The sequence below is a fragment of the Vigna unguiculata genome, chromosome 7, assembly GCF_004118075.2.
Source record: "Vigna unguiculata cultivar IT97K-499-35 chromosome 7, ASM411807v1, whole genome shotgun sequence".
Lineage (NCBI taxonomy): Eukaryota > Viridiplantae > Streptophyta > Magnoliopsida > Fabales > Fabaceae > Vigna > Vigna unguiculata.
In genome coordinates this window covers 11,044,916-11,117,004 of record NC_040285.1, presented here as the reverse complement: position 1 = coordinate 11,117,004, position 72,089 = coordinate 11,044,916, and the positions used below count along the sequence as shown (strand labels likewise).

At 31.8% G+C, this 72,089-nt stretch overlaps 5 protein-coding genes across 6 annotated transcripts in view; 1 reads left to right on the top strand and 4 right to left on the bottom strand.

The window, feature by feature from the left end:
• Window positions 1-32,069: 32,069 nt before the first annotated feature.
• Window positions 32,070-33,669, top strand: LOC114189926 (40S ribosomal protein S23). Its single transcript, XM_028078653.1, has 4 exons — window positions 32,070-32,232; window positions 32,873-33,028; window positions 33,118-33,244; window positions 33,356-33,669. Exons 1-4 carry the CDS (start codon window positions 32,228-32,230, stop codon window positions 33,494-33,496), a joined length of 429 nt encoding a protein of 142 aa, XP_027934454.1. The 5' UTR covers window positions 32,070-32,227; the 3' UTR covers window positions 33,497-33,669.
• Window positions 33,670-40,391: 6,722 nt separating this feature from the next.
• On the bottom strand, window positions 40,392-41,714 carry LOC114191158 (vinorine synthase-like). Its single transcript, XM_028080340.1, has one exon. It carries the CDS (start codon window positions 41,712-41,714, stop codon window positions 40,392-40,394), a length of 1,323 nt encoding a protein of 440 aa, XP_027936141.1.
• A 4,093-nt stretch (window positions 41,715-45,807) lies between these two features.
• Window positions 45,808-49,433, bottom strand: LOC114190479. Of its 2 annotated transcripts, none has more exons than XM_028079377.1 (3): window positions 49,354-49,433; window positions 49,201-49,265; window positions 45,808-49,106 (listed from the first exon to the last, which is right to left on the bottom strand). In XM_028079377.1, the coding sequence occupies exon 3, from the start codon at window positions 49,095-49,097 to the stop codon at window positions 46,125-46,127; it is 2,973 nt and encodes a 990-aa protein (XP_027935178.1). In that variant the 5' UTR covers window positions 49,098-49,106; window positions 49,201-49,265; window positions 49,354-49,433; the 3' UTR covers window positions 45,808-46,124. The 2 variants fall into 2 exon arrangements, with proteins under 2 accessions (XP_027935178.1, XP_027935179.1); XM_028079378.1 differs by having other exon boundaries at window positions 49,384-49,433.
• A 10,957-nt stretch (window positions 49,434-60,390) lies between these two features.
• Window positions 60,391-62,763, bottom strand: LOC114192018 (pentatricopeptide repeat-containing protein At3g09650, chloroplastic). Its single transcript, XM_028081555.1, has one exon. The coding sequence runs from the start codon at window positions 62,669-62,671 to the stop codon at window positions 60,542-60,544; it is 2,130 nt and encodes a 709-aa protein (XP_027937356.1). The 5' UTR covers window positions 62,672-62,763; the 3' UTR covers window positions 60,391-60,541.
• A 3,978-nt stretch (window positions 62,764-66,741) lies between these two features.
• LOC114190912 (E3 ubiquitin-protein ligase UPL4-like) overlaps window positions 66,742-72,089 on the bottom strand; it is a 5,863-nt gene continuing 515 nt past the window's right edge. The window contains exons 3-14 of the mRNA XM_028079990.1: window positions 71,958-72,089; window positions 71,555-71,707; window positions 71,352-71,473; window positions 70,135-71,260; window positions 68,536-69,732; window positions 68,224-68,445; window positions 68,023-68,127; window positions 67,776-67,856; window positions 67,603-67,671; window positions 67,373-67,501; window positions 67,188-67,268; window positions 66,742-67,091 (exon numbers count right to left, since the gene is read on the bottom strand). The exon at window positions 71,958-72,089 is cut by the window's right edge and continues 30 nt beyond it. Coding sequence (XP_027935791.1) covers window positions 67,026-67,091; window positions 67,188-67,268; window positions 67,373-67,501; window positions 67,603-67,671; window positions 67,776-67,856; window positions 68,023-68,127; window positions 68,224-68,445; window positions 68,536-69,732; window positions 70,135-71,260; window positions 71,352-71,473; window positions 71,555-71,707; window positions 71,958-72,089 — 3,483 coding nt within the window. The 3' untranslated portion in view covers window positions 66,742-67,025. The remainder of the gene's footprint in view (window positions 67,092-67,187; window positions 67,269-67,372; window positions 67,502-67,602; window positions 67,672-67,775; window positions 67,857-68,022; window positions 68,128-68,223; window positions 68,446-68,535; window positions 69,733-70,134; window positions 71,261-71,351; window positions 71,474-71,554; window positions 71,708-71,957) is intronic.

Sequence of the window (72,089 nt, the reverse complement as noted above, 5' to 3'; positions counted from 1 at the left end):
GTCCTGGAACCGTGTGGCGTTAGGCGACACCTTTGAATCGCCAAGCAACATGAAACCAGTAACCTGGCACCTATCATGATGGATTGAGCCGCCAGGCGGTCGTGGAAAACAAGTGGTCTAGACCAATTCCAATGGGTTAGTGCCTGACGGCGCTAAAGGATCCACCAGGCAGTCTTCAGCTTGACTTCGCCTGGCGACGGGTGTTGCGTCAGGTGATGTTCCAAGTTTAGCTGGCTATTTGGAGTATTTTCGCACAACTAGTGGCGATGGCCTCGGGTATAGGATATGTAGAGATCATTTTACGAGCAGGAGGTTTGTAATGGAGATTGAACGTGTGGCGATTGCGGGCGGGAGGTCCGTGATGGTAGACATCTTGTGTGAGAATACGAGCGAAAGGTTCGTATTGGCTAGCTTCACTTGATGGTTCCACGCGTGTTGGACTATGAGTGAGAGGTTCGTAGAGTTTGAACCACGAGCGACAAGTTTGTGGAAGCATGTGATATCCTTAAGGCCATGCATAAGTTGTGTAAAAATATGGATGGATAGGGTAGGAAATAGTGTATCCTAATGCATAATGAGAAAGGTTTTAAGAAGGGGTAATTGGTTATGTTAGTATGCTTTGGGTAAGGGTTTATGATGTGATTTATTATGTGTGTTTACTCTCATTGAGCTCACCCTTTATGTTTGTGTTTGGTGATCATCATGTGACTTGTCACACGAGAGCATATGTTGTTTCAGGTGATGTTGGTTATGCTTAAAGCTGGAGTGAGGGCTAATTGTTGGGATTTTATTTAAAGACTTGTTTTGGTTATTTTGTGATTTTAATTAAGTTGGGTTTGGAATTCAAAATTTGTAACAATTTATATTATGGATTTTTATTTTGGCACGTTGAACAAATTTTATTTATTCATGCATTTTGTGATTAATAATATCGTTTGAATTGAAGTGAATTTGTTTATTCTGTTAAATTAAGTAATATCTGCCTAGGATGTTACAGCATGTTTGTAATTAGTGCAATGTACATGGTAATAAGCAACAACAAGTAGTGTCTTTTCTTTATTTCTACTTGACAAGTCTATCGGTTTCCATAGTAGATAGTTTTATTAGTTATTCTTAGTCTACTTTTTATTCTAGTTGCTACTAACGTAACAATGTTCATCTTTGCTGACTTTTTAACTAATTCTATTAGGTGCTAACATTACTAACTCCTTTTATGTTAGAAAGGGATATGGCATTTACCTTTTCCCTTTTGGTTAATTGTATCTAATCCAACTTAACTTGCGTGCAAGTATATAAAACATCATAGTATTTTCCTAACAGTATCAATATGTAGTTTTTGTATGAAACACATTATTAACATTTCTTACAATAGTTGGTTGGTAATATGAATGATAAACACAAAGTAAAATTTTGTGACCTGCGTGTATTTTCCTTTATGCTTTGTATCTTCTATTTATTCCTTTTACTCTTCTGAAAGGATTATGTTTTTATTTGTTTATTCAATTTAAAGTTTAAAACTATACTGCACATATTTTGTAAGGTTGGATCTCAAGTATATTTTTGTTTTAGTCTTTGTTATTCATAATAGTGTGTTTGGTATATAGCCTCTTGACATTTGACATGAGTGTAGATGAAGTGATATACGATATTGTAATTTTGCCCAATAGATGTGGATTTTAAGTAGAATGCATATCGCAAATAAAAATAAAGAAACATGTATGTAATACCCCAAAAACTGGTGTTATTAGATGTACTTTACTTTTCTAATGCGTCGTTTACTTGTTTAAGAAAAATTAATTTGTATTCATTTAAAAAATACTATACTAAATGATATGAATTCATCTTGTTGGTTTTAGTGGGCAAGGTGTTTGTGTTAATGTTTGATTAAGAAAGACTAATGATGATCCCCATTGGATATTAAGATAATCAAGTTATCTAGATGTGAAGGTTCACTTCAAAAGACTCTAGAAAGAACAAGAAGAAATGGATTCAAGTATAGGAAATGGAAAAACAACATAAACAAAACAAGAACATGAAAAGTGAAGAACATAAGCTGGAAAAATAAACCAAAGGACGGAATGAAAGATGGAAAGGCAAGAAGGTGGGAGGGAAAGCAAGGTGGTCACGCCACTTGGGTACAAAGCCACCCAAGATAAGTGGTGGTGTCACCACTTGAACCTAGGTTCAAGATAAGATAATGGAGCTTCAAGAGCACTCCCTCACTCAAGTTGAGCATAATAACTCATTAAATGATCACCCTTTTTACAAGTGGTGAAGAAGCCCTCTTAAATGGGCAATGGGAAGGGCCTCCTAGCAAATACCAAAGAGGGGAAAGGGTAACCTAGGAAAAGATGAGGGCCTATCTAGAAAATACAAAGAGAATCTCCTAGAAAATCCTAATGATGAGGTAGAGGGAGAATATTACCCACTCATTACAAAATCATCTATAAGGTGTTATCTTTCTCTTCCATGTGTGCATAGTGGTCCTCACACGAAGATCTTTCAAGATGCTCTCTTTTCCACTTCCAAGGGGTCCTCTTTGAAAATCTAGGGGTCTAGTAAGAACACTCCCTTGGGCAAACTCCTTCTTGACCCTTCATTCTTCTAGAAAGGTAACAACCTCAAAAAGGGAGGTGCCACAAGCAAGCCTACGAAACAAAAAACACAAACATGAGTCCTATATTTTATTTAAAACTAAATTAAGTAAAAGAAAGAAGGTGAAAACTTCCTTCCTAAACATGTTTATTTTTTGTGAACTCCCTCCTACATCTTTGGTATGAGTTAGGGGTTCATCACTAAACAAAAAGCACATCACTCAAATATCGTTTGTTAAACATACATGGTATTTATGTGACTAAAATGTTAATATACATATAGATGTATGTGGCAGAAGTTTGTTTATACTCTTACAATAAATTAAAGATAATTCTTATTTTGAAATACATCACAAAACAAGCTAAACTACATCAGTTACAAAGTTAATGAAATCAAGTGTTACATGAAAAGTCAAGCTAGACAATCTCATTGTTACATGTTAGGTCTTCATTTTCTTCATCTGAAAAACAAAGAGAGTAAGGGTGAGACTTTCCCCTACCTTTAAAACTTCACCATAACATCTCAAAGTTTACAATAGAATTATTGAAATGAACTTGAAATTATATGAAACAACTTCACAAAATTATATATCTTCATAAATATTAACTAATAATGCCAAAAAAATCAAGTTGATCGCAATAAGAAAATCATATTTGTTTATTTAGAGTTCAAGATCACACACTTGACACTATCAATATTTTAATAATCATATTTATATAATTTGAGTTCAAACTCATCGTTAGACGCATCATATAGTCATCTTTTAAGTACTTGGGACCCTTAAGCGTTGTCAGTATAACTTTCATGTCATAATGATCTTACACCAATATGGATAGTGCTAGTAGGTCGTGCACTCCCACAGATACAATGTGTGCGCTACACCACTTCTTAATCTAAAGTATAGTTAAGAGGACAATCAACAATAAAGTGTGAGGTCTGTGATTTATTTTTACCCGACTAATTATGTACATCAATCTAGGTGTTTCTCACGAATTTAGTATCGATCGATCTCCTACTTTATTTTACAACTAACTCACTTTGATGTGAGTTCTTCTCTTCAGGGCTAGCAAACACTAATTTTTCAATCTTAACTATGGTGTTTTCACGTCTTAGTATCAATGCAAAGAATTAGTTTGGCGTAAAGATTATTAATTCCATACACCAATTTTACCCATACATTCAATGAATTCGATTATTTTTCTGTGAATTTTCACGAGAATTTCATGCATAACAAGTTAATATTTTTGTTTATTTTGGATTTTGGGTGAATATGAAGATGGGATGTAACAACAATGGATGAAATGAATGATGAGAATGACTAAACTCACAACGGTAGATGTGATGATCGATGGAAGTGCAGTAAAACAACAAGAACATTAAAGTAGATTGTAGAAAATAAATTACCAAGGAAAGTAAAGAAACCAGTAACATAAATCAGTAAAAGCGATGATCCAAATTACAACAACAACATTGTATTAGCCATTTTTCTGTTCACAACATTTCAGAATGTGTGAACTATTCCATAATTTGTCACCCTTGTAAAATACAAAATAAACCTATTTATATTTTCTAACAATTCCCCGAACAGTCACAAATTTGATTCAAATTTGAATAAATTAAAAGTAACTATCCTATAACTGCTTTTAGCGGTTTTGAAGTCCACGGCCTAAGCGGTTCACACCCATTTAGTCTTCAGAGTGATTGTTGCCTTGCTCTTCTCGACTTGTTCCTTGATTTCGTCATTAGACATTCTCAATTTGTGTTTCCCCTCTATCGATGTTTAATACAGGACGACAAACTAGCTTTTAAAGAGTTACATGTCTATCTTATGGCATCCATCTCATAAACTATCCATACAATTTTTAAAATAATATTATTTTCTCTACCTTAATTTCATTCACTATAATTTATTTTACAATAATTCTTCCACACAAAATTTGCATACAATTCTTGAAACTAAAATTTATTCACAAAATTTTGTCAACAAAATGATTGCACTTTTACCCTTCCAATGTTTTTAAAAACAATTAGAATTACTAGATCAGTACAATTCATGTATGTATGATGCATAATTATTTTAGTGCTTTGCTCATACATTTAAATCCTTCATCCATTAGTTGAATTTAAATTATTATACATGGTTAATGTGCAAAAAAAAATACAGAAAATGAAAACTAGAACAAAAACCATAAAAGAAACATAATTTTCGCATATGTATTTTATAAGTAAAGTAGCAAATTTGTTTTATTTATAACTTTTTTGTGTAAAACTTCAAAGGAGGTGATTTTTTAATCTAACCATAGGTTTTCATACCAAGGAATCCATTTATGAACTCATAATTTTCAAATTATGTACGAAAAATTACAAAATAAAATTGGGCAGATTGTATATTTGAAGAAAAATATGTCAAAATAAAGAGTTAGGGATTTGGGATTGACCCACCTTACCTTGTTGAAGTTTATTGAAATCTAAGCTTTAAATGGAAGCCTTAAAGTGATGTAGTTCCCCTATTTAAGTTGCCTCACAAGAAGATTTTACTAGCGAGAAAAACATGGTTTATAGAGTATGACTTAAGAAGGATAGGAAGAAATAAATCCTAATTCTATATCTAATTGAATCAAACGATATGACTAAGAATTTACATAATAAAGAAAGGAATAAAAGAGAGGAGAAGAAAATAAAACAAAAACAAGAGAAAGAAAAAGAGAAGACAAAGCTTACCTTAGGTCTTTCTTTCTATCTAGTTGTAGGTAATTGTGAGAAAGATGTGGGAGATGATGTTGCATTTATAAGTAAAACTTTGCACAAAAGGACAAAGATGTTTTGTAAAAGACATGTCTTTAATCCTAGTAATTGCATTGGAAAGGTTTCCATTGGAAGAGAAGAAAAAATTCTACTGAAGCTTGTCCTTCACATTATATTTCACATGTCACATGGGTAAGGGAATCTTCTTACCTTGTTCTTATTATGGGTGCACGAAATTTGTTGGAGAAATTGGCATGGTCCACTTGTTTCAATTTTTTTTTTCATTTGGTACCAAACAATGGACTAGAGTTCATGGGTTTATAATATACAATTTTGCTATTTTAATTCCTTAGTAAACCCAAAATAATGTTTTTTAAAGAAAACATTTTAAATTATTATTAATACAAAATAATTAGGATTAAATCAAATAAATTTATTCAAATATCACTACAAGAAAATCTCTAAATAATGACTAATTTTAGTGACAAAAAATAATTAATTACTATAATAACCAATTTAGATATGAATTTATAAACTAGAAATTATCGGTAATTAAAATAGTTTCTAAATTGGTCACGATGGTGAATTGATCTCTAAATTGGTTACTATAACATTACCAACCAAGGTTTTGACTACCAAAAAAATTGGTCTTTAAATTAGTTATTATTTTAGTGACTAGTTTATAAACTATTTAAGTTACCAACAATTTTTAGTTGTTAAATTGGTATATAAATCGGTTATTATAGTGTAATTATTTTTTGTCACTATAATTTGTCATTATTTAGGGATTTTGTCCAAAATTTCTTATTATATTAGAAAAAAATCTTAACATTTTAAATATCCCTTCTCCTTTCACCTTCTAAGGCGTCTTTTGATAACAAAACCTTAACAAAGTTTATGCTCCAAAACAGATAATGCTTCAGATGTATAGATGTATAGTGATTGATAGTAATTCTATCATCAGACTTGAGATCAAAATAATAACACATTTATTAAAAGTTTAACTAAATTCTAAATCTTTGATATATTGAAATATATTTAAGGTTTAATTAGTCGGATAGTACCAACTTCTTTTTGTATGTGTCAGTTTGGTACCCACTTTTAAAAAAGTGTCAATTGAGTCTCAACTTTTGAAAAGATGTCTCAATTTGGTTCCTTTCAGAAAAAAAAAATATTAATGTTGTTAACTATATTTATATTTAAAATAATTTACAAAATTAAGTATCGATATTTACATTAAAATTTAGGGGTACAAGTCATAAATAAAGTTAACAGCGTTAATAATTTTTGTTTGAAAGATACCTAATTGAGACATCTTTTCAAAGATTTAGACTCGATTGACATATTTTAAAAAGCGAGTATCAAACTGACAAATCTGAATAAAAATATTATCTTTCGACTAATTAAACTTATATTTAACTATATTTAATTGAGTGTGAAATAAAATTTACTGTTCGTATAAGAACTCAACATATATATTTTCCAATTGACTGCCTATCACATAAGTTTTATTTTGCGACATGACTTTTATTTTACATTGTCACCCAATCATACAATATTTTATAACTATAATTTTATATGTAAAATTTTATAATATTATAATTATTTTTTATGTTATAGTTTTATAGTTTTATAATTTTGTAGTTTTACAATATTATAATATTATAATTTTATAGTTGTATATTTATGCAGTTTTATAAAAATTTTAATAGTTTTGTAGTTATATAGTTTCATAAAGATTAATTGTCGCTGTCTGGCCTAATGATGTATGGTTGTATGGCTCTGACATATGGGTAGGGATTTAATGAAATAGTTAACACTCTTTGAATTTCAAACTTCTCCACATCAAAACCACGCATGTATGTACTAAGTCTTCAGTTCCTGGGTCAGAATCAAAGATTCAACTGCACTATTAGCCACCTACAAGGAACCTTCTCCCATTTAATACTCTATTGTTAAATTCAGAAGCCTTCTTCTTCACAAGCTCATCATCTTCACTTTCAATAAGGAAATATTCTGAACCCTTCTCGATCCAAATGGATTTGCCAGGATTTCTGAGAAACCTTCAAGCTTTCTGCACAGCACATAAAGTAATATTCACAATTTTCATGTGTTTATTGGTGATGCCTCCCTCCTACTTCTACTCCTTCTTTGTCACAGGGCATTTGTCCAATGTTTTTCTCACAAACAGCGAAAACCTCAGCACCTTTTCAGACGCAACCTTCCACTATGTCTCATTTATCGTACAAGTCGAAGGTTTTGCCGTTCTTGCCATTTCCATGTTTTTCTTGCTATCGCCAATTTCCCGCATCTTGCTCTCTGAGAAGAAAGTGGATTCAGAAGCGGAGTTCAGCATCACAAAGCTGATACTAATAATTACTAAACCCGCCAGAAGCTTACTTGTTACGTGGTTCTTGGTAAGAATAGTTAAATTGAGTTGTATACTCCTGGGAATTCTAGTTTTCCATCAGCGCTTGGCGTTGATGATTAGTTCTAGTTGTGAGCAGCAACATGAAGTGAGTCACATCTTAGCCAGCAATTTCGGTACTCTGATTTTGGTTGCAGGAGGTATCTTAATGTTCACTTATGTGGGCAGTTTTGGGAACTTGGCAATTGATATCTCGGTTCGTGAAGAGATTAGTGGAAGCAAGGCACTGAAGAAGGCTTCAGAGGTATTAGAGGGAAAGAAGAAAGTTATTGGATTTGTGATGAATCTGGTGGTGGGAGTTATATCTGTAGGGTTGTTTTTAGGGTACTTGTATTTGAAGACGTGTTCCAAAGTGTCGGTGGAGTATAAAAAGTACATGATGATGATGATATGGCAAAATATATCTCTGGTTGAGTTTTTTACGTGGGGACTCTTCTCAACGTTGTACTCAGCATGCAAGATCACTCAACCACAGGAAGCGCATTCTGATGGAGGAAGATACCCATTGTGACTTGGTAAAGTATGATCATAAATTGTCAACTTTTTGTTTTGTAATTGGAAATAAAAGAGTCAAAGTGTTTATACTTTTAAAATAGTGACTTGGTAAAATATGATCATAAATGCCATATATTTAAACGATTAGTTAAATAAGGAGAAACAAATATTTAAAAGATAAAATTATGTGTTTTGATTTCACCATAATATGTTTGTTTAAATCTTTTTACATTGTACTTAGTCAAAACGTGTGTGGTTGAATGGGTTGATTTAGGATTCGGATCGTGTTGACTATAGTTTAATTGATGAATCAATATAAAATTATGCCATATAAATAATCTATAACTATATATAAAGGGGATTCCCTCTTTTGTGTCCACATTTCATAATTCCAACTTTACCCTTTATAATTTAATTATTTATTAAATTTTTAAAAATTAACGGTTATTTTTATAAGTTTTTATAAAATTATTTACTTATCTCTTTTTTCTTTTTTTTCTCTTACTATTCATCAATAGTTATTTTTCTCTTATTTTCTTCGTACATTTTATTTTATTTTTTATAAATATACTTTTATTTTGTTTATTAAATTAATAACATTACAATATCATCAATTCTTAATATAATTCAAAAAATGCGTACACACAGGCACGATAGCGCCTGTGTTTACACTAGTAATAATAATAAAATTAGAATATTAAAAAAATGTAAAACTGTAAAATAAAAAAATTAATTTTTTATATTTTATTAGTGAAAATAAATACGCATTTTATAATAATAGAAACCTACGAAGCTCAGACGCTAACACAGTACGGACACGAGAATGCAATAAAATTGAAAAAATACACAAAATATATCTGTTAAAATATATTAATTATATAGTCACATAAATTAATGTAATAGAAATTAAAATATTTAAATATAAAAAATAAAACATGCCATCAATTATAATTAATAATAATATAATATATTATATATTTTTAAAATAATATTAAATTATTGATTATTTAATATTATGCTATAGTTTTAATTTTAATATGATTATTGTAAAAAATAATTTCAAAATTTTTTTTCTTAAGTTAAAATTTAATTTATATTTTATAACTTCCATATCTAATAAAACGAAAATTTATCATTTAAAAAAGACATATCCAAATTATAAAAATTGTAATTTTATGTTCATAATATAAGGGTAAAATAAATGAAAATATAAAAATAGTCTCTATTAAAAAAATAGAAACATATATTTATCTAGTAAATCATATATAAATTTAAATTTAAATTAAAAAAATTGAATTAAACTTTAGAAATAATATGTAAAATTTATGAAAAATCCGAATTTAATAAAATATTAAATTATTAATAGGTTTAATTACTCGGATGGTACCCACTTTGGTACAAGTGTGTCAATCTGGTACCCGCTTTTAAAAAATGTCAATTGCATCCCAACTTTTGAAAAAGTGCTTCAATTAGGTCCCTTTCAGACGGAGTTGACTAACGTCGTTAGTCAACGTGCCACGTGTCAATCTGTGGTTTTTTTTTATTTTTATTTTTATTTTTTTTTTGATTTTTTTTTTAATTTTTTTAATTTTATTTTTATTTTTGAAAAAAAATTAAAAATGCCATTTGTCAGGTCTATGTGTGTGACACATGGCATTGCAATGCCATGTGTCAGTGTCATTATCAGATGTTATTGTGTTGATTTCGATTTAGTTCCCATATATGTCTTTTTGTTTCAATTTGGTACCTACTTATGTATATCTGATTCAATCTTGACCTAATTTTTTTTAATAATTAAAATCCATTTTTTATAAAATTAAAAGTAATTAAGTATAAAAATTTTACAAAAATTAAGTATTTGATATTTATATTAAAATTTAGTAGTAAAAGTCATTTTTAATAAAAAAAAAATTAGTATAACATTCAGTCAAATAGAAATTTTGGTTTAAAATTAGTAAGAGACAATATTATTCTATTTTGGGTTAAAAAAATAATAATTAAAAAAACATGAGTCCTTAATAAAATTATAATTAAAAAAAATGAGTACTTAAAAAAATATTAGTAAAACATTTTATACAAATAATATTTATACTTAATTAGTTTTAATCTTAGAAAACTGAATTACAAAAATATTTTACTTATTAAAAAAATTAGAACAAAATTGAATCAGATATACATAAGTGGGTATCAAATTGAAACAAATATATATATATATATATATATATATATATATATATGTATATATATATATATATACATATATATATATATATATACATATATATATATACATACATATATATATATATAGGGACTAAATCGAAATCAACACAATGGCATCTGATAGTGACACTGACACGTGGCATTGCAATGCCACATGGCACTGACAACACCACGTGTCACACGCAGGGACTTGACACGTGGCCTTTTTAGTTTTTTTTTTCAAAAAATTCAAAAAAAAATTCAAAAAATTTTAAAAATTTTAAGAATTTTAAAAAAAATTAAAAAAATCAAAAAAAATTCAAAAAATCACATATTGACACGTGGCACGTTGACTAACAACGCTAGTCAACTCCGTTTGAAAGGGATCTAATTGAACAATTTTTCAAAAGTTGGGATGCAATTGACATTTTTTTAAAAGCGGGTACCAGATTGAAACACCTATACCAAAGTGGGTATCATCCGAGTAATTAAATCTTATTAATATAATTAAAGTACTTTATCTTTTTACTTCTTTTTTCCTTCTTTTTTACTCTTCTGCAATAATGCTTCATTTCTTTTAGGGTTTCTTTATGCTTAAGGGTGTGTTCCTTTGAGAGGATGGATATGAGGGAGAGTGTGAAGATAAATTTGTGTAGATTTGGGTGGATAAATTTTTGTGTTTTTTGAGTGGATTTAGAGGGTAAAGTGAGTAGATTTGGAGATAAGTTTTATGAAAGTTAGTGAAAGATTTGATTGATGTGATAAATAAAATAAATTGTAAAAATAGATAGAATTAGAAAGTTACCAAAATACCATTGACGAAAAAACAGAATGATTTTGTAATTTGATGTTATAAAAATAATTATAATTAATTAATATGAATTAAAAAAATATTAAAATTATATAAAGTTTTAAAATAAAAAAAAATTAATTTTTATGAATGTAAAAAAAATTATACAATTAAATTTTAAAAAAATTATATAATTAAATTTTAAACTAAAGTTAAATAAAGTTAAAAAATAAAAAAAAAGTCAAAAACAAAACCAACGACACCGGTGTCGTAACCGATGTCGCTCCTTTGAAAACAAGGCATCGGTTACGTAACCGGTGCCATCCCTCTCTCTCAAAATCACAACACTGGTGTCATCCATCTACACCGGTGCCATCCCAGTCCCTTATCACAACCCCTGCAACACCTCCAACACCACTCACGGCACCACCGCAACTCCTCTCACGACCACCACCACACCCCAAACAACCTCATCTTCTTCTCCCTCCGCACTCAACAATCACACACCATAACTCACCATAACTCAACACCACTCACGAAGTACTGCTTGGGAACAAACAAACGAGGGTAATATAGTAAACTGGTTACTAATACTCGCTAATCTCTGCTTTCATTGTGGATGAAATAATTTTTGAATCCCTCAATCAGCCCTCGCTTATCACTTCTAATCAGTGCAATCGAACACGTTTTAAAAATAAATCCGCACTCCCAAATTCGGTTCAACAGTGTTATTCACTCAAGAGAACAGGCTGTAAAAGTGTGTTCCTTCGAAGGTATGAATTTAGGGGAGAGAGTAAAGATGAATTTGTATGAATTTGAGTAAATGAATTTGTGTGTTTTTTTTAGTGGATTTAGAGGGTAAAGTGAGAGGATTTGGAGATAAGTTTTATGAAAGTTAGTGAAAGATTTGATTGATGTGATAAATAAAATAAATTGTAAAAATAGATAGAATTAGAAAGTTACCAAAATACCATTGATGAAAAAACAAAATGATTTTGTAATTTGATGTTATAAAAATAATTATAATTAGTTAATACGAATTAAAAAAAATATTAAAATTATATAAAGTTTTAAGATAAAAAAAAATTAATTTTTATGAATGTAAAAAAAGTTATACAATTAAATTTTAAAAAAATTATATAATTAAATTTTAAACTAAAGTTAAATAAAGTTAAAAAAAAGTTAAAAAAATTAAAAAAAAAGTGAAAAAAAAGGTCAAAAAAAAAAACCAACGACACCGGTGTCGTAACCGATGTCGCTCCTTTGAAAACAAGGCATCGGTTACGTAACCAGTGCCATCCCTCTCTCTCAATCACATCATTGGTGTCATCCATCTACACCGGTGCCATCCCAGTCCCCTATCACAACCCCTGCAACACCTCCAACACCACTCACGGCACCACCACAACTCCTCTCACGACCACCACCACACCCCAAACAACCTCATCTTCTTCCCCTCCGCACTCAACAATCACACACCATAACTCACCATAACTCAACACCACTCACGAAGTACTGCTTGGAAACAAACAAACGAGGGTAATATAGCAAACTGGTTACTAATACTCGCTAATCTCTGCTTTCATCGTGGATGAAATAATTTTTGAATCCCTCAAATCAGCCCTCGCTTATCACTTCTAATCAGTGCAATCGAACACGTTTTAAAAATAAATTCGCGCTCCCAAATTCGGTTCAACAGTGTTATTCACTCAAGAGAACAGGCTGTAAAAGTGTGTTCCTTCGAAGGTATGAATTTAGGGGAGAGTGTAAAGATGAATTTGTATGAATTTGAGTAAATGAATTTGTGTGTTTTTTTTAGTGGATTTAGAGGGTAAAGTGAGAGGATTTGGAGATAAGTTTTATGAAAGTTAGTGAAATATTTGATTGATGTGATAGATAAAATAAATTGTAAAAATAGATAGAATTAGAAAGTTACCAAAATATCCTTGATGAAAAAAAAAGAATAATTTTGTAATTTGATCTTATAAAAATAATTATAAATAATTAATACGAATTATAAAAATATTGAAATTATATGAAATTTTAAAATAAAAAAATTTAAACTTTTATGAATGTAAGAAAAATTATACAATTAAATTTAAAAAAAAAAGTTATACAATTAAATTTTAAACAAAAGTTATACAAAAAAAGTTAAAAAAAAAACAACACACACACAACACCGATTACGTAGCCGGTGTCACTCTCCTCTTTGCAAATGCACTGGTTACGTAACCGGTGTCATACACACACACACACAATGCACCGCACTAGTTATGTAACCGGTGTGCATACCTTATGCACCACCATTCCTCCGCGAGCTTCATCCCCACCACACCCACCACCACTTTCATCTTCGTCCGCCACCACAGTCCACCCCCTCCTTGATCTTCCTCCCCTACCACACCCCAACACCTCCTTCATCTTCGTCCCCGACGACCCATCGCTGCACTCACGACTCACCAATGTATTCAATTCACACACACCCACTACTATTTTCCAAAAGGAGGGGAAATTTAGTAATCTTAAACGAAATATACGCGAATCACCTCACTTTTGGGTGGATGGATTAAACCATCTATCCTCCAAATATGCGCTCTTATTTCTCTGCAAATCGTACCAATGGAACATGCTCTTTGCATGGCATTCGCGCTCGCAAATTTGCTTAAACAGAACAAACCATTCAAACGAACATTGCGTTAAAGTTTCTTTTATATTTCGAGAATAATCTTTGAATATTTGATCCATTTGACCAACTACAATAATTACTTTTGAAAATTGAACCACTTGGTCCCCCGCCCTCTCTCTCTCTCTCTCTCCATTTAATGCAAACTAACCTCATCCCCCATATCTGAAAGTCACGAATCTCGAAAGGAGAAAAGGTTGTGCATCTGAAGTAATATCGAATGGACTTCCATAAGAGCAACTAGGAAACACTACCGAAAGTCAACTTCTGGAATTTTCCAATTCCATGAATCAAGCCACCAGATGTCGACTATCGGTGAATTAAACCCCCCAGGTCTCAAGTTCCGTTGAATGAACCCCCCAAATCTCAACATTCGGCGATTGGATCCCCACATCTCCACTTCTAGTGAATGAAGAGGTTGTTAAAGCAACATAAAACTTCAACCTCTTCATGACAACTCAAAACTCAAAAATGAAATCTAGGTTCTGTCTTCTCTACTTGAAAACCCTCATGTGGTTAATCTTTTGGGAACCATGAGTGGTGAAGGTGATGATCACAAACACAAACTCATTGTGATGGAGTTCATGCCCAATGCCTCTCTCCATGACTTGCTTCATGCCAATGAAAACCCACCTACGTGGCCATTGATGCCTGCAAAATACTGGCTTCAGTTGTGGAATGGGCAATTCAGTTAATGGATGAACAAGTTTTGAAAGAGATATGTGAGGCAAGAGTGGCACTGCCAGGTTACATGGTTGGAACAATCACTTGCCTGTTACACTATGTTTCATGTTGCGTGTCAAAAAATGGAGATGAACATCCTTCACCTAATGAAGTTGTTATTGGAATGGAAAGTTGGTTGATGAAATGAGCAAGGTTCCCCATTTGGAGGCGTATTTTGAAGGGGTTGGTTTGGTTGAAAAAATCCTCTTCCGGATCTCGACTTCCGAAAGTCACTAAAAAAATTATTTTTTCGAAACTCGACTTCTAGAAGTGTATAGCCCGATCTCAAACATTCAAAATACTCTTCCGGATCTCGACTTTCGAAAGCCAATGGAAAAATTCATCTCCGAATCTCGACTTTCAGAAGTCAATGGAAAAAGGTTCTCTTTCGAAAGTCAATTGAAAAGCATTCTATACTAGATCTCAACTTCCATAAGTCAATCAAAATTCCTCTTCCAGAACTCAACTTTCGAAAGTGTATAGCCCGGATCTCAAATATTCAAAATCAACTTTCGAAAGTATATAACCCGGATCTCAAATATTCAAAATACTCTTTTGGATCTCGACTTCAAGAAATCAATAGAAAATTTCCTCTTCCGGATCTCGACTTCCGAAAGTCATTGAAAAAATTCTTCTTCCAGAATTTGACTTTTAAAAGTGTATAGTTTGATCTCAAGCATTCAAAATCCTCTTCCGAAAATAAATGATGGAAAAATTCCTCTTCAGGATCTCGACTTTTGAAAGGCAATTGAAATCAATAAAAAAAAAGTCCTCTTTTGAATCTCGACTTTCAAAAATCAATTGAAAGTTTCCTCTTTCAGATCTCGACTTCTGAAGGTCAATAAAAACATTTATCTTCCAAATCTAGACTTTTAGAAATCATTTAGGGGTGAAGTGGAGTCCAAAGCACATTAAATAAGTTTGTTGACTCACCAAAATCTCATAATTACATCATTATTGCTATTACCAAATACAATTTTTAATTTACATTTATTTTTCTGAAAGGGCACTAATGGAATAGTGGAAAACTTTGGAAGTGCAGAAAAAAATCTTGGGGGTGCAGGAAGAAAGCCCCTTTCTTTTTCTCTTTCCAAAGTCGCAGCTTTGTGCATCCATTGCTTCCGAAATATGGGTCTAGAGAAGTGGTTAAGTCTTTTCCCGCGTCCATAATTAGGGTGTTTGACCCAAAGAAGAGTGTTCGGCAATACATTGTGTATGCTTCTGATGAGTGCCCACGTCTGCAACGCAAAGGAAGCGGGAAGCGCAACAACCTCCGAGTCATCTCGGAGCTTTCTAGACAAAGAGTAATAAAATTGTTCTGATTATTAATATTATAGTTATAAAATTAAATATAAATAATTCAATAATTTTATTGTAAATATATTTTATTTATTTTGTAGGTAATTTTTAATTAAAAATGATTAACTTTAAAAAATGGTTAAATCGAAAACAAAACACTTAAAATTTGAACAAATAGTAACTTAAATAGAAAAATATTTAAAATAATTATTTTAATTTTAATTTTTTTTATTTTAATGATAAAATTAGAAAATAAATGTGGACACCCAAAAAGTATCATTCCCTTCGTATATAGGTATAAATTATAAATATATTTTTTAAATATTATTATAAAAGGAAGAAAGTTTAAGTTTAATTTAATTTTGTGAGTTTGTATCACTACCAGAGTCTTCGATTATGGCTATTTTGGATGTTCGGCTAGTTTCAAAAATCATATTTTATCATACCATAGTAAAAAACAATTTTTTAGGCTACAATTTCTCGTTTATCAATTCCAATGGGCTACGTTCCTGAAGCAACAATAACCTGTTCTAAATATGGAATTCAAAAATAAGAGTAAGCTACGGTTTTCTTTTTGTAACTGTTGTCCATTACCATTAAAAACAACTACAATGATAATAAATTACGATTCTTGTATAAACCGTAGCCAATTATCATTACAAAAAAATAGTTTTTATTCTAGGAAAATATGCTACAATTTTGCACTTAATCGTAACCTATATGATATTTTTCTTAAAAATATTTTTTCTCTTTTAGTTTCTCAACACACCATAAAGAAAGTGGACATTGGTGAATATTAAAATTATAAGTTGTAATGGTTAAATATAGTAACAAATGAGACGGTTAAAAAAACTATTGGAATTACATATATCAAAAACAGTTTGTGACAACAACAATTTAACCGTTGGTATATTGTCAGAAAATAAAAAAAAAATTACTAGCATCTAAAAACCACAACAAAAGTTACTTTTATTTTATGATATTTTATCATATTTTAATGGTTAAAAATCATCACAAAAACATATTGTATTTTGACGATTAAAAACTATCATAAAATATATTATCTTTTGACAGTTAAAAATTATCACAAATTCATGTTTTAAATTTTAAAAATCACAAAAAAAATGTTTAAAATAATTTTTTAAATGTTTTAAAACTCTAAAGATATTTATTAATTATTTTTCATTCATATGATAACCAATATTCTAAAAGGTATGCAACCTCTTGTTGTAAATAACCGACAAATCACGAACAAAAGGTACTTCCTGAGGCGTGTAAATACACTGCCCTTAAGGACTTATCCGCGGTGTGTTACGCAAGCTTCCCAGGATACAACAGGAACTTCTCGGATCTTCTGAGGATCTCAGAACTAGCAAGAAAGTATTCTTGAAAGAGTAAATAATTAGACCTAGAGAATAAGGAGGGAAAAGAAGAACTAGAAAATATAGTAGAAGATATAGAAGAGAAGAAAGAAAGCCAAGTGGTGTGTTTTTTGGAGGAGGCAAATGACATCTATTTATAGATGGGGAGGAGCATGCAAGCCCATGGCCAGCTGAGAAAGCAACGGTACTATTTTAAAACCACAATCAAAACGGTTCTAAACATTATGGTCAAATCCAAACTAAAAATTTGCAAAGTTTATGAGTGCAACGTAACATTAAAATTGCCGTTTCACATCTTTTGAAATGGAATAATGACGTTTGTTTACAAAAATCCCCCACACATTGCAAAAGATAAGAAAGAAGAAAAATTTTGGGTCTCATAAGATGTAATGCATCGGAGCTGGTATAGCAAGCTATATGAACCAGTCCTAGACAAATAAACTTAACACACAGTGTAGGTGGTATAGCAAGCTATATGAACCAAATACACTTGATGTGTGTTAGTGGTTTATCGATCACAATACACCCCCACAATCCTTGTTGTTAACGTTGTGTTGCGCTTACTAGGCCATGCGCGTGCCCGATATTCATGAGTGCTCTAGAGATCATGCCAAGATCTCATACAAGCGACCCCACTTGACACTCATATAGGTGATTTCATCAAGTGTATGCTGCAAATCATACACTACCCATAAGGAATATGAAAATCATTAAAACTTTGTTTAAACTAAAATTCTTACACCACATAGAATTTTAATTTACAAAGTTTAACCTCTCAAAAATGCAGTCTTTAGCACTTTCACGCACACCATAGAAATGGACATAATTGATTTAAAAATTAATTTAGTGTTATCAGAACTAACAAGTGACTTGTTTTTACCCATATGAACCTTATTCATGGGATCTCCAATCACAAAGGTTGGGTTACCATCACTTGTTTGTTTGCAAGTGGCTTAAGTCCCATTCCCCTCGATGTTTCCAAAATCATATTTCTTCACAGGGGTTTTGTTAGGGGATCTGCTAGATTCCGTTCTGACTTCACATAATCAATGGAAATAGTTCCACTCTTTAGCAGTTGCTTAACCAGATTATGTCTCAATTGTATATGTCTATTCTTTCCATTATAGTTTTTGTTTTTAGCTATAGCTATTGCCGATTGGCAATCACAATGTATAGATACAGATGGGGTTGATTTCATTCCTAAAGGAATGTTTGCTAAGAAGTTTTTCAACCACTCAGCCTCACTACCAGCCATTTCGAGAGCAACAAACTCAGATTCCATTGTTGATCTTGCAATAATTGTTTGCTTGGTTGATCTCCATGTAATCGCACCACCCCCAAGTGTGAATACATAACCACTAGTGGATTTTGTCTCATCTGAATCAGAGATCCAATTAGCATCACTGTACCATTCTAGTACAGCGGGAAATCCACTATATTCAATGGCATAATCCATTGAACCTCTTAAGTATCTCATAAGCCTTCCAAGTGCACCCCAATGCTCTTGATTAGGACATTGAGTGTATCTACTCAATCTACCTACTGCATAAGCAATATCAGGTCTTGAAAAGCTCATTAAATGCAGTAAGCTCCCAATTATCTGGGCATACTGAGGTTGAGAAATAGATTCTCCTCTATTTTTCATTAATTTAGAGTTAGCATCATAAGGGGTACTCACAGGTTTAAAGTCATAAATCCAAACTTCCTAAGAAGTTTCTCAATGTATTGTTCCTAGGATAGTAATATATTATCTCCCTTCCTTATAATTCTAACACCTAAAATCACATTAGCTTCACCCATGTCTTTCATTTCAAACTTAGATCCTAGAAACAATTTAGTTCTAGAGACTATATCAATGCATGTACCAAAAATTAACATGTCATCCACATACAAACATATAATGACATATTCACCATTTTCAGATTTAGAGTACACACATTTATCAGCATCATTAGGTGAAAAACCATCACAAAGTAACACATTATCTAGTTTTTCATGCCACTATTTTGGTGCTTGTTTTAACCCATACAAAGATTTTAAAAGTTTTCACACCTTATTTTCTTGACCAGGGACAACACACCCTTTAGATTGAGTCATATAAATTTCCTCCTCTAATTCACCATTCAAAAAAGCAATCTTAACATCCATCTGATGTATCACTAGCTTATGGGTAGCCGCTAGAGCTAACAAAACTCGAATAGAGGAAATCCTAGTCACAGGGACAAAGGTATCAAAGTAATCTATGTTGGGTTTCTGAGTAAAACCTTTCGCTACTAATCTTGCCTTATATTTATCTATGGATCCATCAGGGTGATACTTTTCCTTAAAGATCCACTTACAACCAATGGGTTTTGCTCCTTTAGGCAAATCTACTAAGGTCCAAGTATTATTTTTCTCAATTGATTCAATTTCAGTCTTAATAGCCTTATTCCATTGTTTTGCATCAAGAGCACTAGTAGCCTCTAAAAAACTTGTTGGATCATTTTCAACTAGATAAGTATAAAAGTCATCTCCAAAAGAAGTTTCTTTCCTTTGCCTTTTACTTCTTCTTAAACCCTTACCCATGGCATCACTATAAGTATCTATAGGTTGTTCAGATCTATCACTAACATTTAATGGAAATATATGTTCAAAAAACTCAACATTTTTTGTCTCCACAATAGTATTATGTTCAATCAATCACTTTTAAGAACAAGAAACCTATAGGCAGCATTATGTTCAGCATAACCCAAGAACATACAAATCAGAGGTTTTAGAGCCTATTTTCCTTTTCTTAGGATCGGGTAACATTACTTTAGCTAGACAGCCCCACACTCTCAGATATTTAAGATTAGGTTGATACCCTCTCCATAACTCACAGGGAGTTTTGCTCGTTTTCTTATGAGGTATCCTATTTTGTAAAAAAACATGCAGTAAGAAGGGCTTCTCCCCAAAGGTTATCAGGTGCATTAGAACTAATAAGCATAGCATTCATCATTTCCTTAAGAGTTCTATTTTTCCTCTCAGCTACTCCATTAGACTCAGGTGAATATGGTGGGGTTACTTCATGGATAATACATTCTTTTACATAAAAGTCATTGAATAAAACATATTCACCACCTCTATCTGATCTAATCCTCTTAATTTTCTTATTCAATTGATTTTCTGCTTCTGCTTTATAAGTTAAAAACACATCAAAGGCTTTATCCTTACGTTTGATTAAGTACACTTTGGTGTATCTAGAATAATCATCTATAAAGGTTACAAAATAATTTTTACCACCTCTAGACATGGTTTGTTTTAAATCAGCTAGATCAGTATGAATTAACCCTAACAATTATGTTTGACGTTCTACAGAAAAACATGTTTTCTTAGTTATTTTGGATTCTACACATACATCACATTTACCACTTTGTTTATCATGCATATTAATTAATCCTAGTCGTTGCAATTTCATAACATACGAGGAATTCACATGTGCTAATCTAACATGCCACACATCATATGAGTCAACGATATAAGCAGAAGAACATAATTCATTTATAATTTCTGAAATATTGAGTACAAAAAGACATTGATCACAATATCCCTTCCCCACAAAAACATTATTTTTTGTCATTACAATCTTGTCAGATTCGAATGACACTTTAACCCCCACTTTTCCCAATAATGCTACAGAGATTAGATTAACTCTGATAGAGGGTACATGTAGAACATCACTCAAGGCCAGAGTCTTCCCAGATGTGAGTTTTAGAAAAACCTTTCATTTTCTAAGGACTGGAGTTGTCCTGGAATCACCAAGGTAAACATGTTCTTCTCCATCCCCTACACTAGTGTAGGAGGTAAAAGCACTCATGTTTGCACAAATGTGCCTGGTAGCACCAGAGTCTACCACCCACTTACTCACATTGGTCATCAAATTTACTTGAGAAACGACCGTAACTATAGTATCTTCCCCTTGGGCTATATTTGCCCTAGGAGGATTGTCGTTTCTTGCTCTACGCCTCACTGAGGTGCATGATGGCCTGGCTTCCCACATACAAAGCAATTACCCTTTTTCTTAAAGACGGGGTTAGATCCATTAGGATGGGAATTTCGAAAGTTATTTTTTCTTTTGTGATCAAGTTTGTTCTCGTACCTTTTTGAAGTAGGTTTGTCTTCTACCACGTTTGCCTTTGCAGATAGTGCTTTGGACCTTGCAGTAGCACTCTCTTTCCTGTTTGTGTCTTCTATTATGATGTGTGTAATGAGCTCTTGAAGCGTCATTTGCTTGTGTCTATGTTTCAACTGTTGTTTATAGTCAGTCCAGGATGACGACAATTTCTCTATCAAAAGTTCTGAAACAAACTCATCAGGCAGAAGTATGTTCTCTGCTTTGATATCTTCAAGTAACTTGTGATATTTGTTGATTTGAATTTTTATGTCTTTATCTTCGATCATCTCCCAACGGTAGTAATTCCCTATGACGAACCTTTGTCGGACGACGTCCTCAGCAATATATTTGAGAATCAACGAATTCCAAATTTCTTTCGCTTCTTTATATGAGCAATACACATCGAACAAATCATTAGACAAGGCGTTAAGTAAGGTGTGTCGGCATACCTTGTTTGCATAAGTCCAATCTTCAACTTGTTTGGCACTGAATTCGTCAGTTTTTGAAGTTGAGAGAGTCATAGCTACTCCATACATGTCTAGAAGAGTAGACACACGTTCTTGCCAGCGTCGGAAGTTCTGCCTAGAGAATACCTCAATTTTTGATACATCCGGAAATGGTTTCGCAAAGACGGTCGGAGTTCTGAAACTATTTTGATTCTCCAGTGTAGTAGAGTTGTTGTTGTTGTCAGCCATAAGTCCTTAAGATTGCTGTAAATAACTGACAAATCACGAACAAAAGGTACTTCCTGAGGCGTGTAAATACACTGCCCTTAAGGACTTATCCGCGATGTGTTGCATAAACCCCCTAGGATACAACAGGAACTTCTCGGATCTTCCGAGGATCTCAAAACTAGCAAGAAAGTACTCTTGAAAGAGTAAATAATTAGACCCAGAATAAGGAGGGAAAAGAAGAACTAGAAAATATAGTAGAAGATATAGAAGAGAAGAAAGAAAGCTCAAGTGGTGTGTTTTTTGGAGGAGGCAAATGACATCTATTTATAGATGGAGAGGAGCATGCAAGTCCATGGCCAGCTGAGAAAGCAACAGTACTATTTTAAAACCACAATCAAAATGATTCTAAACATTATGGCTAAATCCAAACTGAAAATTTGCAAAGTTTATAAGTGCAACGTAACATTAAAATTGTCGTTTCACATATTTTGAAATGGAATAATGACGTTTGTTTACAACACCTCTACACTAAGTAGTGAGGTAGTTTCAATAGTATTATCATTAAACCAAAACTCATGAAGACAAAAGTACCGTACAAAAATAAGATTTTAGATCAATAATTGTGAAAAATGAAATAAAATCTAGAAAAATGCATTATATCATTAGGAATTGATCAAATTCACCTAATACACCACCTCGTCTCTACAACAACAACCACCTGCAGAAAATTCAACAAACAAAAAATGTGCATAAATATTTAAAGTAAACTTGTATGAAAAATACTTTTCCCTATTAATGAAAATATATTATGCACAACTATGTGATGCAGTTGTTGAAGAAAAATGAGAATAAAATAGTATAAATTGAATCAAACCGTTGCATGTTGATATCATGATGATGGTGAGACATCTCAATGTTTAGCAAGTCCATATGCACTTGCCAATGGCTACAAACACAAGTGGTAAAAAATAAGAAATAATTCAGCTACAACAAATAACTGCCATTGAATAAGAATTCAGTTAAGGTTGGTCTGAATAACTCAAACAAACTCTAATAGTTTATGAATGTTTCTTGTAAGACCCGAGGAATTTAATTAATTTAAATAAATAAATAATTAATAAATGCGGGTAAGGAGAGCATTTATATAATTAATTCTAACATGTATGACATGGAAAAGTACTAGTTCAAATGGTTGAGAGTACTTTATATGTGTGAGAGGACTTGGGTTCAAGTCCTATGTATGCCATTTATGTGTTATTTAAAAGGAGTGAGAGAAGGGTTTGGTAAATTACCATTAGTCTGTGATTTTGAGAGTGAGAATTCAGAGAGGATTTGTGGTGTGTACATGAATAGAAGGCGGAATTGGAAGGGAATCCAAAGGAGGATCATAGGTGATCAAGCAGGAATTCATAGCAAGCAACTCCAATTTAAGCTAAGGAAAACCAGGTTAGGGGAGCTTATGCTATTTTGTGGTGTTTGTGGGTTCCAGAGATGGGACCGCCTGGCGGCACTACCCTAACAGCCAGGCGATACTTGGAGATTTATCAGTTTTCTGGATTTTTGCTCGAACTGCCTGGCAGTAATGATCATTACCGCCAGGAGACGCAAACTTTTCCTCGTTTTTGGTATTTTAAGGGGGACCGGGGCTGATTGTGTTCGGGAGGAAAGCTAACCAAATCTTTAAAGAATGGTTTAGAAATCGAAATGTTGGTATGAGTACGAAATTTGAATGGAACAGTAGTAGAGAATTTCAGGGTTGATCATATGGAATTCTATAATGGGCACGGTGTTAATTGATATTTGTTGTTGGAATGGTGTGTTATGAATTTGAGTTATGGCTCGGGATAGGGGTTAAGCACGTGGTATTCCTTGAGTTATGGCTTCGAATAACTTCTCTTGAGTTGTGGCTCGGGATGGCGGATGAACACGAGGAACCCTTGAGTTGTGGCTCGGGTTGGCGAGTGTTGCCGGTGTGAGTATGCATGTTGTGGCAAGTACGGATGGGTCCAGATAAATTGCCTCCTCAGTTTTTGGCTAACGAGTTTGGTAGTCTTGGGACGATGCGAACTATGTTCGTATTTGGGAACTCTACCTGGCGTTACGGTGTATGATCCGTAGCAATGTTTCCCGCATGTGCTCTATCGGTTGTGGCCGATAGGTATGGCAGCAAGTCATCTTGAAGTAATCACTAGAAGAGGTATAACATGAAGATAATGGGTGTGGTTATGTTACATAGTATTCTAAGGATGTTTGGGCATGTCTAAATATATATGTGTTATATCTGATGTGCTATTTTATTTGTTATAATTGTTAAGCTCACCCTATCTGCTTGTGATTGGCGATGATCATGTACGCGGTACACGGGAGCAGATGTTGTTGATACAGGTGGCTCTGGTGAAGCTTAGTTGCGGAGAGGGGATAGATTGGGAAACAACTTACGTTACTTTTCTTTGATTATTGAAATACGTTGTAAACCTTTATGAGAACTTTTTATAATTAATTATTTTGGTGCTTATAGACTTGAACAATTGTTAATAAATTTTAAATTTCCCGTGTTTTGAGAAATGAGGTTTATTCATAAAAACGATGACTTTATGATTTTATTTATTTTATTTTTTTTAAATCAGTAATATCCTGACAGGATGTTACATTTCTCATCATTTAAATTCAAACATTAATATGAGAAACATTCAATTAACTATTAACATATTTTGTTCTATTATGGACTAGTTTCACAAAACAAAGAAACTATATAAAAAAATGTTTACCCTTATTATTCATGAACACTACACAATAAAGAAAAAAGATGAAAGATTACAGTCGTACTACCAAATACAATACCTCTTCCTTTGAGTATGTGTTATTTGTGATGAAGCATAATGCTTCCACTCAAGGTGGGCACATCTCTTAGTACTTTCTTCAAGTCACAAAATAAAAGAAACACATCTAAGATGATTTTTTTTATAAAAAAAATAATAATAGACATGATATCTTAAATTATTATACTTATCAGCATCTCCAAGTACACTCAACCAGAATCAAGAGTTGCATGAATAATATTAGAGCTTCATTATGTGTTTATGAATGTCTAAATAAATTATCATGTGTGTAACACCCAACATCAATCTTAACCAGAACCATTACAAATTTTAATACTTACGATGCAATCGGCATGCTAGTAACACCCAACAATTCTAGCCTTTGCTTTTGTATGAATTTAATTGAGACATACCGATAAATGAGGTTCACTATCAAGTAAAGAGCATCTAGAACCAATATGTATTCCTCAGAACCTGAAAAGAGATAATAAAATTACAGATTGTGTATTTTAGGAGCATGATGATGAATTTTAGATATCATCTTATTCCCTAAGTCCTATAATTCAATCGCATTTTGATTGAAATGCAATAGATAAAATTCATTGTATGTATTCAATTTACAAATTACCATAGTTGTTATGCATAGAAAAGCGCAAGAAAACTAGGCATAAACATAGGTTAGTATGTAAGTCCTCAAAGCTAAACCAGGTTCTGAAGAAAGAGGTCCATGCAACTAGATTATAATACACTAGTTCTAAAAGGATCTATTGTAAGCACAACCAATCAAATCAATACTACTCAATGTTAGCATGCATTAATGAAGTACCAAATTTTATTAAAACAAAGAAGTTACCAAAGCCACTTCCTATAAATTGTTGCTTGGGTGCTTGTTCAGTTCTCTTTAAATGTAACTAAACACTTACATTATCTATTCAATTTTACTTAGTTAATTATGATATTTTAGAAGTTTCTAGCTAAAATTTTGGCATTCCATTTTGTAAAATTTGATTACTTAAGAAATAAAAAAGAAAACAACATACACACACATGTATATATTTCAAAAACCAAGGTTACCTATACTGGAAATAAAAATTAAATTAAACACTATTGAAAAGGACAATAAGTAAACCAAAATGGTAACTATAAGACCCGAGAAAATTAAATAATTATTTAATAAGTGCGGGTAAGAGAAGCCTTTAAGGTATTTAATGCAGAGAGCTATGATGTGGAAAAGTACTAGCTCAAATGGTTGAGAGTACTTTGATTGTGTAAGAGGACTAGGGTTTGAGTCCTATGTATGCCAATTGTGTGTTATTTTAATTTATGCACTATTTTGATGATATACTTGAATGCTAGACGTGATAATAAAATCCTAAAATTTTAGGAATTGTCACAAATATGAATTGGTTGATTTGGTTGTGCATTTGACTTGGTAATTGATGGGTTGAGGTAGCTTAGAGGGATGAAAAACATTCCAATTATGAGGGTTGAATAACCATTAAATTATTTTTTATTTAATTTTCGATTTGGTGGAGTAAATGAGTAATTAAGAGAGCATTAAGGTTGAGAGAGGGAGAGATTGGGCAAAGAAAGGACTGGAACTGCGTGGGAACCCTTGGACAGAAGAAATTTAGTGAACTGGTGCGGGTTGCAGAGAGAATTAGGGGAGTGAAGTCATTGTTGGAGGAGAAACCAAGGCTAAGAGAGTCATTGGGTTGAATACTCATACCAAATTCAAAATTGAGCGAGGATTCAAGGTTAACCTTGTGTTTGGATGAAGTATTTCAACAATGCTTAGAAATTGAAATGCTTTGTAGTTGAATTGCTTGTAATTAAATTCCATTCATTTTTTAAATAACTTGTTTGGATAAGGAAATTAAAATACCTTACATTTCAATTTCTTGTTTGGAAAAAAAATTTGAATTTATTGTGAGATAAAATTTAATTTTAACAATATTTATTTTACGCTTAATTATGTTTTAAGTTCAAGATAAATTTGGAAACATGCTCGACAACCCAGATGGGTCGGGCATACCCAACTACGCAACCATATTGGTTAGACCCGACGACCCACCTGAGCTGGACCGATTGGGAAGCCCCGACAGGTTGGGTGGCCCGATGATATAGTGGCCTAACGGCACATACTTCACGATTATGCCGTCAAGTTCGTCAATATGGCTCGGTCCAACCCGTCTAGGTAATTGGCCCAATGCTCCAAACAAGTCCGACGACCCGAACGAGCCCGACAACCTGGACGAACATGAAGACATGGACGGGCCCGACGAGCATGACGAGCCCAACAATCCGGACGGGGCGAATACCCAAACTTGTTCGACGACATGAACAGGCCCGTACACCCAAACGGGCTCGAAGACCTGGGGGGTCTGACCACTAGGATGGGCCCGAAGAACCGGAAGAGCCCAACAACCTGGATGAGCCCAACGACTTGGAAACATCTGACGACCCGGACAGACCCGACGACCCCAGACGCACCCGACGATCCAGATGACTCGTATGGGCTAGACTATCTAGACGGTCCCGATAACCTAACCGGACCTGACGGTTTGAATGGGTCCGTACGAGTTGTTGGGTCGTTCGAGTCGTCAGACGGCACACCAATTTTACCCAAAAACGCTGGTTCTGCTATGAACTGCCCAACGGCGAGACTGAGTCGCCAAGTGATGTGTGATGTACTGTCAATGTTTGATTGAAATATGGTGTAAATTGTGTTGTGTTGATTTCTCATTAACTTCTATAACTGTGGGGTTGTAAAAGACCATGATATTCCTAATGTTGGCGTGATTCGAATTACCATTAGGGATAGAGATGAGAGGAATTATGAGTCAAATGAAGGAATTCAATGAGTGTTTGATTTTTAGTATATAATGATGTGTTTGGGAATCTGATGGCACATAATGAGTGATACGATCGAGAGCGGGTCTAGTAAACCATGTAAAATGGATGGTGTTCTGTTAGAAGTAAAAGCGGAATCAAATTCTGGGATTTTGGTGTTAGGCGCGAGTGCAGAAATCTAGGTATTGTACCCATGATCTTATGCATCGCCTGGCGGCATCTAATTGGCCGCCAGGTGACAGTGAGTTATTAGGGTGGTTTTGAGAAACCTGAAGTGTGACTAGCAAAGAGAAAAAGGGGGAATCCAAAATGGGATGAATTGCAGATCAAATAGATTATATAAGTAGAGGAATGGGAAACTAGAGATGGCATCAATGGTACTAGATGTGGAAGAGTATTGAAAATCAGTGAGGTCAAATAAGTGGCTGAACACGTGCGAGAAACCTCAAGATGGCATCAATGGTACTAGATGTGGAAGAGTATTGAAAACCGCCATGTTCTACGTCTTCTAATGAATACCTCAAGATGTCTTGATGTCACACCTATCAGCCACAACTGGCTGAACACGTGCGAGAAACCATGCTACAGACCACACTCCGTAATGCCAGGTGGAGTTCCCAATACAAATATCATTCGTAACGTCCCAAGACTACCAAACCCGTTGAACTCATACCAAGGAGGGCAATCTATTTGGACCCGCCGTACGAGCCATAACTCGCACACTCACACCGGTAACACTCGCCAACTCGAGCCATAACTCAAGAGTTCCTCGTGTTCATTCGTCATCTCGAGCCACAACTCGAGAGATGCCATTCCGAGCCACACCTCAAGGAATGTCACGTGCTTAAGCCCTATCCTGAGCCACAACTCAAGGGATACGTTTTGAGCCTCAACTCAAGGAACACCAGCAAGCCGACCTTTAAGGTATCATTGAAGCATTGTAGACCACGTGCATCCATACCACACAAGCAATTACTTTGACCATTGACCTAGGATATACAATGCTCCCACGAACCTTCCAGCTCGTGGTCTTGCCTCTACAAACCTCCTCGCTCGTAGTCCAACTCTACGAACCTCCCCACCCATAGTCCAACACACGTGATCCACCAGCTACGAACCTCCCCGCTCGCAGCATCTCTCAAGTGTGAGCACGGAACATACGAACCTCCTTGCTCATATCCCCACACGAGAGTATCATGATATGAACCTCCCGGCTCATATCATCACGTGTACATCACCAGCAATGAACCTTCCCGCTCATCACCCAAGCATCTCCTAGTTCAAGTCCCACATCACAACCACACAAAATGCAATCTAAAAGAGCACACTGCCCTCCGTGCTATCGCTTGGCGTAGCCTAAGTACCGCCAAGTGAAATCACAGCGTAGACTGCTTGGCAGAACCCTTTCTCCGCCAGGCACCAGACAAAAACATAACCATTGTTTGACAGTAGTCGCCTGGCAGAACCACTCTTGCCGTCAGGCGCCGCGCGATCCCAATGGCCTATGTTTGGTCGTTGTCGCCTAGCGACTCACCCCGTACCGCTAGGCGCCATACCAATAGAGTTAAGGCTATTGGTTTTTGGCACATTGGGACAGGTTCTCAATGAACCCAAACAATCCACAGGAAATCCAAAACATCAACCACACTTCTCCAATCATATTAGCTTGACTGAATCACAATTGAACACATTCATATACCCAATGGGTTCAGAGTTGAGATCATACCAATACTCAAGTGATAATAGAATTCACCACATATCACATGCATCAATCCCTATATATATATATATATATATATATATATATATATATATATATATATATATATATATATATATATATATATATATATATATATATATATATATATATATTATATATATATATATATATATATATATATATATATATATATATATATATATATATATATATATATATATATATATATATATATATATATATATATATATATATATATACTCCATCATTTAAATCCATGCTAGCATTCAATTTCAACTTATGAATAATGCATTCTCAAATCAAATATAAAGCAACAACCCACTAACAACTTAAGTACATGATTATATGCACCAATGCAAATTAATATAGCATTTCACACCTCCTATGCAAAAATTTAAATTTATATTGATACACATGCATTCTGTAAGACCCATGAAAAATTAATTAATAAATGCGGGTAGTGAGAGCCTTTATGACATTTAATTCTAACATGTATGACGTGGAAAAGTATTTGCTCAAATGGTTGAGAATACTTAATGGTGTGAAAGGACTTGGGTTTGAGTCCGAGGTATGCCAACTATGTATTATTAATTTATTATTATTTTTAACAATATGTTTGATCATGTTGAGTGATTATATAATCATAGAATTATATGAATTATCACGAGACATGAATGGTTTGATAACATTATAACTTAAATTTCATTTTTTTTTCAATAATAAAAAATCACAAAATCTCAACCTTGGAATTAAATCATTTGATACAGTTACAAAATCACAATGATCAAACGATTTGATACACCATTAAATAAAATCGCACAAAAGAAAAATAAATGTATAGTTAATGGTATGATAAGATAGAAAATATTTTGAAGATCTGAGAAAACTTTCCATATATCAAAATAGTCAAATAGTTGAGAGATAATGAAAGTTGTTTTAGCAAAACAAAAGTTAAAAAAAAAAATTAAGGATCAAATAGAATAAAGAAGATAAATTTTTATATTGCCTATTAAATGAATGACTTACACAATTGAACACTTGAAATTGAAAGTCAACATTTTTTATGTGAAAAATGATAAATAATAAATAAAATATTAAGAAGAAGTAAAAATAATCAAATGTGAGACCTAAAATCTATTTTATTCACTGAAATTGATAATATATCATTTGAACATAACCACACAACAAGAAAAAGAGTGTAATCAAGATTGTGATATTAGGGAAAATACCTTGAAAATATGTGTGGATTTTAAAAACATAAAACAAGCCAAACAATTAAAAGAGAGAGCACCTCGTGTTGGTTTCTGAAGAGCCACCTTTTAGTTATTTTTCTACTATGTTTGGTTAAAAGAAATTTATTTTTGTCTCAAATGCTTTTAAAATTTTTATGGATGTGACATAAGTAAGAAATTACTTTTTTGTCCGTTCTCGATTATATTATTTATAAATATAAATTATTTTAAAAACATATGCATACATTTCAGGATAGATGTTCATATTTTTGAAAAAAATGATATTATTTAAAAAAGGTATAAAAATAAATATATTAGTAAGAAAACATTAAAAAGAAGACTTTTAAGAAGAAGGTTACACACTTATATAGAAATGATACAATTGTCTCTATACTATTCTATAAGATGATTCATACCGTACACATTTTCTTTCCTATTTTTATCCTTTAATAATCATAATTTTAAATTTATTATTCATAATAAAAATATTATTTTATAATTTAATAATTTTTTGCTATAATACAGAAAATAGATATACTTCACTATTATATAAAAATTATTGTAATTTAAGAAAAGATAAAATAATCTTATTTAAAGAAATAAAAAAAGTTATAAAAATTGAATTCATTTACATATAAATATAAATAAAAGGTAAAATATAATTTCAAGGAAAAATAATGTCAAAATTGTCATAAATATATATATATATATATATATATATATATATATATAAATATATATATATATATATAATCTCTAAAAGATTAAATAGTATAATAATGTTTTTCTATACCATTGACAAAGTTAAGATGAACAATATCATTTTAAAGGTTCTGTATTATGCTGCTTTAATTATATATAAGCACATAACTTTTCTCATAATGAGAAATTTTAATTTTTCAAAAAAATAAAATAAAATATATATATATATATATATATATATATATATATATATATATATATATATATATATATATAAAAGAAATGAATTAAAAATTGAACAAAGTTGTATAATTGTTTTTACAAAAATATTGATGAATCCTTTCTCAAATTTTCAGGACAATTACAGATAGATTAAATTTATGTTCATATTTAATTCTATCATTTTGTACAAAATTATATTAATTAATGTATTAAGAACTAGCTTTCACTGATAAGAAAAAACGAAAATAAATAAGAATTATAGTTTAGTAAATGCCCACCGGTGATACATGTGTCCTGTGCGGCATACTTTTTTTCTTACTGGTCTTTAAACCAAATGGGCTTGAAAATTGTTACACAGGCCCAGTGGTTCGCAACAGACCCATTAGTGAATTTCATTTTGTCCACTATATAATCTCCCAACCTCAGTTTTTCATTAGGGTTTTCTGCTGTCGTTGCTACTCATCCTTCATCCCCTCCATCCCGAGCTGTGCCTAGAAGAACGAAGCCATGGGGTAACCTAATTTCCTCCTCCACCTTCTCAATATGCTTTGTGTTTTTCGTTTTTCTGTTTTTGTTTGCTTATAATCTCCAATTGAACATACACAAATAACTTGAGTTGTGAATTCTTATATGCTTTCACTTGATCCGTTTCAAACCTAATCTTTCTGTGGCTACTTCCCCTGCGAAAAGTTTATATTTTTTATAATATGGTTTTGTATATTTATCAGTCTAGGGTTTAGATTGATGTCTGCGCTTTAAACAAGACGATTAGGTTCTTCAGGGCTTTTGTTTCGTGATATTTGGTCGACCCTGTGGTCACTCTATATTGATTATTTGCAATTGTTATTTTGATTTAAGCATTAAGTGTATGCAAATTTTACACTCTTAGGGATTAGTGAACTGAGTTACGATTTTTGTTTTGGAGGATAGGGGTTTAAATATTTTTATCACAATTTAAGAAAATGCGACTAATAATTAACAAATATGTTTTAGTTAGATGTGCTTTTTAATAATGGTTGGTTTTATTCAGAAAGTGGATGTTCAACAAGAACCGTATATAATGTATTTAGCTAGATTTTGTTCAGAAATTGGTTCTTCAACAAAGATCATAGAATGTGTTGAATTAGATTAGGTTTTCTTCCTGGTTTACAGGAAGACACGTGGAATGGGAGCTGCTCGCAAGCTCAAGTCCCATCGCAGGAGACAAAGGTGGGCTGATAAGTCATACAAGAAATCTCATCTTGGGAATGAGTGGAAGAAGCCTTTTGCTGGTTCTTCCCATGCAAAGGGAATTGTTCTTGAAAAGATGTAAGATTAAGTTAACATGATTTGTATATATTGAGATTTATTTAAAAACGAATGATATTGAGAGATGAAAATGTTTTTGTTTTATGCAGAGGTATTGAGGCCAAGCAGCCCAACTCTGCTATTCGAAAGTGTGCCAGGGTTCAACTCATCAAAAATGGGAAGAAAATTGCTGCTTTTGTCCCAAATGATGGTTGCTTGAACTACATTGAAGAGAATGTGAGTGCTTGCCATCATTACTTGATGTTTGTGTTGTTTTTTCACTGAGTTTGAATTATTGATTCTGTTTGATTATTTGTTATTAACTTGGATTGTGGCACGTGGTTGTAGGACGAAGTTTTGATTGCTGGATTTGGAAGAAAAGGTCATGCTGTGGGAGATATTCCCGGAGTCAGGTTTAAGGTTGTTAAAGTTTCTGGTGTCTCTCTTTTGGCTCTTTTCAAGGAGAAGAAGGAGAAGCCAAGGTCTTAAATTTGTGAGAAGCTAGTTTGTTTGCAATTGATCCGCTTAAGTATTATGAATTTTGTTTTGAGCTGAATGGTTTTTGTGAACAATTTTGTATCTTTTCTCGTTCATTTACTAAACTTAATTATTTGACATTTTTAGTTGAAATATCTTGGATTCGTATCCTTATTTTGTGTTCACATGGACTTAACAACTATTGCAACCCTCTCTCTCTCTCTCTCGATCTTTCTATTGCAGAAGAGCTGTGATCTCATTTGGGAGTTATGGTGATCTTTTTTTTGAAAAGCTTTTAAACGTTTTCATCAGGTTGAAAAAGAAAAAGTAGAGGTGGGATTTTTGTGATTTTTTGAAAAATTATAGTCAATACTAGAGATATATAACCGTTAACATCTAGTTTCAAATCAAAGAAAGAGTAGAAGTGAGATTTATTCGATATTAGAGATATATAATCGTTAACCTCTTCAAATGAATAGAGAGTACAAGTGAGATTTATTTATAATAGAGATACACGCTTTCAAATGAAGCGAGTGACTAAACTAAACTGTAAGGTTTTTAAAATCTAAAATAGGTATTATTGTTAGAATGAATTTTAATTTCTAGAATGAAAATCATAAATTATTAAAATAAATTCAAATTTTCTTAATATTTAATCAAATTTATGTTTATAAAATTAATATTTCTCCTAACTTAACACTTTCATCGTGCAATGGGAAGAACTATCATCAAGCGCAAACTCCTCAATTAACTTTTTTCATCAATCCTCAATTGACTTTTTTCATCAATACTGTTTTATTTTAACTGAAACACGTTTTATTTTTAATTCGATTTGAATTTTTCTAACTAAAATCCCGTTTGCGAGAGAGAAAAGACTTTCAATTTTTTAATTGGGTTTAAATTTTACTTTAGTTAAATTCTCATTCACGAAGAAAGAACTAAGGATTGTGCGAAGGGACGAGAATAAGGCGGGGACGAGTTTTATGAGTATAATCTCGTAATTTATCTGTTTTCTTATTATTTTAATATTAATTTTAATTTATTTTTATAAGATAATAAAAAATTATGGTAAAAAAAATATAATATTATCAAATATTTAATATTAGGAGGATAATTGTTTTTCTGATGTTAAATATTTTAAAATAAATTATATTTGTTTACATTAATACTAAATAAAATTTAATGAGAACCAAAATATTTATTAAATTTGTAATCATCTAGTTAAAGTTATAATACATTATTTGATCAAAATGATGCAAAGAACAAATAATAAACATAATAATAAAATTTTAATATAAATCTTGTATCTTCTGAACTTCGTTAGATGATGATAAAAAATATTCATGACAATTATATTAAATTTTTATATTGTAGTAAATAAAAGTTATTTATACAATTATAATGAAAAAATTATAATATGATTATAATGAGTTAGAAAATAAAAAATAAAATAGATAAAATATATTGAAATAGTATTCTACATGATAAAAATAAATAACAAATAAAAATATTAAAAAACTAACAAATGTGAGTCTTATGAACAATTTGAGAGACTATTGAATGAAATCACACAAAAGAAAATAAATGTATAATTAAGGGTATTATAAAATGAAAAAATTGTTTTAGAAATAACAAAAATTGTTTTAGCGAAACAATAAAAATGAAATAAAAGTTAATAATAATAAGTAAAGATTTTTTTTATATTACCTTGTAAATGAAAGATTTATGCTATTAAATACTTAAATTCAGAGTATTAAACATTCTCATATGAAAGAAAAATATACAAAAAATAATATTAAAAAATAATAGAAATATTCAATGTGAGACATAAGAATTGTTTATTTGACATACATCATTTTAACATAATTACATAAAGGTTATGATAAGATGAAAAATATATTAGAGATGCAAATAAGTTTCATGACAAACCAAATAATTAAAAGAAATAAAAAATGGAAAGTGTATATATATATATATATATATATATATATATATATATATATATGGTTACTTAATTAATTGTGAATATTTTAATAATTTAAACGGAGACAGAGATAAGGTGGGGCTATGTATAACCCTGTACCCAATTGAAAAAGTCGGAGATTTTTCATATCCATACCTATACCCATACCCAGTCAATGCGGGGATTCTTGTCAAAACGGAGACGGATTCAAGCAATACCGACGAGGCAAGTTTATTTGCCATCTCTAGTTGTGCATCTAAAAAACTAAATTTTAATTAGATGATGTTAATATACACAATAAAGTAAATGTTTAATTATATTAAATTTAACTAAGTTAGATGGAAAATATTTTAATTTTAATTGCATTAATTTTTAGTTGGATGTACTTAAAATTGATATACACATACCAATACATCTTTAATTTATTACATTTTATTTGAACTAAATTCATTCACATAAAAAGGTGATAATGGATGCAACACAATTTATAAAAACATGATAATTCACACAATGTTATAATTTTGTTTGGAGTATGATTATGACGATTTTATGCGTGAGATTTAAATCTTAATATTATGTAAAATTGTAATATTTTAAAATTTTATAATTTAAATCTTAATTATAAATATAACTAGAATTTTGACATGTGCAACACACATATTATTTTTGATATGTGAATGAATTTTGTTTTTTTTTTATAGTAAATAGAAAAAAAAATTAAGAAGTTAAAAATAGATAATAATAGTAATGATAAATATGATTTAAAGTAATAGACTAGGACAAACAAAATTCACTACAAAAATTAAAGGTGATTCATATCGTTGAATTAAGAGATTTGGTGATATACAAATGTTGCATTCACCATTTTCATTCAAATCAATATGTCCATCTCCAATTTGACGATTTTAACAATAGTTCTTGCACTTTGATTTGAAATTGCATTCTTAATGTCATATTTTTTGAAAGCTTTAGAACTGTGCAATGTTGTCACAAATCATAGTAGTTTATTGATGTCTTTACAATCTCAAATCTTGATCCTTTTTTACAACAAACAAAATTTATCTAAAATCACCTCTCAACACCACAACTTTTCCACCAAATGGTCTTTCAACATTATCTTCATTTTTAGCTTTCATAATAACTCTCAAGATTTTATCAAAAGCTTCAAAACATAGCTTGTTCATCATAGGCGCTTCATCCCATATAATCAATTTTGTTTCCATCAAGAGTTTAGAATGAATATTTCCTTGATTGATGTTGCAAGTTGATTCATCATTGATTGCCAATGGTATGCAAAAAGTATAATGAGCAATTTTGTCTTTAGGAAGCAATAAAGATGCAATATCGTTGAAGTTAAATTTAGGACAATTACTCTCTTTGATTAGCGGCTGAACAAAATTTCCACAAAAAAGTCTTTTTTGTACTACCATAACCATATAAGAAAAGAAGCGGTTTACTAATGCACTATTGTCATGATCTCTTTATACAAATTTATTTGCTCATGAGTTAGTAATTGGAATCTATACCTCTATATAAGAGGATTTTTTTTTGTGTCCACATTTTATAATTCCAATTTTACCCTTTACGATATAATTATTTGAAAATTTTTACAATATTAACAGTTACTTTTTTACATGTTTTCTATAAAATTATCTATCTTTTCTCCTTCTTTATTTTCTTATTTATCAACAGTTATTTTCTCATATTTTCTACATTTATTTTACTTTATTTTTAATAAATATAAATTTATTTTGTATATTAACTTAATAAAGTTATAATATTTTTAGAATAATTAATTAAATACTTTATTTGAATACATAAAAACAAATAAACTTTATAATGTGTGTGTTGTAATTTGTTCTTGAATTTTATTTAAAACAATTTTAAATAAATATTTTGGTCAAAAGCTAGAATAGCAAAATAATTTGGATGGATACCCTAATAAAGAAACCAATACGTAAAATAAAGTATTTTGTTATTTTATATCGAGAATATAAATATTTTATTATCATTCTTTTTATATCCAAAATTCTTCTAAAAGAAAAGTATTTTTACTTTTTGACATAAAAGTTAAGTCATAAAACATTCATAATGAAATAAATTTAAATGTTATTATTTTATTTTAAGAATATAAATTTGATATTTGTATATTATAAGTAAAATATATTAATTCATCAATTAAATTTAAATTTTACTTTTTAATTTCGTAGAATTTATATTTCCATTTTATAATATATTGAAAAACTTATACAGTTTAGTGAAAAATAGATATCAATGTTATTTATAATGTTATTTATATTATGTAAATAGCAAACTGAATCAAATATTTTTAAATCGTTACAAAAATAAAACTTATTTATCTATTATTTTATATTGTAACAAACTAATTTTATAAATTGAATTTTTTTAGAGGTTATTCTTTGAATAATCAATTGAGACCGTGAAAAAGTTGGTCTTCTTATGTGAATCTTATTCCACAAGGGCTGATTTAAGATCTTTAGGGTTAAGAATCAGTTATGACCACGAGATATTTTTTTGGACAAAATTGGATATTCATTTTGACAATTGGGTGAAGAAGAAAGAAATAAGAGGTGAATATAAAAGTAGAAGGAAATAATCACTATTTCCAAAGGAGACAACACACGAATGATGGAAAAATCCTTTGATACAACCAAGGGTTCTTGAATCACTCAAGAAACTAGGAGAATCACTCTCACTATTAGCTAGAAAAATAGAATTTCTGAATGAAACTTAACTGGATTCCATTGATAGAAATGATTCAGCTTGTATAGGAGCTGTAACCATCAGAATTACAAAGGACACATAAATTTAGAATTATAGCTCACTTAAAGCTATTAATGATCCACTCAAGCTAATAATGGTCTCTTACTTATTGTTGATTGTAATTGAAATTAATTAAGGCAATAAAAGTCATCCAGAAGCATTCAGCAAGGGTCCTCTTGGTCTTCCAAAGGCTAGTTCTTAAGTTGGCAAATGGGCCCTTATTTAACTTGAATATAAAGAAAAACTAAACTCTATTAATTGGTTAAGCCAAGATACAATTTGGTCAGTCAATTTTATAAAGCATTGAACCCTTATTTAAATAAAAGAAGCTGCATCAAATTGGTATATTAGTCCTCCATTTGGGTCATGATGCAATTAAAACCCTTAGTCTTTTCTCCTTGAAATTTGGGCTTGTATTCAAATAACATGGACAACACTTGCTGCAGAGCTTCTTTTGCTTTCCTTACTCTAGCCCTTGTCATAGGTCCTCCAAGTTTTTCAAGTGGATCCTTGTCCTTGCTCATTGTCACATCTCCATCATCTTCTTTAATGATCTCATATATGCCATCTTTTTGTCAAATTCCATAACCATGTTGCAACTTCCAAAGATTGAAAACTAACTTGCATAGTAAATATTACTAGAAATTTATTAATAGCGACTGTAATAGTTTTGAATCATCTTATAATTTTTATATTATCCAAGAATTAACCCATACTTTATTCACTTTGATCAGGTATCAATTTTCAAACTTTGCAATGTATACTTGCTATACCTATTCAAAAACAAAAATTCCTCTTACTCGCAAGAGTAAATTAAAATAAAAAAAATTAAGAAAATGGTCAAAAATTAGAAAATATGATTAACATTGGTGACAACACAATATTCATGAAAGAGCAAAACTTCAAATAATAACAATAGAAGCTGCAACATTAGGATGATCCTTGACAATTTAATGGCTATTATCTCTCCCAGCCATTACAACAACATAGTGCCTGAATGCTCAGGTTGTTTCTAGTATTGAAATTGCCATTGATCACTCTTATTCTTCGATTTTGCACTACACCCCTCTCCCTTTATCTCAAACATTTCCATATTCATCTATAATTGTTGAGAAAAACAAAACTTTCATGTATTATCACAATATTGTTATCAATTCATTCTGAATTAAAATAACATGAATGTATCACTACAAGAAAACATAGTTTTAGACTCCCACCTAAACCCACCCAAAACCAAAAAATAGACGCTAAAGTGTCCCATGTGCGTCCGTTTTCAACCCCTGTGCCATACCACAAAGCTTTCACATTTTTGCGTCCTTAAAACAATGGAAGCAAATTATGAACGATCCCGCTCACTCTTAAGGGACTCTATGTTTTAATTTTTAATTTTGTTTTTAAAATTAGGTAGAGACGGTCTGACCATCGATAGACCCACGCTATTCACAAGAACCATATTCTAACATTTTGAAAACCAAAAGTCTCATATCAAGCCAAACAAAATCTAATGCCCACTCAAATGACTAATAAGAGCTACTTGACCAAATTGAATCATGGTTCTTTTCTAAAATATTTTTCTCAATCTCTGTCAGCCTTTCTCTAAACCTTTCAAATGCTTCTAGTGCTACTAGATTTGAGGTGGAATATGGAATCCTTTGTCCAAGGTAGACCTCATCGGAAGCATGAGTTGACAATATCTCTATCACCGAAAGATCAATAAGATTTTCATTCTTTTGCATAATTATTCTCAAATAAGCCTTTTTAGGATTCTTCTCTATCTCATCATATTCTAGGGTTCCTTTTTCTGGGATCAATCTAATCTTTCTATTAATATCGAAATGCAATTAGTAATTATGGAATTGAAAAAACAGTAGTCGTCGTCTAACTACACAAATCAACATTAAAAGTTTCCCAAAAAAACAAAATCAATTTTGTAAGATTGTTGGAAGTCCACGTCGACTAGAGATGAAATCAATTAACAATATATAATATATAAGTGGGTTTAAACCTTATGTTACAAGTCGATTTTATGGAGTTGAGATAGAAAGTCACTTCTAACCAATATAGACAGCAACTCTGATTACACAATTTCTTTTTTCTTATTACGAAGATAAAACAATTTAATTTATTTCGGCATTTTAATCATCTTCATTGGTTTAACATCTAAATTAAAATAGTAGGATTAGGCAATGCAAATTGAAGGAAGTCCAAATCATGTTCCAAGATACTTATATGTTTCTCTGGCATTGTGATCCATGCCTCTATTCCCTCTCTTGTTTCCATCAATATCACTGTGTTTGGGATACTTTGTTTAGTACCTCCTCTTTGAGCTACCCACAAAGGTTTTCCACAACCAAAATCCACTTCATTAAATCCCATATTAGCCCAACTTGTGAACACTAATGAGATTGGTTTATTTTCTGCTATACCTTCAAGCATTAGTTCTGCACACTCATCACTCCACAAAAAACCAGGATCATTCTGCACTTTCAAAAACAAGTCCTTACTTAGTTTTCCTAGTCCTTCTCTTAGAATTTCAACCAAATCTATGATCTCAGTCTTCTTGTTCACACCCTCAAGAACAACCAATGCAGGCCACAACAAATTTCCAACAACACCTCTTGAGAAAGACTCCCCCATCCTTTTTCTCATGTCCACAACATGCAATGCAACCATCGGTCTTGTTTTTTTGTCCTCTTTGATTGCTACAATCATATGTTTGCTTATGAATGAAGATACTACCTGGTACCGTGTAGGTTTTGTTTCATCACATGTTGACATGGATTTTAGCTCATCGATGGCTTTGTCATCAAACAAGAATCTTCTTGTTGTGCAGTTTTCTTCTATGTTCGAATCCTTGTTTATATTCAACATGCCAGCACGCACACCAATGGTGTTTCTTGGAGGGAAGGAAGAAGCAGCAGAAGAGAAATCTGGCCATGAGATTTCTCCCTTTGACCCTTTGCAAATTGAAAACCAGGTTTTCAAGAAGGCACTGCAAGAATATGCATCCAAGAGAATGTGGAGGTTGCACAACCCAATGCTTATTCCTCCACATTGGAATTTGTTTACTTGAACGAGTAACTGAGGCAACACTTCTTGGTGAGGGTGGCACTTGTTAGGCTCACATGGAAGTAACTGGTTTAGTGATTCTAATTTTGGTGGTTTTAAGAACACTTCCATGGTGGTGTTCACTGAAGCTTCCATGAAAATTGCACCTTCATCGTTGCAATCAATGGAAAAGTAATCGCATCTTCTACCTGCAAGAGGGTAGAAAATGGTTAGTGCCTCAGATAGTGATTTCTTCAACTGAGTTGAGACATCTGAAAATTCTTTAAGGTTGGTGGTTTTGCTGTAAAAAAGGATCAATGGAAAATAGGTGTTGAGTTGAAACACATCAAACAAGCATAATTTTTGGGTTTTGCATTCTGAAGAAGTTGGTAGTGATGGTTTAATGGTTTCTCTTAATGTGATGTTAATTTCCATTCTCAACTGTTATATAACCGCACAAGCTTGAATTAGATATGAATAAGAGATCTCATAAGAAATTTGTTCATTGGTATTTGTTTATATACACTGTTTGAGGAATGTCAGAGACAATGTAGAAAATGAGTTTTTTTTTTTGGTTTTTTTGTCTTGTTTTAATCGAGAGTTATGTTTTTTAAAGCAACGTTAATTAAATAACATTCTGATAATCAATATATGTATTGTTGTTTTATAGTATTTTGTTAACAAAATTTCATTAACTGTTTACGTTATTCATCAAGTCCTACTATGTTATTAATAGTAATTGTAATAGATAGTTATATAGAAAGAAATTGTTTAAACGCCTAACTTATTTCTTCTATTTAATGTTGAAATATATTTTTTACTTTTCACTGATAAGGTGGAAGAGTGTGTGTTTTTTTCAAAAGAAAAAATTCAACTATTTAAAGAACTAGCCTATTTTCATGTTTAATGTTTAAATACTTTTAAGTGTTCATCGAAAACACAGAGAAACAATTGAGTGTGAATTCCAGGACATATAAACTATATATAAGGTTAGAAATTTTATTAGACTCATACCAAAGACGTTGTAGAAAAATATATTATTTTTAATTACCATTCAATATAATTCTTAAAGTTATGATGACATATATTAGGAAACTCCAATTTGTGAAGCCCCACATCAATGTAGAGTATGTTACTAATAGTAATTATAAGGAGATGCAGTTACATTCCGTAAAAAAGAATAAAAAAAAAAAGATAGTTACATGAAAAGAAACATTGTTTAAACACCTAACTTATATGATGTTGAGACGTGTATTGACAATGTGAAAAAATAAGTTGTTTTTAGTTTTTAAGTGAAGAAGTTATATATAATGTTCAAACATTCATATATCATGAAATCCTAATGTTATCTATACAAGTTTTTTTTATCAAACACAGGAAGGCAGAACACACAAAATTAACTAGAAGTGGAAAGTTTAAACACTCTATTTTGTTGATTAGTGGCAAAATGTGGTTTTTACCCGTCTCCTGCTTTAAATTCAAAAAACAAATTTCATCTCCTGTCCTAAAACCTTAATTTTTTCACTCCCAACTTTTCTCTGACCCTTTGCCACCTCACTCTTCCTCTATCAGCAAAATCCTAATTAACCCTAATTTTCTTTCTTCACTTCCAATGTCTCAACGTTGTCTTCGATCTCTTTATTCTCACTCTCTATGCTCTCTGTCAAAGAACTTCTAACTTTTTCTCTCATACATATATTGTGCTCTCTTCCATTTTTCTCTCCATCACTGATTTGTTTTTTCTTCTCTGCTTGTACATGTTTTGGTTCTGGCTTTCTCATTTTATTGAGTCCTAAAACCCTAATTTTTTCACTCCCAACTTTTCTCTGACCCTCTGTCACCTCACTCTTCCTTTATGAGCAAAACCCTATTTTTCTTTCTTCACTCTCAATGTCTCACCGTGTCTTCGATCTCTTTATTCTCACTCTCTACGCTCTGTGTCAAAGAACTTCTAACTTTTTCTCTCATACATATATTGCGCTCTCTTCCATTTTTCTCTCCATCACTGATTTGCTTTTTCTTCTTTGCTTGTACATGTTTTGGTTTTGGCTTTCTCATTTTATTGAGTCTCGAAGGTTTTATCTTTCGCAATTTATTGGATCTCGAAGGTTTAATCATCATCTCTCCACCACATTATTGGGTCTTCAAGGTTTAATCACCTTCTCTCTACCACTGATTTTTGTAGTTATATATTTGATTTGTTTGTCATTTTCTCTTCACCATTGATCTTCGAAGTTATATATTTGATATGTTTTTTGTTTTTTTTATCATTTGTTTTTTTTATCAGATTTTGAGTTAGGGTTTGGCATTGCACTCTAGACATCTCTCAAGTTCTGGTGTTCGTTCTTGCTCTTCTTTTATGTTTTCTTTTTTTTCTTTTTTTGACGTGGCTCTCTATCTCTCTATTTACATGATTTATGATTTTTGTTTCTTCCATTTTTTTGCTGACATTTTGTTCCACTTTTTTCTTCTAAATGAAAGGCTTGTGGATTTTATATATATATATATATATATATATATATATATATTCTGTTAAGATAAACAATTGAAAAAAAAAACTTTGTATTATTTTCTACTTTCTACTATTAACTTAGTTTTTGTTTCAAGATATAGGATATCTTCGAGAATGAAAAGGAAAAGACCGAAAAATTCTTAAAAGACGAAGGCAAAACTCTCAACCAAAAGGTCGAAGTTGGTTTTAAAAAGATTTGGCTTTTCAAATGATTGATTTTTATTATTTTAGGATGGAGTTTTATTTGGTTATTTTTGTTACTCCATTCTTTATTCATTCTTTATTTATGGGCATGTGTTAGTTTTGTTATTGCTATCAATTTTTGCAATTTTTACCTTTTCTTTTTTAGTTTTTGGGTAACCAATTCCAAACAATAAACTCAAGTCTAACCGAACACGACAGACCTGGAAAGAATAGGTTCAACAAAGCCACTACGGAGGCTAGAGAGGAAAGTGTAAAATGGTGTTTTGAGAACTAAAAGACCAAAAAGTTGAGACCACTGGTACTATGCTAGTACTATATTGACTGATGAATCTTCAAAAGTGAAAATGATTCTTTGTCGAAACTTTAATATCGTTTGGTCCATGTACTTTGAAAATATTGGTTTTGGTCCCTATTTTTTGCTTTTATAAACTAAACATTCTTGAATAAAAAATTATAATTGGTTTGTGAAATAGAATTTAAATTGGTTTTTAACATTAGCTACAGTAGGTTTTAGATATTTACTATTGTTGATTCTAAATTAGTCTTTCATTTTAAATTAGAGACTCTTTTAGACACTAATTTTTTAGTAGTTAACTTTGGTAACTAATGTTAGAGACCATTTTAGACTTTATTTCACAAATGGTTTATAATTTTTTATTTATTACAGATTATTTAGATACTAATAATTTATAGTTTATAAAGTGGTATCTAAATTAGTTAACATAGTAACTAGTTATTTTTTTTTCTTTAAAATTGATTGTTGTTTAATGATTTTATTGTAGTATTCAATGTGTTACGAAAATTCAACATATTAATGTGCTTGTTTTTGAATTTTGTGGATTAATTTCATGGAATCTTCAATCTAAGTGGTTGCCTTTTCTTTTAGTCCCATTGGAATCTTCATGGAATGCCTTTGTGTTGGGTAAAAAACCTACTTTTTATGATTTTAAGTTGAATAAAAATCATGTTTACTTTGATCCGACCTATCTTCTAATTCACAAGTAGGATTCTATCAAAAAACATTTACAAATCAATTTTGATCTACGTCTCACTTAAAAAAAAAGAACTTTTTAAAACTGATTTATTCATCAAATGTTAAGTATGTATATTTGTTGCAAATAATAATATATAGAAAAAATGGATTATGGCACGATTCTATTGCCTCTTCACAAATAAACATATCTTTATATGTTTGACAATGAAATATCCGCACCCTTTTTGAAAAGAATATATGTATTTATTAGGTTAAATGCGAATATAAGACATACTCGTCGGAGGAAAAAAATACTGAGAATAACTACCACTTAATTCACTTATCCTATGGAAATTTTTAAATAAAACTGAAAATCTATGATATCAATAATTTAAATTTTTTTTTTAACTTCTACTTAATTTAATTACGTATCTTTATATGAAAGGATAAAGCTAGTATGTTTCCACAAAAAAAATATTAATGCGAATATATATTGGGAAAACAAGAAATTAGTATTCTTATGTGAAAGCTTTAAAACTATTATTTAACCAAAAGTTTTGCTTTGTACGGAGGAATCGAGGTTAGATGAAAATAGTAGACATTGAGTAAGGGTTCTACCAAGTACACATTCTTAAACCTCTTTCCTCGTAATATTAAAATCTTTGAGTGCAAGTTTGATTGAAATTAGTCTTAGAGAAATAATTAGTTAATTTTAAAAATCTAAAATATTAATAAAAATAAACAATCATTCCTTTAAAATAAACTGAAAGAGTGCATTTGAAGGACCTGGGAAAAACGTTGAATCATGGACACTGGTTTTCAAAACAAAAGCCCTATGATTCAAATATGATTTGAGAATGAATCTTCTCGTATACCAGACAAGTCCATTTCTGGTCCTGCACCGATTTCGTTCCAGAAAGTCATAAACCAACCTCCAAGAACTTATATCAGTTCCAAAGTGTATGCAACATAATAATTAAATTGTAAATTGTCCTATTCTCAAATATTTCTAAATATCAATGAGTCAGCCACTGAATTCTAAGTATTAGTTTGGTTCAGCACATAAAATATACTAAGTGAATATTAACATTCACATCAAAACACAACCATGATTGATGTCATAAGTAATAAGGATGGAATGGTCAAAACCAATGCATCAGACTGCTGCCCCATCCACAGAACTTGTTACTTTTTTTTTTCTGCCACGCTTTCCTATTATACCTTTTTGTGGCTTCCGAGGCAAAATCTTGAGGCGGTAACTAACAAGTGAAGGTCCGAATATGCTATATTTTCCAGCACTACTAAAAGCAGCTTCTGCATCAGAACGTTTTAGGAAGACCACTCTGGCACGGTTAGTTCTCTCTAGCAGTTCAGTCTTTGATCGAATCAGTGGCCCAAAGCGGCCAAAAATCTTGTTGAGATCTGTTGTTGAAGGAACAGAATCCAAGTTTGAAAATTTCAGAGTTAGAGCGGTGGGGGAGAAGCCCGGGGTAGAACTCTCGTCCAAATGTTCTGCAGGCTTAGAAGATTCTGATCCAAATTTTCTATCAGTATCTTGCTGGTTAAAACTCAAATCTCTAGTAATTTCAGCAGATGGTGGCAACTTCAAACAGATAGGGTTAGCCTCACTTAGAGTCTCAGGCAGAAAAATGGCTCTCTCATTCTGGTATTTTGTCAATGATTGCTTTTCAGGAATGCTTTCAATTATTCTATCAGTCCAATAAGAATCAATGCAAGGCTCAGATGTCACAGTAGCCAATGCTCCCATGGAGGTTGTTCCAGTCTCATCACCATGCATTTCTTCACACAACATTTTTTGTTCCAGGGAAGCAGAATATTCAAGGCTAATGGAATTTCTAAATTCTGCAAAAAACTGCACTAAGTGACTGGAAAAACTTTGTCCAGTTGGATTCTTGGCGGCCAAGAAGAGTTGGGACGTAATCTCACTTACAGATGCATGCTGTAATTGGTTGAACTTTCTATTTTGGGAATTATGCAAATAATCTTCCGAAGCATTGTAAGCTGCTTTCCTTTTCCTACCCCGACGCCGTGGAACTGACTTAGTTTTCTGTTCTGATGTGTGTTCAACATTTGAAATATATAACCTCCTTTCAGACATCAAATCTGACATAAGTTTATGTTTCTTACCACGGCGCTTGCTATGCCCAGAGATGTGCTTGCACTCCTCTAGTGAAAGGCCAACATGGGTTTGATAATCCCATTGCTCTTTCCCACTCATGAGTAGGGTTTCCATATCATTATCATATAACCCTCCAAGTACTGTGAACTCAGGCAGTTGAGAATAACCCTTTGAGCGATAAAAGGCCAACAATTGGGCATGTGCAACTACAAAATCCAGTCTATCAGATCCAACAAGTGGCGACTGAGCTAATAGTTTAACATAATTGACAAGTTTTGTGGGTTCCAAAGACATTGAATTTATAATTCTGTCCCCTCCTTTTCTTCTGCTAAATTGATTATTGATTCCAGCATTACTAACTACTTGAGTTTTAAGCTTGAAAAACACATCATCAGGTATGCAAGGGCAGGAGAAGCCAAACTCAACCCGTCTTGAGACCTCATCTAAAGCACAATTAACAGCATGGTTGAAATTTTCCAAATTGGTCTGCTTCTCCATTTGTGAAAAATGTGCCTGAAACGGTTTAATCATTGACACATCATTCCAAGCAAATGTTTGATCCCCAAAATATGCTACCAGGTAACAGTCTTTCTTGAGATGCCTCTTTGCCTTCTCTGATGCAGCTGAGGCATCAAAGATCTGACCTGGCCACCAAGGATGGCCAGTCACCTTTCCCCACACTAAATCTGATAGACACAAATTCAAATCTGAAAACATTGATCCCTGATACGTGTCAACATCCTGCATGTTTCTGTAAGTATTAAGATCTACAACAAGATTAACACCAAGACACTCCTTCTGCTTATTCTCAGACACATGTCCTTCAACAAAATCACCGACTGTGGTTTGATTCTGCATCACATCTACTCGTGCATTTACATGAATGGCTGGTTGTTTCAACTCACAAGAAGGTTCTAGCTCAAGGCAATTCCTTAAAAGACCTTTCACATGCAAAGATTCTTTGGCGTTGACATTCACAACTTCCGTACATGGAATGCTGTCCTGTATTGCAACTTCTGCAGTTGGCAAATCTTTGAGGCCGTCCTTAGCAACCAAACTATCATCTGCAATCCTCAAACTGTCATCCTCCACAACGGCGCTTAAATTCACCAATGCAGCATTCTTAACCTCCTCGGCCACACCATTATCACATTCTTCAACCACATTATCCATAGCATTCTCACACTCCTTCCCTGCATCATTAACACGTCTTCCAGTCACACACTCCTCAGCCAGACCATTGTCACCTCCTTGAGACACATGCAAGCCATTTTCAGTAATCTCCATAGCATGCTCACACTCGTCAGCTGCATCATCATCACCTCCTTGAGCCACAAGCAAACCACTTTCAGTAATATCCATAACATCCTCACACTCCTCAGCGGCTTCATTATCAACTCCTTGAGCCATAATATTTCCTGAGAGCTCACTCGTCAGCGAACCATTTTCAGTAACATCAATAGCATTTTCACGCTGTAACTCACCCTGAAAACCATCATCAGATTCAATAACCAAACCTCCACGGCATTCTGAACCTCCATTAGCAAACAAAACTCTATCTGAACATTTAATCGAAATCTTGTCATCTGCATTCTTCTCCATCCCACAATAATCCCCCTTTTCTTTACACCCTCCATCAGCAACCTCCACTCCTTCCTCCAAACCAACTCCTACACCCATCAATTCAAGCTCTTCACCAAAACCCTCTTTTCCACTGTCATTAATCATCACATCACACTCATGGTTCATACTACAAAACACCGTTACATAACCATCGACTCCTCCTCTATCGTCTACAATGTGAAAAACCGTCTGATCGCGATCCACAATATCATCTCGGACAACAGGATCATCACTTAGGGTTCTAGAACAAGAGACATCCGTACTAACACCGTTGGACTCTGACGATTTGACCCCCACAATATCATTTTCCCGATCAAACAAACCAGCTTCAGAGTTTAAATCAATTTGGCCGGTATTTACAGACATTATTATAACCTAAAACATAAAACAACACATGCATTGACACTTGCACCTGTAAATTCATATCATAACAACATGAACATTAAACGATAAACAACAGAGTTCAAACCTTCTTTTGTTCTTGATTTTTTATTCTTTTCAGCAGAATTGTAGTTTGTTGTGAGAGTGGAGAGCCTGCAAAATGCAAAAGGAGTGTCCTTAGATTGAGAGTGAAAAAATGTGAACGGTTTGAGGGATTTGAAGAGAGAGAAAAAAAGGTTACAGCATTGAGAAAACTTTTTGTGTGTAGTACCACTGAAAAATGCAGTTCTTGACTTGACCTCTTCATCTTCTTGTTACTTGGTATCAAGTTTGAAGATTTTATGGTAAATCTAAATTACTTTCTTTTAGAAGAAATCATTTTCATTAACATTTTTATTATAAGAAAATATTATTATGATATTATATTAAAAAGTTTCTACGAAATATAAAGAATATCATTTTATTGTTTTTTTATTTTCCCTATTATATATGAACTTATAAAAGAAAATAAAGATTTGTTTTATGTTTTTCATTGGGAATCTAACATTTCAAATATTTTCATTATTTTAATCTGAATGATTTTTTAACTATATTTTTAATTTTATGTAAAATAAAAAACAGAAAATAATTATTTTAAAGGATAAAAAGTACTAACTGTTTTTTTTTAATTATATAATATCAAAATAATTTCTAAATAATGAGATTTAATTAGAATAAATTTAAAATGTAATTGAAAATATATAATTTTTATTAATCACTGAAAAAATTATTTAAAAAAAAACTAATCCCCACACTCAGTATATCATCACACCAAGATCATTTGAAGATATATTTGTGTTGGTTTGAAGTTTGTTAATACTATTAAACTGAACAGTTTAGCACACCCATCATCTTTTCTTTTTCTTCTGGAAATCACACATTAATAATAAATTAATCATTCAAAAAATATTATCATATCATAAATATGTGATTATTTTGTTTGAATAATGAGAGTAATGACAGATATTTTTAAGATCCTGACTCATTGAATCAACACTAGCTATTTTTCATAAGCAAGTTCTATTTTATCAATTTTTTTCAATTAATATCATTAACATACATATTATGAAAATCATGTATTTTATAAGTTAAAGTGATTTTTTTTTTCTAATAAAAAAAATCAATGGATTTAGAATTAGAATTATATTGTAAAAATAAAGTGCAAAAATATCGGTCATAATACTAGGGAAGAAGATATCTCTCTATTTACCTGGTTTATATTTTTTGTGTCTTCCACATTTTTGCTGACATTTTGTTTCACTTTTTTCTTAATCAATGAAGGGTTTGTGGATTGTGAAGCTTTTTTATGACCTGAAGCTTTTTTTTTCAATTTTTTTCTCATTTCTATAGATCACATATATATCTCAACCAGAAAGTCGAATTTCGTTTTAAAAAGATTTGACTTTTAAAAGGATTGATTTTTATTATTTTTGGATGGAGTTTTATTTGGTTATTTTTGTTACTCCATTTTTTATTTATGGGCATGTGTTAGTTTTGTTATTGCTATAAATTTTTGCAATTTTTATCTTTTCTTTTTTAGTTTTCAGGTAACCAATTCCAAACAATAAATTCAAGTCTAATCCAATATCATATACCTGGAAAGAATAGGTTCAACAAAGTCACTATGAAGGCTAGAGAAGAATGTGTAAAATGGTGTTTCGAGAACCAAAAGACCAAAAAGTTTAGACGGTTGGTACTAGTACTATATTGACTGATGAATCTTCAAAATTGGAAATGATTCTTTGTCGAAACTTTAATATCGTTTGGTCCCTGTACTTTGAAAATATTGGTTTTGGTCCCTATATTTTTAATAGCGTCAAAGTTTATTCTAGACGACAAACGAGTGCCACATACAAACAACGTTAATGTTTGGTAGAAATATAAAACTGTTGGATAAGTTGTTATTTGTCATCATATTTTGTTAACGCATTCGATTTACTTTTGGGGAATAAAACTTTAGTAAATAAAACTTTATAATATTTATTTATTTTTCATTAATTTCGAATATCGTGGGCTTCACTAATACAATAAGTTTAAAATTTTTAAATAAATTCATTCTTAATTTCTATAGTAATAGTTTTTTTTTAATTAATCAAGAAAAACATGGACTAAGCCAACACAAGAATGTTAATTTTATAAAACAAATAAATAACATGTGGCACATCGTTTGTCATTTAGGAATAACTTTGACGTCATTAAAAAAATAAGGATCAAAACCAATATTTTTAAAAGTACACAGATCAAACCATACACAAGTTTCGATCAAGGATTATTTCCAAATTTACGTAATATTTCAGGGACCACAAACATATTTTTTTCTTTTATAAATTAACATTCTATGTATCTAAAATAATTTCTATTTGAATAAAGAATTATAATTAGTTTGTGAAATAGAATTTAAATTGGTCTTTAACATTAGTTACCAAGGTTTTAGATATTTATTATTGTTGATTCTAAATTAGTCTCTAATTTTAAATTATAAACTCTTTTAGAGACCATTTTAGACTCTTTCACAAATGATTTATAATTTTTTATTTATTATAATTATTTGGATACTAATAATTTGTAGTTTATAAAATAATATCTAAATTGGTTAATATAGTAACTAATTATTTTTTGTCTAAATTTGATTGTTGTTTAATGATTTTCTTATAGTATTCAATGAGTGATACGAAAATTCAATATATTAATGTGCTTGTTCTTGAAATTTGTGGATTAATTTCATGGAATCTTCAATCTAAGTGGTTGCCTTTTCTTTTAATCTCATTGGAATCTTCATGGAATGCCTTTGTGTTTGGTAAAAAACTTACTTTTTATGATTTTAAGTTCTTGACTTGACCTCTTCATCTTCTCTTGTTACTTGGTAGTATCAAGTTTGAAGATTTTATGGTAACTCTACATTACTTTCTTTTCAAAAAATTCATTTTCATTAACATTTTTATTATAAGAAAATATTATTATGATATTATATTAAAAAGTTTCTACGAAATATAAAGAATATCTTTTTATTGTTTTTTATTTTCCCTATTGTATATGAACTTATAAAAGAAAATAAAGACTTGTTTTATGTTTTTCATTGGGAATCTAACATTTCAAATATTTTCATTATTTTAATCTGAATAATTTTTTAACTATATTTTTAATTTTATGTAAAATAAAAAACAGAAAATAATTATTTTAAAGGATAAAAAGTACTAACTGTTTTCTTTTTTTAAAATTATATAATATCAAATAATTTCTAAATAATGAGATTTAATTAGAATAAATTTAAAATGTAATTGAAAATATATAATTTTTATTAATCACTGAAAAAATTATTTTAAAAAAACTAATCCCCACACTCAGTATATCATCTACACCAAGATCATTTGAAGATATATTTGTGTTGGTTTGAAGGTTGTTAATACTATTAAACTGAACAGTTTAGCACACCTTAATCATCTTTTCTTTTTCTTCTGGAAATCACACATTAATAATAAATTAATCATTCAAAAATATTATCATATCATAAACATGTGATTATTTTGTTTGAACAATGAGAGTAATGACAGATATTTTTAAGGTCCACTAGCTATTTTTCATAAGCAAGTTCTATTTTATCATTTTGTTTTTCAATTAATATCCTTAATATACATATTATGAAAATCATGTATTTTATAAGTTAAAGTGTTTTTTTTTTCTAATAAAAAAATCAATGGATTTAGAATTAGAATTATATTGTAAAAATAAAGTACAAAAATATCGGTCATAACACTAGGGAAATTAACAACCCCTCTTAATATTGAAGTTTTTTAACATTTCAAATATATCTGTTTGAATTAAAATAACAAAATTATATTATATTTTAGTAGTTTTTGCATATAATTATATTTTATTGATTTTTCTACAATTTTGTATTTTATTAAATGTTAACACTAGGTATCATAAACTTATAACATTAATGAAATAATTAAAATAAATAATTTTAATATTTTTTTAAATGATTTTTAATATTAAAGGTGATTTGTCTGGATGAATTTGAGGAAGAATGTAATATTCTAAATCTTATATGGATAAAGAGATGAGGAAGGAGAGACAATTCATTATGAGTATTTAACTAAATATTCATCAATTTTTATAGAATTCCAACTTAATAGGTATATTTTTACTTAAACAATAATAATAATAATAATAATAATAATAATAATAATAATAATAATAATAATAGTACTAAAACTAATAATATTGATAATAATAATAATAATAATATTAATAAAACTAATAATAATAACAATTATATTTTATTCTATACTAATTTTAATCATAGGATTAAAATTGTAATCTAACAATATTATCTACTAAAATATTATTTTATATATATCACATCACATTCATTAAATCATTCATAAATTTTTACAAATTGTATAAGTTCGTTCAATCTCACGTGTCCATTAAAACAAACAACCTTCATTTACTTCTTTACATCCCCTCAAATTCATTTACTAATTCTCTTTTAAATTCATTCTTGAAAACAAACACACCCTAAGAAAGTATAACAACATTCTTTTCAATCTATTCATATTATGTCGACAAACAATTTTTTTCTGGATAAACACTCTCTATATTCAGATCAGACTTGTTGTATTTTACCATGAGCATTACATGGTCCATTTTTAGACCTTTGGACATGATCCTTTAACTACATTCTTAAATATAACCATTATCTAAACCACAATTAATGAACTCTATTGCATGCTTAATCAATATTAGACTCACTCTCAACCTTTTGCAATCTCCTAGACAATTAATATAACAACTTCCAACTACCCACATTTAAGTTTACCAACATTATATAATTTATCATAATTGTACAGTGAAATAAAAGGTGATAACACATGTTTACTAGGTGTGAAAAGAATCATCCAAATACTTTAATAGAACTCTTTGACTAATTAATTAGCAATATTTTAATATTTATATAATAAATATTTAATATTTTTTAATAAACATTTTGCTTCTTAAACATTTATACACAATCTGAAGAGTCTTTGTAAGAAATAATATTGATTATATTGTATGATCAAAACTTTTTAATTATCACTTAGAAGCATTAATTTAAGAACAACAACACTAAACATATGAAATCCTTCATTTTTAATAATTTTCAAGTGATAGTAAACTATATTTAAGAGATTAAAAGAAATATTAGACATTTCACAGGTTAATATCCTAAAATCTTGGAAGAACAAATAATTGGAGTTTGGCACGTCGTATGTGTGAGTAGATGAACAAAAGATGTATTAGTGTTAGCAACTCTGATAAAATGATTTAGCATGTTTTCAACACTTAATTTTCTTAGCATGAGAATATAGGTGAGACCTTGAATCCCAACATGATTTTCTTGTGTGTCATTTTTCTAGATTATTGTTAAATAAGAAACTCATTCTGCATATAGATATAATTAATGTTATTCTTTAATTAAACTTGGAATTTTACAATAGAAAAAATAAAAACTCTGTTTGGAAGTTGTTATTAATACTTTTTGCTTTCATACGTCCACCCTAATACACAAAACTTGGCGGTCTGATTTGTTTGTTTAGTTTGTCATAGAATATGCCATCAATTTTTGTGAGAATAATTAAATATTTTTTAACCTTTACAAAACATCTTTAGTTTTGCATCAATCCAATTATCATATAAGTTTAGTGTCCTTTATGTCCCAAAGTTGTAGTTAATTTCTTTTTGTATATATATTTTTTTATGGTTAAAATACTTTTTTGTCCTAAATTTCGTCAAATTTTGTCAAATAAGTCCTAATTTTGGTTGTGTTCAAATAGGTCTCAATTTTCGTCAATTTTGTTCAATTGGGTCTTTTTTTGCTAATATCGTTTAAATCATTAATGACCATGAACAATGACGGCTACGTGTCACTTCGTGGTTTTTTTTAATTTTTTTTTAACTTTTTTTTTGAATTTTTTTAAATGTCCACGTGTCAACCCAGTAGCGTACCACGTGTCAAAATCAATGTTCTACATTCAATTTGGTCCCTATATTTGTTATTTTTGTTCAATTTAGTCCCCATTTTGTTTAAAATTGACTAATTTTGTTTCTATCGAAGATGTGACCAAATTTAATTTTTATATCAAAGTTATAATGATGTGAATTTTAATATATTATATAAAAGTATTTAATAAAAATGTGAATTTTAATATAAAAATTAAATTTGGTTTCAATTTGGAGAGGGACCAAATTGGTTCGTGTTAACCGAAATTGAGACTAAATTGAACAAAAATAACAAATATATGGACCAAATTGAATATAGAATATTGACTTTGACATGTGGCACACTACTGAGTTGGCACATGAACATTTAAAAAAAATTCAAAAAAACCATGAAATGACACGTGACAGTTACTGTTCATGATCGTTAATGATTTAAACGGTGTTAGCAAAAAAGGACTTAATTGAACAAAATTGACGAAAATTGGGACCTATTTGAACACAAAACAAAAATTAGAACTTATTTGACAAAACTTGACGAAAATTAGAACAAAAAGGTATTTTAACCTTTTTTTTTATTTGTTCCCACAAATATCTTAATGCTAAGATTAAGTTAACGAAAAGAAAAAAAAAAATATTCATCAAATATACTCAATTATGCTTTGCAAAATTTCTATTATGTATCAACCAAAACAACATATCCGTAATAGTTAAGCAAGAGTGCATTTGATTGAGATTCAAACATGGTTAAGAATACAATATCTAACTTATAATTCAGGAGGAATGTAAATGAAAAATGTAAAATTACATAGGGTTAGAGGGGAGGTGTTCATATAAAAGATTCATGCAATTGTTTCCTGCACCACATCAATTTGTTGCAGCACCCATTAATTCTTGAAAATGACTAGTTTACCTTGTAAAAGTGACCTTCAAATTATTAATTTTGGAACAGAATTTGTCTGAAATGAAATTTTCTGAAACAAAATTTGTGAGATGAGATGCTTAAAATAAAATTTTCGAAAAACATGGAAGATACATCCTGGAACACGTCTTCTGAAACAGATTTTTTGAATAAATTTTCCTGAACTTGGAAAAGATATTTTTGGTATTCTTATGCTTGAAATGTGTTATGGAAAACAAAAATTTAGGAACATATGAAATTCTTTTTGGAAAAGACCTTTTAGAATGAAAAATTTAAGCATTTTTTTCTTTTCTGATTTGTTGGCAGCAAAGGTTGTTAGAAGTGAGGTTTAATTCTAACTCAACCCCACAGAACCGGCTTGTAAGGTGAGGATTGCACTCATTTATATATTATGAATTGGCCTTTTCTCTAGTCAATGTGAGACTTTCAACACACTCCCTCACGCTGAGGTATATTTATCTTGTGCGTGAGACTAGAAATTAGTGGGTGATCCGTTAGCGGTAAGATAGCAGGTGAAATAGAATGTCCAAGCAATCTCGCTAGAATATGTTCTAACCTGACTCCGATACCATGTTAGAAATGAGTTTTAAGCCTAACTCAACCCCACAAAACTGGCTTGTAAGATGAGGATTGCACCCACTTATATATTGTGAATTGGTCTTATCTCTAGTCGATGTGAGACTTCCAAAAGAGATGACAATAACGAACAAGAGTGGTGATTTGGTGCAATTATAAAGGATATTTGAGTATTTTTGTTGTACTGTGGTGCAAGAAGAAATTTGATAGGATGCATAAGTAATATTGTAAAAAATTGATGGTCTTATCAATTTGACTCAAAATTCATTACACAACTTTGACCATCCATGCATTGATAAGACCATATCAAATCCATGAAGTTAGATAGACTAATATCAATTGAAGTATCTTAATGAGGAAGGTCCTTAAACTTTTCTAAATTTAGTTGAGTTCATCACTTCAGTAAATTTTGCTTGATGTGTGGGCCTCTATATCTATATTGTCATAGTCAAGATTCAAGAAAGGTAGTAAGAATTATGTAGAATTAAAAACTTAGATGAACCCCATGCAAGAAAGTCATGCATGTTGTCTACAAAGTTGAAGAAGGGTTTTTTTTTTTTTCAAAAAATGGGTTAGTTTTGCCCTTAATTTACAAAATTGGGTTGTTTGACAACAATATTATAGATTTGGGTTAAGTCGTTATGATATAATGACAACTTTTTTATATTAGATAGACTAAAGTCGTTATAACTCTTGGTGACTTTAGATTGTGTTGAACTGAAGTCGTCCTGGCTCATAACGATTTTAGTTTTGATGTTCTTTTTATATTTTAATTATTTTTTTATATAGAGGCGTGGAATGGAGGTAACATAAATAATTATTAATAGAAATATATGAGTTGATGTTGAAGTTTTTCAAAAATAATAATTTGAGATATTTTTCATAAAACTATAAATGGTGAGATCATTTTATTAGATAATGAAATAAGTCAATTGATTGTCATTAACATCCCTTCGATATCAAGAGCGACAGTCCCTGTAATTTGCATTGCGACGGTTGAATTCCAACAAGCAAATCCAATCATGCGGTAATTTGGTTTCAGACAAAATTTGACCCAGTTAACCTCGATCAGGTTCATAGGGACGATTTGAGAGGAAGAAATGACAAAGATTGGTCAACACATCGACGATGGATTGTAATATGGAATGATCGACATAATCATGTCATTCAAGGTACAACATTCACCGCAAACAACCATTTAAGTGATAGTGCACTATACATGTAGTGATACATGAACCATACTATTCACTATATATCTCCATCTGCACAATCTTCTGACAATAAGGTTAGGTTTACGATAATACATCATTTATTTATGATTTGTAGTTATTCAATTAAATAACCCTACTATTTATGTTGCAATATGATACGCCACAAGAACCTCCTCAGCCTCTTTCACAATCCTACCTTGCCCATGCCAGGTCTTCTACTGATTTTATACATCATACACATCAATTTTTTTGTCAGTCGTCTGTGGGTCATAGTGAAATGTTCGGATATTACCATCCTCAGCATGACAACCCATCAAACACATCCTTCCAACAAGTCCCTTCGTCATACACATTATTTTCGTCTGAGTCAAGCTATAGTGCAAGACCATCACACATGTTTGACACCTCAGCTATGACATCACTGTTTGCACATTTTCAAACACCCTAAACAACTATTCACCATCCCCACTTTCATTAAACTTAACATGGGCGAACAACAACCACCCAAATAACCTACCTGACCACTTCCATCAATGCATTTTTTTTAATGTATTACAATATTGTATGTCAACTTTGATGTCTTTTAAATTATTTATATTATTAATTTTCACATACTTTATGGTTTTTTTAATGAATGTTCCAATACTTTATGGTCAAACTTAAATTAAAAAATAGAGATACATATAATAAATATTTATGTTTAGGATTTGTAAACTACAATACCTCTACGCTATAAAAGAATTTAACTAATATAAAGAAAAATATATATACAAAAGTCGCACACTATAAAAATAAATCAATTAATAAAAATATATATACATAAATCGCTAGAAATAACAGTTATAGAAGAAGTCACCACGACTCATGTCAACTTCCACTCGTAAAGAAGCCATTTGGATTCGTGACTACTTCTCTTTAGAAGTCATTCTATATTAGGCCAAATTCACCGAGATCTGTAAAATTCCAAGTCAACCAACCCTCATTTCTTGTAATTTCTCGCCAAAATTGACTCATATCTGAAAAAAAAAATGTTGAAGAGGATGATGATTCCACTTACTACTCCAACAAATAACTTATTCACAAAAACAAGATAACACAAAAATAGGCTAAAACATTTGTAAATTACTCACACATAAAGAATAAGAACAAACACACAGAAATAGGCAGAAACATTTGTAAATCACTCATTCGCCAAGAATAAGATAAAGAGAATGATCAAATGAACACAAAAAAATAGACATGTATATTTGCGAATCAATAACCTGATCGATACTATTTTAGTGCAAAACCAGACGATATCAAAAACCCTCTGTGTCAAACCTCCTTCTGTTCTTCTCTGGACTCCTCCTGGATTTGCTTGCTGTATGAATTCTGAGGGTGGGGTTACCTACAGGCACTCTGATACTTAAGTTAAATAGTGATTCGATATGAAGTGTATGTAGTAAAGTGAGAAAAGCATACCTTTACATGTTCATTAGACCCTAATTTATACTAATCTCTTAACAGAACTGTTATTATTATTTGCGGGCCATTCGTATTCGAAAATCAACTCTTTCCTTTCTGACCAAGATTGTACGCGTCGGTTCTTTCCTTATTAACTAAGATTGTTCGTCTGTATCTTGCTAAGGATCAACTCTTTCCTTTTTGGCTGAGATTTGCTCGTATGTACTTTGTCAAGGATCAACTCTTTACTTTTTGGCTGAGATTTGCTCGTCTGTACCTTGTCAAGGATCAACTCTTTTCTTTTTGGTCGAGATTTGCTCGTCTGTACTTTATCAAGGATCAATCCTTTTCTTATTGAATAAGATTGCTCTTCTATACATCATCATCCTTACCCAACTGGCCACTATTGGGCTGGATATACCCGGTCAGGCAGCGGGCCGAGATGTACTCGACCTCTGCACCATGTTGGCCCCTTTTCCTTTGTCTGCTGGGCTTGCGCGCGTGTCTCCTTCCCTCTCCCTGGGGTCGGGATGTGATCGGCCTTTCCATGTACAGACAGGCCGAGATATGGTCGGCCTGTTATCCATACAGTAGTGGAGTGAGCTGACTTCAAAATTTTGGAACTTCATCCGAAAGAAAATGAGTGGTGAGAAAACCTTGATATTAAAAACCATGATACTATGGTAATGAATTGGGAGATAACCTTCATGACATATAGTCATAAACAAATGACAAAATTTCATTTCACAAAATTCAGTTAAGACAACTTCTTGACGAGAAGGATATGCCGCTGCACTCAACCTACATAGTTCCCGCAATGCAGAATTTCTGGACCAAGCATCGCAAAGCTTCATGACCTTTTTTCTGTGGCTTGACTAAATTACTGGCTAGAACTAGAAGTCATACTGAAAAATATAACTTTCCATTTGATGATATTCTGTACAATTTTGAATAAATTACCAAACAATATTGATTAACATTAACCCATATCTATCTTTAAATATAATATATATATATATATATATATATATATATATATCTAAGTTCATAACTTTTTATAATTTTAAAATCAAAATTTAAATTAAAGAATGAATGAAGAGTCAAGTGTTAAAAACAAACATCTGAATTCTTCACTGGAAAAACTGTGTTTTAATGACAAAATTTACACTGTAGATTACAAAATAACCACCTTTTTTAAGTTACATCGATTTCTACACTGTAGATTTATCCACGTTTTGACATGTATGTAAAGGAAGCAACTAAACCGAATCGGAAGTGGTGCCATAACCTTCCATAGGTTCTAACCGCCACTCACTTCCATCATAATAGGAATTAGGCAAACCCAGCCAAAACTTAAACGCCTCAGCAGCTCTTTTCCTCTCAATTCTTCTGTCTTGTCTAGCCCTTGAAGCATGCTTACTAGTAAACATTCTTGAATGCATTTCCACATAGATTCTAGTAAACTTGGTCTTGTTGGGAGCTATCCCATTCTCCTCCATACAAGCCACGATTTCCAAAGCCTTCCTAAAGAAAGCAGCCCTCACACAGATATCAGCCAGAGTATCCAAAAGCCCTCCATCTGGCTTCAATGGAGGAACAGAAGAATCAGACTTCTCCCCTTCCTTTCTCATCTCACACCTCTCCTTCACTTCATTCCAAAGCAGAAGGGCCTCTCCGGGTTTCCTTGCCAGTGCAATTCCATTGGCTAAACTTCCATAAGTGCTCGAATCAGGGTGAACTCCACTCTCCTTCATCTTCTGAACCACTTTCTTCGCCTCTTCCACCAACCCCAACCTGCAATACCCTTCCACCAACATGTTCCAAGCAATCAGATCCACCTTCACACGAGGGTCACTGTCCATCTCATTAAACACCTTGTGAGCGAGCTTCGGCTGACCCGAGTACGCAAAAGCCTTCATCAAAGTAGTGTAACTAATCTTGGTGGGAGCTATTCCCCTTGCCCTCATCTCATTGAAGAATGAAAGAGCCCCAGCACTGTCATCCACCAGTATACACCCATCGATGAGAATGTTATAGGACACCACATCAGGCTGAATCCCTGCATCATCAACCATCTCCTTAAGCAATTCCTTTGCCTCAATAATCTGCAGCTGTTTGCAGTAACCCTTTAGGAGAATATTGTAAGTTATCAAGTTCGCCGGCACACCAATCCTTGTCATCTCAGCAAGAACCTCACGAGCACGGTCCATGGAACCTACCTTCACAAGAGCTGAAACCACAGTGGTGTAGGAAACGTGGTCAGGGTGACTACCCTTATCATCCTGACGCCGCATAGCCTCAAGCATCCTCACAGTATCACTCACACGCCCTGCATTCATATAACCCTTCATCAAAGTGGTGTAAGTCCTAGTGTTTGGAGCATACCCTTTAGGCAACAAGGGTGGCTCAGCTTCATTGCCACTCTGATCCACCAAATTTGGAAGCAATTTCTCAAAAACACAATCCTCATCCTCATCATTATTACTATTATCGTAATCACTTTCATTTCCACTCAAATACTCTAAATTACTACACTCCCTAAGCACCCGGCAAATATCCCTCCTTTGTTCCCTCATCGCCTGAACCAACTTCTCCGCAGTTTCCAAATCACCAAACTCAACATAAGCAGAAACAAGGGACTGCAAAGTGGTCACACAAAAAGGAATACCCAGCTGAAGAACCCGCTCCAAAACAAACAAAAGCAAGTCCTTTCTACCAATCTTACAACACAGCTTCATCATAGTATTATAACTCAGCGCATCAGGCGCAACATCGAACTGCGGCATTTCATCGAACACCTGCAAGAACGCCTTCGCGTCCCCGAGGTTCGCGCATGCGTTGAGCACGGCGTTGATAGCCGTGGTGTCAGGGCGCGACGCGGCAGCCATGTCTTTGTCTGGGAGCTTCCGGAGGCGGCGCGTGACGGAGCGGAAGAGCTTGAGGGCCTCGACGGGGCCATCGTCGGGGGCGGAGGAGAGGCGGGCAACAACGGCGGTCCAGGCCTTGACATGAGGGAGGTAGCCGGAACGGATCATGGAGCGGAGGACGGAGGCGGCGTAGAGCGTGTGTCCGGCCTTGGTGGCGGCGACGGCGAGGAGGCCGAGGCAGTTGGCGTCGAGGCGGTGGAGCTGGCGCTCACTGCGGAGGCGCGTAACGATGGACTGAGCACGCGTGAGGGAGGAGTGAGTGTTCTGGTAAGATAGCTGACAGACCAAGCGACTGAGACAGGTGGGGTTGGGGAGGTGCGTGGAGTTGGCATAGGCGTGCCAGGCTTCTTCCGTTTTCCGGTCGCGTAAGAGCGAGAGAAGCTTCTGGTCACGGGGCTCAGCGTTGGTAGTGGCGGCGCGTTGGAAGGGTGAGAGTGGTGATTGTAAGAGAACCGCGTTCATGACTGCAGCTCCTCCATTTGAGAAATGAGAGGATAAGAATAAAAACTTGATCAATGGATTTGCAGTTAACTACGTTTTGGGTCTTCCCTTCACATACGTGGATGGAAGGGATATTATTGGTTTTTTTCCTCCCGCCATTCAATCCCAACTTGGTTATTATAATTTTAGTTAAAAAATAAAGTCCCACATTTATGTAAAACTCAAATTAAAAAGCAATTCCAGTTCTTAACAGTAAAAGTAATGTAAAAAGAAAGAAACTTAAGATATAAAGATAATGTAAAAAAATATGAATAAATTAAAATATTTAATAAGAAAATGGATTGTTTGAATAAATATTTTTCAAAAAAAATTGAAATTTCGAAATTGTAATTAAATTATTTATAATCCAAATTTTTTGTAATTAAACTCAATATTTACAAAACATGTTTTTCATTTCAACCAACTCTATATCTACAAAATTATCATATTTTCAACTTAAACTCATGATTCAAAATCACTGAGAAGTAAATAAATTAAGGAATAAATACAGATTTGGTACCCCAATTTTCGTAAAGTTCAATTTGGTACCCGAACTTTAAGAATGTTCAATTTGGTACCTAAACTTTTTAAACGGGTTTATTTTGGTACCTTCCGTTAAACACTACATAACGCCGTTTGTCTTCTGTTGAGGTGGCACTGTGCATGACATACATGGCAGAAAAAATGGTTGGGCATGTGGTTTTTCTGGTAAAAAAGAAATCGAAGTAAATAATTTGTGAAGTAAAAAATTATAGAATAATGTTGTTGTCGTTTTGGGGCAAAATTAGGGATGTGAAATCGAAAAATTTGCAGAATGGAAAATTAGGGCAAAAGCTAAATTTGGGAATTAGGGTTCGGTGGTTGATTTGCGTTCGGTGATTGGAGAAGAAGGACGAAGATTTCCTTTCGTTTGTTGGAGAGGGCGAAACTAGGAAGAAGAAGCTTCAGCGGTGGAAGATAGAGCTTTGACAGTGGAAGAAGAGCTTTGATTTTCGAGTGAAATGTATGTTTTCTTTCCTGCTTTTTATATATGAGTTGATGAATGTGTCCTGATTTTTTTGATTTTCGAAGCTGCACTTTCGAAGCTTTGATTTTGTATCAACCATGAATTGTGAGAGCAAGAGGAAGATGATTAAGCCCTTGACATTTCTTCAATGTCTAGAAAAATCAGGAGAAGAGAAAACCACCTATTGAGGTTCCACAAAATAGGGCACTTAAAGTTTACAAATAAAGGGGATTTCAACTCATTTTATCTGAACCATTGTTTCTGCCACGTATCCCCAGCATAGTGCTACCTCAACAGAAGCCAAACGACGTTATGTAGTGTTTAACGGAAGGTACTAAAATAAATCCGTTTAAAAAGTTTGGGTACCAAATTGAACATTCCTAACATTCGGGTACCAAATTAAATTTTCCGAAAAAGTTGAGGTACCAAATTAGTATTTATACCATAAATTAACTAACCCTTGTTTAGATTTTGCTAGAAACACAAGTAACTAGAACTCCAAAAATCAAACAGTAACAAGCTTCTAACTTCAAAAACAACCAAAAACACCAATTAAAAGAAATTTAGAAAATTAGTTGAAAACATAAAAAAATTCGACTACTAAAACTAAAAAAATTGTGAACATACAAATATTTCAAAATAAAAGTAAACTTACTTTATTTCAAAAATCAATCAAGTACTCGTGATCCTTAGCTTGCTATGGTATACAAAATAGGATCTAATAATGACAAAAATGAGGATTGAAGTCAAAATTGAAGAGAGCTGAAAGAGCTAGAAAGGAAAAAATAAAAGAAAAGGAAAGAGAAGTATGTATATACAACAAATCTTGCCTTAAGAAGAAGAAAAGAAAAAGGAAAGGTGAAAGAAAAAAAAAGAATGGACTAAGACCAGGTTCACATATAAAATTTTAATCACAAATTAAAAATAACAAACACTACTTTAAATTTTAAATACCCAATTTAAAATGTAAACCATAGTTTAAAGTTTAATTACTAGTTTCAAATATTATAGCCTACTTCAAAATTTTAATCACTATTTCTTAAAATTTTAATTACTAATTTGAAATATTAAATCCGATTTCCAGACCTTAATCACAAGTTTAAATAGTAAACTCTATTTTAATTTTTAATCCGTATATAAAAAATTTCAAACCTACTTTCTGGTAATTTTATGGCTTAATTGGAACTATTAAACCCTATCTTAATTTTTTAATTCACATTTTAAATTATTAAACACTGCTTTACGATTCTAATAACTAGTCTAAGCTATTAAATCCTAATAAAAAAATTAAATCTCATTTATAAAATATTAAACCCTAATTTAACATTTTCATCAATATTTTGAATGTTTTTATGCTACTTTAAAATCTTAACCTGAAGTTCTAAATATTGTACCTTTTTACATTTTAAATCCCTATTTCAAAATAATAGAACCTATTTTCTGGTCATTTTATTCTTTACATTAGAATATTAAACCGTACTTTATACTTTTAATTACTAGTTAAAAATATTAAACCATACTTTAAAGATTTAATTTCATGTTCAAAATATTCAATCCTATTTAAGTTTAATTTACTACCTCAAAAAATTTAAAGCCCACTTTAATTAAAACTTAAAATCAAAATAATTTGAAAGATTAATATTTCTTTTAATATTATTTTATATATATATATATATATAATATTGTAATTTAAATCATTAATATTTATAAAATAAATTTTAATTATTAATTATACTAAAATAATTTAATATGTAAATATAATTTTTTTAATTTATTTAAGAAATTAATTAGACGTTTAAAAGTATTTATATAATTAAGTATGCTTTTAAAATATATATTAAAATAAAAAAATTCAAACACCTGTAATCATAAAAGATCAGTTTGTCCGGACCAAAACTACTTATTCAATAGTTCAGTTTACAACTCCTAATATTAAACAAGTTTGTTGTGTTATAGTCAATATTTTTATTCCTAGGAGTGTTCATAACGGAAACAATAAAAAACTAAAATTGATCTAAATAACTGATAATAAAAAAAAAATCAAAACTTTTTTGGATCGTTTTGGATTTTTTTTCTTCTGAGAACCAGGTGCCTCAATCAGATTTGGTGTTTGAATTTTCAGAACTGATATCCAAAACAAATTGAATCACAATTACCTTCAAAATATATATATATATATATATATATATATATATATATATATATATATATATATATATATATATATATATATATATATATATATATATATATATATATCCTTGTAAAGTTGTTTGGTTCACTTAACATATTTGATTTGTGATCGTCTTGATTCTTCTTCATTGTTCCCATGACAAATCTCCTTAAGTTTTAAGCGATCAGAATATGTTTCTTTTGCAAAAAGAAATGAAAGAAATTTTTGCAATTAAAGTTTAAGTGATAGATATTTTATTCTCTAAACTATATAGACATTTAAAAGTTGATTTGACAATTGATCCTACTTTTATATTCTTTAAGTTGATCTTAAACTTTTACTTTGTATTTATTTGTTTTAGAGTACAAAAATATATTATTTTTTTTATTTTTTATTCAACATATTTATTATAATTTTACTAATATTTTTATTAGTATATTTTAACAAGAGCGGATTTAAATCAAAATATACAAATTATTTAATTCAGTTCATGTTTTTCAAGCCAAACCAAATTGAATACTTTATATTTATATATATATATATATATATATATATATATATATATAATTTTATTTTTTTCTGTTTGCTTTAGATATTTCCTATTTATTACTGAGGTAGCTGCTGGAAACTTTATATTTTACAAAGTGGTAGGTGATAATCAATTCACTGTGTACGAGTTTGAACGAAATAGTTATTTATGGTTTGATTAAAATGGTTAATGTTAAGAAAATAAATCTTTTCCTTTCATTTTTTGGGTTGTGTTTGGATGATGATGGGTGAGAAGGAGATTTTGAGTGGAGACAATCGTTACCCTAATGATTAATAACTTAACATTCAAAGTGGCTTAATATAAATGATCAAGGTTCATATATATAAATATAAATATTAAGGTTCGTGTATATATATACAAAAACTGTACATCGAAATTAAGCAAATAACCCTTGAATTAGTGCCCTCAGCAAAAATTAAGCAAATTACTGTACAAATTGATACTAATCCATCAAGTGTAAAACCAAACCAGCATGCTATACTCCCACCAAGAATTGTAGTCAGTGAAAACAGTTTATTCATTTCAAACTTCTGCAGAAACTCACTATCACCATTACCCTATAACTGCATGTTCATAACTCAAAAACCGACCAGTGAAGAGAGTGGAATCACGAAAGATAGAAAGATCCTTGACCCTCTGTAATGGCACATAACAACTTCTCTTTCATTATTTCCTGAAATTCAACACAGTGCCGAAGAATAATTAAATTAGGCTCAAAAGAAACCAGTTTCTAAAATTAAAATAGTATAAACCAGTGAGTGATAGTTACTTTTGATGAATAAGGAGGTAGCTTCAGATAATTAACACAAGTCATGACACTTGGTAGGTCTGTGTCTGCATGGTCACAATGCTGTTAAAAACAAGAACATTATTAGTAGATAGACAACACAAAAAACATGTTATTACCAAATATGAAAAGCTACTCTGAAAATATAAAATGTGCAATCTATGAACCTTTCGGACAATAGTTAACATCGGAGTGAGAGATGCCAACCCTCCTGGTGGAAGTCGAGGTGCCCCAGTCACAAACTGGAGAAATGCTCGTTTCTGTTCATGATCAAACTCTCGGAGAATCTCCAAAAACTGAGTCCATGGATAATAAATTTATGAGATTCAGGTTAAAGAAACTAAACATGTTTAGTGAAAGTGTGATCAAAAGTATGTAAATGTACGTGAATGCTTACATTAACAATGGGAGGACTGCTAGCAGTGTACCCATGATGAAATATAATGTGTTGTTCAAGGTCGTTGATCTGTTTTAACAAGCCAATGGTATTATTAGTTGTTATTCTTCTCTTTTGTTGGGAAGAGAAGGACATATTTACAAAAACAGTTTAATGAATGAAACTGTACTTACAGCCCAAGAGTCAGACTCTCCACAAAACATGCGCTCAAGTTCTTCTTCATTGAAGATCCGAATATGTTCAATGGAAAAAACCTTAAATAGAAAACGAGTAAAAAAATCAGAATCACAGTGAAAATACAGAAGAAATTCATTAGCGTTATTGTAAATATTAAAAGCCTTCATCCACTTTCTGAATAACTTAAATAGGCATCTGAACATGATCAAACTATAGTAGAATTATTAAGACAAAGTAAGAGACCTGGTTAAATCCAGATTCAAAAGCTTTCACTTGTCTTGAGATTCCAGACTTCACAGTTGCATCGACGATTAGTGAAACATAATCCTCTAGGTTTCTGATATTTACCTACAAAAAAGGATGAACATGTAAAGTTTATATTCAGCCATTGAAAGGGTGATTAAAATGAAAATTGAATGACAAAAACAACGAGCGATGACTTACCATTGAATGATCGGTCCCTGAAGCGAGAACAATATCAGGGTACCCAGGAAGAGTGAAATCTAGACAAAGATCTTCAAACCTCTGATCTCGAAAGCTTAATCTATCAGAATTCCCTTCATTGATAGATCCCATATATTTTTTCCTCAAAACTAGCGCCTGAAACTCTTGCAGCACCACATAGAGCTCAGGATCAAATGATCGTATGTCGTATAGAGAGAGTTCCTAAACAGACATGGTAGCAAACAGAGAAATTCAGTCACCATTATAAATTTTGAACAATGTTAAAGGGTTGTGGACATATCAATTGATTACCTTTCCAAGAATAAGTTTATAAAAAGCGTTAGAAAAGTGGAAATCTAAGATCCTTCCATCATGAAGTGCTTTACCAACAACTTGGCCAAGAAGGAAAAATTTCTTTTCTACTTCAGAGAAGTGTATGCCTCCAGATGTATCTCGCAACCATGGCCGTGGAAAGAGACCATGAAAAGAACGAATTCTCGTTTCCTCACCCTGCAAGTTTCCCTCTTCTCTCCACATGCCCAAGCCAGGTTTCTGGAACTCATGACACGCCAAGGTATAAAATTCCAAAGTTGGTCCAAGACCACTTCCAACTTCTCCATAATAATCCACCACAAGAACAGATTTATTATTAGCATGCAGCTCCATCATTTTTGCAGCAGATTTCAAAATCCGGTTGCGATGAACTGAAAATCTCTTTCTGGGTAATTCACCTTGGCTCACTCGCATATCACTCGTTGATCCTGATCTGTTGTGAGACCAGCCAGGTTGAGCTTGTGACTGATTAAGTGCTTCCAATTTGAAGTACTTGCATCTTGTCTCAAAACCAAATAAGAAAGGACATGAAGCCATTAATTGATTGCACCACGATGGCATAGCACCAATGGAAACCGTCAAAGGGTCCCTCATCTGCTGCTCTAGCTTCTCAGTCAGCTTAGTGCTTACAAACTCATTTTGTGGAATACAAGGAACTTTTATTTTTAGGCTATCCAGGTCTCCAACTTTCCCTTTGGCAAAAGCATAAATTCTTTCACGAGACATAAGGTGAAGTATAATTCTGTTCATGTTTTCTAAGCTTTTAAGAAGAAATAAAATATCGTAAGTTGGGCTTGGCTTCTCCAGATCAGGAACAAGTTCATCAGAGAGCAAATCTGAGAAAAAAGGAGTACGCTCGTAGTATGCTAAAACTTTATCATCAGAGGAATCCTGAGGCGAAGAGTGACATTGCGGAGGTATTATGTCCTCATTTTCTACAGCCCTTCTAAATGTTATTTTATGAGATTTACTCCATAGTTTTATGCTAGAAAGAGGATCATTTTGTCCTAATGCATGGCGTAGAATTTCCTGATATAGAGTGGATTTATGATCCATACGTTGTCCTTCATAGTAAAAGACAAGCTTTTGAGTAGCTTCATTGCTACAAGTTGCAGAATCACAGTTTTCTTGTTCTGGGCTTGATCCTACATTCATCTGCAGTTCCTCAGCATAATCCTGATAGAAAGAACACCAAAAATGTTAAAATGCATACATTCCAAAGTGCATACTATATTTTTTATCAATATATAACATATAAATTAATAAAATTAGTAAAATATATTTTTTCAAATGAGATACAATAGTGACAACACAACTGCAAGTATAATAAAAGAATACCAAAAATGGAAGTATTAATTTCACAACCAGGAATGGAAGTATTAATATCACAACAAAGTAATAGAAAATTATACGAAAACAAATAATCTTGACCGAATAAAAAGTTAAAAGATGTAAAATGATAATTTTAGAAAATAGGTCAACCGTAAAAGCCAAGAACAAAATTATGCAGAGTAGTGAAAAGCCTGTTTCATACAAATAACAAGAAATATGCAGCAAAAACATAGTTACAAATATTACCTGTGTTTCAGGAGGATCCGTCATCATGTCAGTAGGAATTTCAACCGGGACTGTACTTGAACTTAACGGTGATTGAGGAGGAGGACTTTCGGGTGCAAGGATGGATGATGATCCATCATATCCTATGCTTTCTGAACTGAGCTTTGGCCATAAAAATCCTTCAATTGATTGCAGAGAAGAAAAAGGGTCAACAGTATAAATAATCCCAACACCACTAAAATAATCATTCCGGAATTTCTCTCCCTCAGCCTTGACAAAATTTACGTACAGACTAGGGTAAGGAACGGGACGCCCTTTAGGAACAGTGACATATGAACCTCTCATTTTAAGTCCAGTGCTCGGAATAACAGGGAAAGTTTCCAATGAACTCAGTGCAGTGTGCAAGTTCCTTATTAACAGAGAAAGAGTTTTTTCACAGGAGAAAGGCTGAGAGGCAAACAAGCACACACTAGCCAAAGTCTCAAACCGTTTCTCTATGACTGCATTATCTTTGCAAACATCATGTATTCCCATATTGTTGTTCCTCATGTACCGACCCTGAGATAAATAATCAGCAAGTGATTTCAGGACTCCACTTTCAATAAATTCAAAAGTAGAAACTTGTTCCTTTCCAGTAATCTTGCCCATAATTTGATACAATATACTCTTGGTCTTCTCCTCATGCACAGAAAGAGCACAATTATCCGTAGACATGCTTAACAAGTCATTAGATAGTGCTGTGAGATTCTGTAAAGCATCAGTCTGAGAATGAAATAATTCCCGAACGAAGTAAGTTGTCTTTATGTGCTCTGCAAGATCAAAAGCAGAGTATTCGTCAAGCTTGCATTTTCTGACTTCTGATGACGTAGAAGATTGGCCACTTGAAAATGCATAACATAAGCATTTGATGGCCTGTCTTGAGGAAGATTTTTGACTAAAGTCCGGTTGAATGCCACAATTCACCGGGTACATCAACTTTGTAGTTCTTTTTTCTGGTTTTAGTAGTGAATCAATGGCAAAATAGACACCTTCCTTTAGAAACAACATTAAGAAATCATCTGAAAATTTTTGAATGATTATCTCAGCAATTTGTAACGCTAACATTAACATGTGCTGATCCTTTTGAGTGAATACTCCAGCCAAAAAACTGTCATGTTAACCAGATAAAGTGAGCACTAATATGTTTTCAAAAAATTAACATGATAATGCAAAACTAAATATGAAAAGGTCTGTTTCACCTTGCTATATTGACATTTTTGAGCAATTCATCATGCATCCCAGATTTGCTCAAACGAACTATCTTGTACATAACAGATAAACATCCGTGCCAAACATATAAACTCGCACTACAATTGAACATCTGTAAAAGGATGGAAATAAGTATTGAAATGTTACATAGAAATGAAAGAGCATCTAGCAAATTACAAGAAAATATGCCAACCTTGATTAACATGGGAAACACATCGATTCCAAGCCTTTGCAGGAGATCCGAGTGATTATCTAGGAATGATTCTTTATCTACAACCAGTTGATCATTTTGATCTTTAGTCCGGTCAGGGAGAAGCTCATTTAGCAGTTTGAGCACTTCATATACCTAGCACATCAGAAAACAATATAATTTCTCTAATCACACATCCTTAATTCCATTAAAAGCAAAAACCCTCCCTCCATGCCTTTTCTGAATGACACTACTAAATAAATATAAAGAACAGATTTCAACAGATGCAACTAGATTAGTAAGTTTAACTCATATCTCAGGTAATTGAATGAAGAGAAAATAGAATGTTAATCAAACAATGCTGCTGCACACCAGGAGACAACAATATTAAATCTAAGCTGCATACCCAACAACAGTTTCCACCCATCTGTTGCGACATTGATACTCCATTTGTGAGCTCAAACGTAGATAATATATCTCTCAATGTGCTGCTTATATTGAGTTCATATAATTTTCTGAAGGCTACAAATGATCCAGA

Excerpts from the sequence above, each read along its gene's own strand:
- LOC114192018 (XM_028081555.1), bottom strand. The coding sequence starts at position 62,671 with ATGAACGCGGTTCTCTTACAATCACCACTCTCACCCTTCCAACGCGCC.
- LOC114190479 (XM_028079377.1), bottom strand. The coding sequence starts at position 49,097 with ATGTCTGTAAATACCGGCCAAATTGATTTAAACTCTGAAGCTGGTTTG.
- LOC114191158 (XM_028080340.1), bottom strand. The coding sequence starts at position 41,714 with ATGGAAATTAACATCACATTAAGAGAAACCATTAAACCATCACTACCA.
- LOC114189926 (XM_028078653.1), top strand. Across the intron at positions 33,029-33,117 it reads GGAATTGTTCTTGAAAAGAT|AGGTATTGAGGCCAAGCAGC; the intron begins GTAAGATTAAGT and ends TGTTTTATGCAG. Across the intron at positions 33,245-33,355 it reads TGAACTACATTGAAGAGAAT|GACGAAGTTTTGATTGCTGG; the intron begins GTGAGTGCTTGC and ends ACGTGGTTGTAG.